This window comes from Scyliorhinus canicula, chromosome 15 (genome assembly GCF_902713615.1).
Source record: "Scyliorhinus canicula chromosome 15, sScyCan1.1, whole genome shotgun sequence".
Taxonomy (NCBI): domain Eukaryota; kingdom Metazoa; phylum Chordata; class Chondrichthyes; order Carcharhiniformes; family Scyliorhinidae; genus Scyliorhinus; species Scyliorhinus canicula.
This window is the reverse complement of record NC_052160.1, coordinates 139,932,311-139,991,848: the sequence shown is the minus strand read 5'-3', so window position 1 is coordinate 139,991,848 and position 59,538 is coordinate 139,932,311. Positions and strand designations below refer to the sequence as shown.

At 46.9% G+C, this 59,538-nt stretch overlaps 2 protein-coding genes across 2 annotated transcripts in view; one reads left to right on the top strand and one right to left on the bottom strand.

Moving 5' to 3' along the window:
- Positions 1 to 13,600: 13,600 nt before the first annotated feature.
- On the bottom strand, positions 13,601 to 35,324 carry LOC119978395 (pepsin A-2/A-3-like). Its single transcript, XM_038820017.1, has 9 exons — positions 35,183 to 35,324; positions 30,415 to 30,577; positions 28,850 to 28,967; positions 24,361 to 24,479; positions 23,406 to 23,605; positions 22,126 to 22,245; positions 16,139 to 16,283; positions 15,808 to 15,906; positions 13,601 to 14,051 (listed from the first exon to the last, which is right to left on the bottom strand). The coding sequence occupies exons 1-9, from the start codon at positions 35,236 to 35,238 to the stop codon at positions 13,896 to 13,898; spliced, it is 1,176 nt and encodes a 391-aa protein (XP_038675945.1). The 5' UTR covers positions 35,239 to 35,324; the 3' UTR covers positions 13,601 to 13,895.
- An 11,625-nt stretch (positions 35,325 to 46,949) lies between these two features.
- LOC119978022 (pepsin A-like) overlaps positions 46,950 to 59,538 on the top strand; it is a 12,914-nt gene continuing 325 nt past the window's right edge. The window contains exons 1-9 of the mRNA XM_038819348.1: positions 46,950 to 47,108; positions 48,617 to 48,776; positions 51,087 to 51,204; positions 52,936 to 53,054; positions 54,180 to 54,379; positions 55,349 to 55,468; positions 56,281 to 56,425; positions 57,397 to 57,495; positions 59,198 to 59,538. The exon at positions 59,198 to 59,538 is cut by the window's right edge and continues 325 nt beyond it. Of these exons, the coding sequence (XP_038675276.1) occupies positions 47,020 to 47,108; positions 48,617 to 48,776; positions 51,087 to 51,204; positions 52,936 to 53,054; positions 54,180 to 54,379; positions 55,349 to 55,468; positions 56,281 to 56,425; positions 57,397 to 57,495; positions 59,198 to 59,347 (1,200 nt within the window). The 5' untranslated portion in view covers positions 46,950 to 47,019 and the 3' untranslated portion in view covers positions 59,348 to 59,538. The remainder of the gene's footprint in view (positions 47,109 to 48,616; positions 48,777 to 51,086; positions 51,205 to 52,935; positions 53,055 to 54,179; positions 54,380 to 55,348; positions 55,469 to 56,280; positions 56,426 to 57,396; positions 57,496 to 59,197) is intronic.

Below are 59,538 nucleotides of genomic sequence, written 5' to 3'. Positions count from 1 at the left end.
TTCTGCTTTGGTTTGTTTTTATGAAAATGCCTGAATAAAATATTTTAATAGAAGTGTCCATCTTTGTAACTAAGAGGATCCAGCCTATTCTGCAAACCTGTGACTTCACCTTTTTAACAAGACAATTTAGACAACAAAGAAATGCTATTAATTTCAAAGGAAGGCAATAAATCTTAGAAACACGCGGCAGATTAGTCAGTATCGAGAGCGAGAAAGACGTGTGAACACGTTGGGTCCAAACCCTGCATCAGAACTGGGAAAAGGTACAGGCAACCAGACACTCATATACACACACACACACATACACACACACATACACACACACACACACACACACATACACACACACACCCACACACAGACAACACAGATATACACACTGTCATGTGAGAGTACCTTTAAGAAATGGCTGTTTATCAGTGATGTCAGAGAATGGGTTAAGCTGGGCTGTCTGTCAGCTTTTTTACTTTTGCTTTAGGCTGTTTGCTGCAGGGTGTGTTTTAGTTTAATTTTCAGGGTTGGAGCTGAAGCCAGGCAGAGCAGATGTACTGTTGATCTCTCTGCCATGAAAAGACTATCTCTTGATCAGTTGGTGAATTCAGAATTATAAATGTTCTGACGAGTGGATGTAAACCTAATGTGCTTCTGTTAAAAGGTGTTTCTTTTGTCTTCAGGATGTTGTTTGGGAAGTTATTAAGCATTATTTAGTGTTGTATTCTTTGGGGGTTGTATTTGAAATGATGGTTGTGAACATGTTCACTGTATGTTTTAAAAAGATTAACTTGTATTCACAGAATAAACATTGTTTTTCTTTAAAAAATTACTTTTCCATTTCTGCTGTACCACACCTGTAGAGTGGGCCGTGTGCTCCCCATACCACAATCTATTAAAAGTTGTGGGTCAGGTGAACTCCATGATACACTTTGTGGTTCTCTAAACCCTGGCCCATAACAAATTGGGGGCTCGAGGAGGATAAAAGTCTATCTATTGGATTGGCTTAGTGAACTTAAAGATAGTGAGGGATGTGCATATTGTGGTTGCTTTTCGGTTGTGGTATTCTAGTTTATGTAGGGAGTGTGTTGTGGACAATGGCTCTTTCAGAGGCTCTGATGTTTTTGGGGGTGGAGATGGTCACACGCAGTACCTTATGGACAGAGACTAAAAGCAGACTGTTAGATTTGGCAAAAACATTGCAGTTAACATTACCTGACAAAATGCAAAAAGGTGAGGTAATTATGGCGGTGGCTAAGCATTTAAAGTTGCCTGAGATACAGCCTGACTCATTAAGCAACTTGAACATGAGAAAGAATTAAAGCAGCTTGAGTACGAAAGAGAGGATAAAAAAAGAGAGAGAGCGGAAAGAGGGAGATAGAGAGGAAAAAGAAAAGGAGAGAGAAGAAAGGAGAAAAGAAAGAATAGCCCTAGCAGAACAAAAAGAAAGAGAAAGGGAGATACAGATCAGGGAAAAAGATAAAGAGAGAGAGTTTGAACTTTGGAAAATGGCCATGAAACATGACAGTCAGTTAAAATTGGCAGACGTAAAGGGAAACGTACAATTGGATGATAGCGATAAGGACAGTGAGAAACAGCATCAACGTCGAAGGCCTGGTGGGGATTTATTTAAATATGTCCAAGCATTGCCAAGGTTTGACGAGAAGGAGATGGAAGCATTTTTCATTCATTTGAGAAGGTAGCTAAACAAATGAAATGGCCATAGGACATGCGGGTATTACTGATTTAAACAAAGCTGATAGGTAGGGCTAGTGAAGTGTTTGCATCACTACCGGAGGAGGTATCTGGGACGTATGAAGAGGTGAAAAAATCCATCTTAGGTGTATATGCGTGAAACTGACAGACAAAGGTTTGGAAATTTAAGGAAGGAATTTGGTCAAACATGCATGGAGTTTGAAAGGCTCAAACAGAGTAATTTTGATAGGTGGATAAGGGCTTTGGAAATAGACCAAACGTATGAAGCTCTCAGAGAAATTACACTTTTGGAGGAGTTTAAAAATTCAATTTCTGATGTAGTGAGAACTCATGTGGAAGAACAGAGGGTTAAAACTGCGAGGTTAGCAGCAGAAACGGCAGATGATTATGAATTAGTTCAGAAATCAAAGCTTTGTTACCGACATCAGTTTCAGCCTGTGAGGGATAGAAACTGGGAAGATGAGAAATACTCAAGTGGTAAAAGTAAAGGCGATCTGATGGGAGATAATAAGGAGAGTGTACCCCAGATTAAAAATGAAATCCAGGAGGGTGGAAGAGACATGAAAAGTTTCAAATGTTTTCACTGTAATGAACTAGGCCATGTAAAGTCACAGGGTTGGTAGTTGAAGAAAAGCACTGGGAAGGCTGATGTGGTAAAACAGGATAAGAAGTGGGGTTGGTTAAAATGGTAAAGGAAAGCCCAAGTGAAGCGAAGGAGCTGCAAAAGATTGTACAGCCTGATCTAAGAAAGTGCCAGATGTCTTTAAAGAATTTACTTGTGTGGGCGAAGTTTACTCATGTGTATCAGGAGGAGCAGGTAAAGAAGTCACAATTTTAAGAGATACAGGAGCTAGTCAATTTTTAATAGTAAGAGATGAGGAGTTATGTAGTTTGGGAAGAATGTTGCGAGGGAAAGTGGTAATATGTGGAATTCAGGATGAGAGGAGTAGTGCTCCATTATATAAGGTAAGGTTGGAAAGTCCAGTGAAAAGTGGTGAAGTACTAGTAGGAGTAATAGAGAAAGTATCTTGTCCAGGAATACAGTTTATTTTGGGTAATGATATAGCTGGATCGCAGGTGGGAGTGATGCCTACTGTGGTTGATAAGCCAGTGGAAAATCAGACAACTGAAGTGTTGAAGGACGAATATCCTGGGCTTTTTCCGGATTGTGTAGTAACAAAGTCGCAAAGTCACAGGTTAAGACAAGAGGAGAAATCAAAGAGTGAAGATGAAGTTGAAGTGCGATTATCAGAAACGATTTTTGATCAGATGGTTGAAAAAGAACAAGAACAGGTGGAGGATGAGGTGGATATTTTTAGTTCAGGAAAATTAATGGAGTTACAACAGAAAGATATAGAAATAAAACGGATGTATCGGAAAGCATATACGGAAGAGGAATCTGAATATATACCAGAGTGTTATTACCGTAAAAGTGATGTCTTGATGAGAAAATGGAGACCTTTACATATGCAGTGGGATGAAAACTGGGCAGAAGTTCATCAAGTAGTATTGTCGGTAGGGCATAGAAAGGAGGTGTTGCGAGTTGCACATGAGATACCAGTGGGAGGTCATTTGGGAATAAGGAAAACTCAAGTTAAAATACACATTTTTATTGGCCTGGACTACATAAAGATGTAGCTAAATTTTGTCAAACATGTCACACATGTCAAGTGATAGGGAAACCTCAAGCAGTGATAAAACCAGCACCCTTAATACCCATTCCAGTATTTGAGGAACCTTTTACAAGGGTCCTAATTGGTTGCGTAGGACCGCTTCCTGAAATGAAAAGTGGGAATCAATATCTTTTGACGATAATGGATGTGTCTACTAGGGTTTCCAGAGGCGACCCTCAGTATGCCTACATGGCGCACTGCCACGGACGACAAGATACAGTCTCCCTCCAGGATCTGGCATCTGCCAGCTCCCCAGCGACCATCGAAAAAGCCGGAGCTGAGGCGATCACAGAGAACGATCAAGGCGCCGGACAGACTCGGTATGTGAGCCCACTTCACTCCCGCTGTTCACCACTGTTCACTTCTACTAATCGTCTCGTGTGAATTGATGGTCGCATCAAGGAGATGGGGTGGGGGGGGGGGGGGGGGGGGGGGGTTTGCAGGAAGGTGTCCGAGGTCTACAAGGAGCTGATGGTTTGGGAGGGGGCCCTGGTGGGGGACAGAAAGCGTACGAGGGATGAGAAGCTGGGTAGGAGGTGGAGGCCGGGATGTGGGTTGAGGCCCTGTGGAGGGTGAATGCGTCCTCGCCGTGTGCGAGGCTAAACCTCATTCAGTTTAAGGTCATTCATAGAGCACATATGACGGTAGCGTGGATGAGTAGGGTTTTTGAGGAAGTAGAGGATATGAGTGGGCTTTGTGCGCGGAGGCCCTCGAACCGCATTCACAGGTTTTGGGCATGTCCGAAGATAAAGAGGTTCTGGCAGGGGTTTGTCTGAGGTCAGGGGTGAAAGTGGCGCCGAGTCAGAGGTAGCGATATTCGGGGTGTCGGAAGACCCAGGCGTCCAGGGGGCGAGAGAGGCCGATGTCGTGGCCTTTGCCTCCCTGATAGCCCTGGAGACAGATCTTGCTCGGATGGAGGGGCTCGGAGCCCCCGAAAGCAGGGGTGACGGTGTGTGACCTGGGGGAATTCCTGAGGCTGGAGAAGGTCAAGTTGGTCATGAGGGGGTCTGCTGATGGGTTCACTCGGAGGTGGAAGCCGTTCTTTAAGGAGGATTGAAGGTTCAGTAAGGGCGGAGGGGAGCGAGGGAGGTAAGGGGGTGGAAATGGGGAAGGCAGGATGGAGAAGGGGTGATGGTGGGGAGCGGGGGGGGGGGGGGGGGGAAGGGGGAATGGGTATTGGTTATTTATAATGTTGTACGATTTTTCTTCTGCTTTGGTTTGTTTTTATGAAAATGCCTGAATAAAATATTTTAATAGAAGTGTCCATCTTTGTAACTAAGAGGATCCAGCCTATTCTGCAAACCTGTGACTTCACCTTTTTAACAAGACAATTTAGACAACAAAGAAATGCTATTAATTTCAAAGGAAGGCAATAAATCTTAGAAACACGCGGCAGATTAGTCAGTATCGAGAGCGAGAAAGACGTGTGAACACGTTGGGTCCAAACCCTGCATCAGAACTGGGAAAAGGTACAGGCAACCAGACACTCATATACACACACACACACATACACACACACATACACACACACACACACACACATACACACACACACCCACACACAGACAACACAGATATACACACTGTCATGTGAGAGTACCTTTAAGAAATGGCTGTTTATCAGTGATGTCAGAGAATGGGTTAAGCTGGGCTGTCTGTCAGCTTTTTTACTTTTGCTTTAGGCTGTTTGCTGCAGGGTGTGTTTTAGTTTAATTTTCAGGGTTGGAGCTGAAGCCAGGCAGAGCAGATGTACTGTTGATCTCTCTGCCATGAAAAGACTATCTCTTGATCAGTTGGTGAATTCAGAATTATAAATGTTCTGACGAGTGGATGTAAACCTAATGTGCTTCTGTTAAAAGGTGTTTCTTTTGTCTTCAGGATGTTGTTTGGGAAGTTATTAAGCATTATTTAGTGTTGTATTCTTTGGGGGTTGTATTTGAAATGATGGTTGTGAACATGTTCACTGTATGTTTTAAAAAGATTAACTTGTATTCACAGAATAAACATTGTTTTTCTTTAAAAAATTACTTTTCCATTTCTGCTGTACCACACCTGTAGAGTGGGCCGTGTGCTCCCCATACCACAATCTATTAAAAGTTGTGGGTCAGGTGAACTCCATGATACACTTTGTGGTTCTCTAAACCCTGGCCCATAACAAATTGGGGGCTCGAGGAGGATAAAAGTCTATCTATTGGATTGGCTTAGTGAACTTAAAGATAGTGAGGGATGTGCATATTGTGGTTGCTTTTCGGTTGTGGTATTCTAGTTTATGTAGGGAGTGTGTTGTGGACAATGGCTCTTTCAGAGGCTCTGATGTTTTTGGGGGTGGAGATGGTCACACGCAGTACCTTATGGACAGAGACTAAAAGCAGACTGTTAGATTTGGCAAAAACATTGCAGTTAACATTACCTGACAAAATGCAAAAAGGTGAGGTAATTATGGCGGTGGCTAAGCATTTAAAGTTGCCTGAGATACAGCCTGACTCATTAAGCAACTTGAACATGAGAAAGAATTAAAGCAGCTTGAGTACGAAAGAGAGGATAAAAAAAGAGAGAGAGCGGAAAGAGGGAGATAGAGAGGAAAAAGAAAAGGAGAGAGAAGAAAGGAGAAAAGAAAGAATAGCCCTAGCAGAACAAAAAGAAAGAGAAAGGGAGATACAGATCAGGGAAAAAGATAAAGAGAGAGAGTTTGAACTTTGGAAAATGGCCATGAAACATGACAGTCAGTTAAAATTGGCAGACGTAAAGGGAAACGTACAATTGGATGATAGCGATAAGGACAGTGAGAAACAGCATCAACGTCGAAGGCCTGGTGGGGATTTATTTAAATATGTCCAAGCATTGCCAAGGTTTGACGAGAAGGAGATGGAAGCATTTTTCATTCATTTGAGAAGGTAGCTAAACAAATGAAATGGCCATAGGACATGCGGGTATTACTGATTTAAACAAAGCTGATAGGTAGGGCTAGTGAAGTGTTTGCATCACTACCGGAGGAGGTATCTGGGACGTATGAAGAGGTGAAAAAATCCATCTTAGGTGTATATGCGTGAAACTGACAGACAAAGGTTTGGAAATTTAAGGAAGGAATTTGGTCAAACATGCATGGAGTTTGAAAGGCTCAAACAGAGTAATTTTGATAGGTGGATAAGGGCTTTGGAAATAGACCAAACGTATGAAGCTCTCAGAGAAATTACACTTTTGGAGGAGTTTAAAAATTCAATTTCTGATGTAGTGAGAACTCATGTGGAAGAACAGAGGGTTAAAACTGCGAGGTTAGCAGCAGAAACGGCAGATGATTATGAATTAGTTCAGAAATCAAAGCTTTGTTACCGACATCAGTTTCAGCCTGTGAGGGATAGAAACTGGGAAGATGAGAAATACTCAAGTGGTAAAAGTAAAGGCGATCTGATGGGAGATAATAAGGAGAGTGTACCCCAGATTAAAAATGAAATCCAGGAGGGTGGAAGAGACATGAAAAGTTTCAAATGTTTTCACTGTAATGAACTAGGCCATGTAAAGTCACAGGGTTGGTAGTTGAAGAAAAGCACTGGGAAGGCTGATGTGGTAAAACAGGATAAGAAGTGGGGTTGGTTAAAATGGTAAAGGAAAGCCCAAGTGAAGCGAAGGAGCTGCAAAAGATTGTACAGCCTGATCTAAGAAAATGCCAGATGTCTTTAAAGAATTTACTTGTGTGGGCGAAGTTTACTCATGTGTATCAGGAGGAGCAGGTAAAGAAGTCACAATTTTAAGAGATACAGGAGCTAGTCAATTTTTAATAGTAAGAGGGCAGCAGGGTAGCATGGTGGTTAGCATAAATGCTTCACAGCTCCAGGGTCCCAGGTTCGATTCCCGGCTGGGTCACTGTCTGTGAGGAGTCTGCACATCCTCCCCCTGTGTGCGTGGGTTTCCTCCGGGTGCTCCGGTTTCCTCCCACAGTCCAAAGATGTGCGGGTTAGGTGGATTGGCCATGCTAAATTGCCCGTAGTGTCCTAATAAAAGTAAGGTTAAGGGGGGGGGGGGTTGTTGGGTTATGGGTATAGGGTGGATACGTGGGTTTGAGTAGGGTGATCATGGCTCGGCACAACATTGAGGGCCGAAGGGCCTGTTCTGTGCTGTACTGTTCTATGTTCTATGTTCTATGTTCTAGATGAGGAGTTATGTAGTTTGGGAAGAATGTTGCCAGGGAAAGTGGTAATATGTGGAATTCAGGATGAGAGGAGTAGTGCTCCATTATATAAGGTAAGGTTGGAAAGTCCAGTGAAAAGTGGTGAAGTAGTAGTAGGAGTAATAGAGAAAGTATCTTGTCCAGGAATACAGTTTATCTTGGGTAATGATATAGCTGGATCGCAGGTGGGAGTGATGCCTACTGTGGTTGATAAGCCAGTGGAAAGTCAGACAACTGAAGTGTTGAAGGACGAATATCCTGGGCTTTTTCCGGATTGTGTAGTAACAAAGTCGCAAAGTCACAGGTTAAGACAAGAGGAGAAATCAAAGAGTGAAGATGAAGTTGAAGTGCGATTATCAGAAACGATTTTTGATCAGATGGTTGAAAAAGAACAAGAACAGGTGGAGGATGAGGTGGATATTTTTAGTTCAGGAAAATTAGTGGAGTTACAACAGAAAGATATAGAAATAAAACGGATGTATCGGAAAGCATATACGGAAGAGGAATCTGAGTGTGTACCAGAGTGTTATTACCGTAAAAGTGATGTCTTGATGAAAAATGGAGACCTTTACATATGCAGAGGGATGAAAACTGGGCAGAAGTTCATCAAGTAGTATTGTCGGTAGGGCATAGAAAGGAGGTGTTGCGAGTTGTACATGAGGTACCAGTGGGAGGTCATTTGGGAATAAGGAAAACTCAAGTTAAAATACACATTTTTATTGGCCTGGACTACATAAATATGTAGCTAAATTTTGTAAATCATGTCACACATGTCAAGTGATAGGGAAACCTCAAGCAGTGATAAAACCAGCATCCTTAATACCCATTCCAGCATTTGAGGAACCTTTTACAAGGGTCCTAATTGGTTGCGTAGGACCGCTTCCTGAAATGAAAAGTGGGAATCAATATCTTTTGACGATAATGGATGTGTCTACTAGGGTTTCCAGAGGCCACTCTAGTATGTAATATTACAGCTAAAAAGATTGTGGAGGAGTTACTTAAATTCCTTACCAGATATGGACTACCCGCAGAAATACAATCGGATTAAGGATCAAATTTTACCTCGAGGTTATTCAACGAAGTTATGGATAGCTCAGGAATAAAACAATTTCAATCAACTGCTTACCATCCAGAATCGCAGGGAGCTTTAGAAAGGTGGCATCAGACATTAAAGACAATGTTGAGGCATTATTGTCAAGATTATCCAGAAGATTGAGATAAAGGAATTCCATTCATACTGTTTGCAATTAGGGATGCACCAAATGAGTCAACCAAATTTAGTCCTTTTGAACTAAATTTTGGTCATGAGGTAAGAGGACCATTTAAATTGATTAAGGAAAAATTGGTGAGTGAGAAATCGGAAATTACATTATTGGATTACGTGTCAAATTTTAGGGAACAATTAAATAGAGCAGGTGAATTGGCTAGGCAACATTTGAAAGTTGCACAAAATGTGATGGAACAGGTAGCGGACAGGAAATCCAAAGTTCGTAGTTTTGCCAGTGGAGGTAATGTTTTAGTGTTGTTACCAGTGATTTGTGAGCCTTTAAAAGCTAGGTTTTGTGGACCTTATCAGATTGAAAGGAAATTAAGTGAGATGAATTATGTGGTAAAAACACCAGATAGAAGGAAAACTCACCGAGTGTGTCATGTGAATATGCTTAAAAGGTACTTTGAAAGGGAAGGAGAGAAAAAGGAGGTTTCAATGATTTTAACTCAAAGTGATGAATCAAATCCAGATGACTGTGAATTTGACATACCTCAAATTAAATTGGAAAATGAGGACGTTCTTAAAAATTGGGACAAATTGTTGAGTTACCTTCCAGAGGAAAAATGAACTGACCTGAAAGAGTTATTGATTTCACGTGGGCAAGTTTGTAGAGATGAATTGGGAAGTACTAAAATGGCTATACATGATGTAGATGTGGGAAATGCTTTTCCAATCAAACAACATTCTTCAAGACGCAACCCGTTAAAATTGGCACAGGTTAACAAAGAGATTGAGAGTATGCTTAAAAATGGCATAATTGAAGTGGGTTGCAGCCAATGGAGCTCACCCATAGTGATGATACCAAAACAAGACGGTACCCAACGGTTGTGTGGGGACTATAGAAAGGTTAATGCAGTTACCAGAACAGACTCTTATCCTATCCCACATTTGGAGGATTACGTTGAGAAAGTAGAACAATCAGTTTTTATTTCCAACCTGGATTTACTTAAAAGTTACTGGTATCTTTATCCGAAAGGGCGAAGGAGATTTCAGCTTTTGTGACTCCAGATGGTACACACCAATTCAAAGTTGGGGCTGGTTTAGCACAGGGCTAAAGAGGTGGCTTTTAAAGCAGACCAAGGCAGGCCAGCAGCACGGTTCAATTCCCGTACCAGCCTCCCCGACCAGGCGCTGGAATGTGGCTTCTAGGGGCTTTTCACAGTAACTTCATTTGAAGCTTACTTGTGACAATAAGCAATTTTCATTTTTCAAGTTATGCCATTTCGCATGAAAAACGCCCCAGCCACATTTCAACAGTTAACTAAAAAAGTTGTTTCAGGGTTACCCAATTGTGCGGTATACATTGACGATCTGGTAATTTTCAGCCAGACATGGAAAGAACATTTAAAACATCTGATGGAGTTATTCGATCGACTTCAGGAGGCGGGCTTGGTGATAAACCTGGCCAAAAGTGAATTTGAAAGGGTCGAATGGTCACGCGGGATGTGAAAACAAAAGTTATTGGGGAGTTTCCGATACCCTCGACACGACGGGAAATGATGCGATTTCTTGGTATGAGTGGATTTTACTGGAAATTTGTACCGTATTTTAGCAGTGTGGTCACTCCACTGACGGACTTGCTCAAGAAGCGTGACAAATCCCAGTGGACAGCAGAGTGTCAGCGGCCTGAAGGCTGTGTTAACCACTGCTCCTGTGTTAGCCATCCCAAGTTATACAAAACCATTCAAAGTGGCGGTTAATGCGAGTGATGTGGGCGCAGGTGCGGTGCTTCTACAAGACGACGACGAACGGCTAGAGCAGCCTATTGGTTATTTTTCAAAGAAATTGAATTCTCACCAGAAAAAGTATTCGACGATTGAGAAGGAGACTTTGAGTTTGGTGCTGGCTTTGCAACATTTTCACATTTATGTGACCAGCAATCCGTCTGACACCGTTATATATACTGATCATAATCCGTTGGCGTTTTTGGAGCGATTCCATAATAATGCAACGCTGTTTCGCTGGAGTTTATTGTTACAGCCATTTCATTTAAAAATAGTACATGTGGCAGGACGAGAAAACGTGATAGCCGATGCTTTGTCACTAATGTGATGAATGGAAGCAATTTCAGTTGGAGGAAGAAGAACGACAAAAAAAATGGACTATATTATTATACCTGTTTGTGTGTGTTGTTTTTTGAAACGAAAAAGCATATTTACTGCGTGCATTTGTTAAAGGATAGTGAAAAGGTGAAAAATGAAACCATTTTGAAGTTGATGGTTTATTTTTTTTCTTGGGGGGAGGTGTCAAGTGAGAGTGCCTTTAAGAAATGGGTGTTTAAGAAATGACCTTTAAGAAATGGGTGTTCATCAGTGATGTGAGAGTGTGGGTGGAGCTGGGCTGCCTGTCAGCTTTTTACTTTCGTTTTAGGCTGGATGTGTTTTAGTTTTGTTTTCAGTGTTGTAGCTGACGCCAGACAGAGCAGGTTGATCTCTCTGCCATGAAAAGACTATCTCTTGATCATTTGGTGAATTCAGAATTATAAATGTTCTCACAAGTGAATGTAAACCTAATGTTCTTCGGTTAAAAAGTGTTTCTTTTGTCTTCTGGATGTTGTTTGGGAAGTTATTAAGCATTGCTTAGTGCTGTATTCTTTGGAGGTTGTATTTGAATTGATGGTTGCTAAGATGTTCACGGCATGTTTCAAAAAGGTTAACTTGAGTTCATGGAATAAACATTGTTTTGCTTTAAACAATACTTTTCGATTTCTGCTGTACCACACCTGTCGAGTGGGCTGTGTGCTCCCCATACCACAATCTATTAAAAGCTGTGTGTCAGGTGAACTCCATGATACACTTTGGGATTCTCTAAACCCTGGCTCATAACAACACACACACACACAGACAACACAGATATACACACACACACACACAGACAACACATATATATATACACACACAGCCACATACACACACACACACAGACACATACCCACAGACACACTCACAACACACATATATACACAGACACGCACACACACAATACACATACACACAACACACATATACACACACACATATGTACACACACATATATACACACACACATATACACATGTACACACACACACATACAACACAAATACACATACACCATACACACACACATACACTTGCACAGATGCATACACACACACATACATACGCACACATATACACATACACACACACAAATACACACACACACATATACACATACAACCACACATACACCCACCCACACACACGCAGCCACACACACACTGTGGTCTGTGCAGGGTGTTCCTTTAGGGAGACCGTCCCTGGGGGGAAGGGGTAGTATCCCTATTACAGGGGTCCCGGGGGTCCGTCTATTCTAGGGGTCCCTGTCATTGTCATGAGGGGGGGGGGGGGTTCTGCTGGAGAACGGTCTGCAGGCGGTGCATTGTTGGGGTGGGGGGTGGGATTGGCCCTCGGATGGGCTTGGATGGTTTCTACCAGCATGGCCCTGGTGTGGTGGACCTTGCGGTGCTTCAAGGTGGCAACTGTTGTCCCCTTGGCCCAGTGTGAGGTCCACCACGTCAGGTTCACGGTTTGCTGAGACAACAAGTGATCCGCGTGCACTTGATTCCCGACTGCGTGAACTGGGGGATCATGGGAGGACGGAGCATAAAGACTCATTTACATTTATTTACGTTCCCCTGTTAGTGCGGATTATGGACCTCGTTCACACTGCCAGCAGGGTTCGGATCATGGCATTTGGGTTGGGCACCTGTGCTGATCCCGATTTTCCCCCAACGTCCGATTCTCCGTCCCATCGGGGATCGCATTCTGGGCGTCCCGGAATGGAAAATCTGGCCCAAGAAATTTTAATTTGGCTGAAGCTGTGTTCTGTGGGTACTTGGTTTGGGAAGAAATATCAGAGATCAGACATTTGCCTAGTGTGAGCAGAAACTGGGCGGCATCTCATTGACTTCCAATACTCATATAAGGCTCTGGACAGACCCCATTTGGAGTATTGTGAGCAGTTTTTGTCCCCATATCTAAGGAAGGATGTGCTGGGCAGCTCGGTGGCGCAGTGGGTTAGCCCCGCTGCCTCACGGCGCCAAGGTCCCACGTTCGATCCCGGCTCTGGGTCACTGTCCATGTGGAGTTTGCACATTCTCCCCGTGCTTGCGTGGGTTTTGCCCCCACAACCCAAAGGTGTGCAGGGTAGGTGGATTGGCCGCGCTAAATTGCCCCTTAATTGGGAAAAATGATTTGGGTACTCTTAATTTTATTTTTTTTAAAAGGAAGGATGTGCTGGCTTTGGAAAGGGTACAGAGGTGGTTAATAAGAATGATCCCTGGAATGAAGAATTTGTCGTATGAGGAACGTTTGAGGACTCTGGGCCTGTACTCATTGGAGTTTAGAAGGATAAGGGGGGATCTTATTGAAACTTACAGGATATTGCGAGGCCTGGATAGAGTGGATGTGGAGAGGATGTTTCCACTTGTAGGAAAAACTAGAACCAGAGGACACCATCTCAGACTAAAGGGACAATCCTTTAAAACAGAGATGAGGAGGAATTTCTTCAGCCAGAGGGTGGTGAATCTGTGAAACTCTTTGCCGCAGAAGGCTGCGGAGGCCAATTCACTGAATGTCTTTAAGACAGAGATAGATAGGTTCTTGATTAATAAGGGGATCAGGGGTTATGGGGAGAAGGCAGGAGAATGGGGATGAGAAAATATCAGCCATGATTGAATGGCGGAGCAGACTCGATGGGCCGAGTGGCCCAATTCTGCTCCAATGTCTTATATCAAAAAAGAGATCAGAGCTATTAAAGAAATTTTGCCACTGTAATGTTAATTTTTTAATATTCTCCATTAATCCTTTCGAATAATCATCTGCAATGTAAAACTCTAAATAGATTCACGCTAAACAGGTCATCTTTATCTTGTTCGTTTTAATAACAAATGTCATCTTCATCTGTAAAAATCATTACCAATAATATTTTTCACCATTTGTGCTGCTACTGTGTTGGCCAGTGCATTTGGAGATTGTGAGGAATTCAGGCGATGTTTGTAGTTGTGATTTGGAGAGAGGAAAAGGAAGCAACTTAAACAACGTCATGGATGAATAAATTAGGCAGCCTTGGCGAAACCCACTTGGTTGTTTCCTCGGTCAAAAATGGTATAGTAGACTCCAATGAAGACATCTCCAAATACCCAGATTCCAGTAGTAGGAAGAGACATGTGGTTAAATCCGCTCATACAATATTGCTTTCCATTGGAGTTTCTCTGCAAGCAAAATAATAAAGAACAAATCAGCCGATTTTTCTACATTTGTTTGCTTCTAAGATTACACTTGCTTTTGCAGCATGCGGTATTACACGCAAACATATTGCATTACATACAAACATACTTATTTGACAGTTAGGAAACAAAGTACTTGCCCCAAACTTCACGACGAGCAGATCACCCTGATGTTTCCTTGGAAAAAAGACCAAAGCGCTTTGTGCAATGAATTAATTTGAAGGGAAAGAGTCTGTGGTGAGGGAAAATCCAGCAGAAAATCTTCACTTTTAAAAAATTAATTTAGAGTACCCAATTTATTTTTCCAATTCAGGAGCGATTTAGTGTGGCCAATCCACCTACCCTGCACATCTTTGGGCTTTGGGGCTCAAACCCACGCAGACACAGGGAGACTGTGCAAACTCCACACAGACAGTGACCTGGAGCAGGGATTGAACCTGGGTCCTCAGTGCCATAGGCAGCAGTGCTAACCACTGCGCCACCGCTCCCCCGCTGAAAACATTCACATCACCACTTTGCACGTTTGGCAAATAGATAATGAACATTTCACCATTGTCTTGGCGGTACACTACGCCACTGCCTTCCCATTGGTCGGGCATTGTAAGGAGAGGCAGGGATAATAACGTCTCTTTGCATGCAGCTGACTTGTTGCTGTACATTTCCAATGGGCACATTGGACATGTTTGCCGTTTTTTCAGGCTACAAATTGAAAATGGCCAAAAGTGAAGAAGAAGAAGAATCATTACAGTGCAAAAGGAGGCCATTTGGCCCATCGTGTCTGAACCAGCCCTTGGAAAGAGCACCCTACTTAAGGCCACACCCGCACCCTATCTCAGTAACCCCACCGAAACTTTCTGATACTAAGGGGCAATTTAGCATGGTCAATCCACCTAACCTGCAAATCTTTGGACTGTGGGAGGAAACCGGAGCACCCGGAGGAAACCCACGCAGACACGGGGAGAAAGTGCAGACTCCACACAGACAGTGACCCGAGGTTGGAATTGAGGCAGCAGGGCTAACCACTGTGCCACCTGAAGTGTTTCTGCTGAATCTCCTGGGAGAGGGGCAGATTTGAGTGCCCAGCCATTTAAGTTGGCCAGGAGTAGGTTCAGCTAATTTGGGTATTCAGGTGAGCCATGACTGTGCCACGACGTCTAAATGGAATCTGGCTGGCTTGGCGGAGGGGGAGGGGTTGAAAGGGAATTTGAAGAGACGTTCATAGAACATAGAACATAGAACAGTACAGCACAGAACAGGCCCTTCAGCCCTCAATGTTGTGCCGAGCCATGATCACCCTACTCAAACCCACATATCCACCCTATACCCGTAACCCAACAACCCCCCCCTTAACCTTACTTTTATTAGGACACTACGGGCAATTTAGCATGGTCAATCCACCTAACCCGCACATCTTTGGACTGTGGGAGGAAACCGGAGCACCCGGAGGAAACCCACGCACACAGGGGGAGGACGTGCAGACTCCACACAGACAGTGACCCAGCTGGGAATCGAACCTGGGACCCTGGAGCTGTGAAGCATTTATGCTAACCACCATGCTACCCTGCTGCCCCTAATAAAAAAAACACACTTTTCCCGAACATTACTCACAGAGTCAGCTGATGTTAGGATTCACTGGAAAAACTGGGCTATGCCATTGCACTGAAATCTGTTCTAAACCCAGTAACCCGGAGATGGTGTACGGTGCTGTGGGAATTCCAGCAGCTTAAGGGTTAAAGCATACCTTGACCACATAAGCAGAAGAAGGAACGGGATAGTCAATTCCATTGATGGTGAATGTCACATCGGGCATGCTGGACATGGCATTGCAGTCGACGTAATTCTGTAGAACAGAGAAAGAATTTAACAGTGGTATAATCTGAAGGGGCAGCTCACATCTATGTTTAAATTGAATTATTGACTAAACGTTAGCTCTGAGAATTTACTTAATTTTAGCATAAGTGCAAAAGATCATTACCAATGCATCTGAACCTCCGTTAATATAAGAAACTTCTGTACTTTAAGATTTGAGATGAAATTATCTCCTTCCCATGATAAAACACAATGCAAATTACCCAAGGGCCATTTAATGGGCCGGCGCCAATCGCGTGCAGAATTTTCTGAATAGGTGCTGTAGGTCCAACGATGACGGAGGTTCCACTATCGACAACGGCCTGACAACCATTTTCGCAAGCCACCACCTGGCCATTTAATTTCACACTAGGAAGTAAAAGGACATTCATAGTTAGGTGACCTGTTTTGGAATCTAATTAACAACTGAGATTAATGTGCCAAATGTGTGCATCGTGCATTGTGCATTAAGGTTGTTAATACTTGAGGTTAATATAAAACATGACATTCGGATTGTGTTTTTGAATCGCTCAGTATGGCTACTCTATTTTTCGTACACTTTCAACTGTTGTCTTGCAATGTTTTTCCAGGTCCATGTATGTTGATTCTCACTTTTCTGGTTTGCATTTGACTCTCTGTCATCCAGTGTATTGGCTTCAAACCCTTCCTCTTCCTGTTCATATTCCTCAACTGGCTTGCTTATCTCATTCATTGTGATCTTCTCCAACTCTAAATAATAGCACATGCATCAGCTCTGCCTCCCAATTACTCTGCATTCATATTTGCTCTATGGGGCCAGTGGTTGTAGGTATTTTTTGCTGGGAATTCTGTTTCAAAACATTCTTCACCCTCAAATGTCTCTTCAAAACTCAATTCCTTAACTGTGCCTTTAGTTCCTTCCCTCTTTGCACTCCCTTAATCTCTGCTTCATCCACTGTTTAACCTTTACATTGCCTTTGGATGTTGCAGTCTGGGAAAACGCTCGACAAATCTGGTTGTAGTTGACTTGCATTCAAGCAGCCCCGGCATTAATTGGGGATGTTGTCTTTAGAAGTAGTTGGATCAATATATGTTGAGTAGGGGGGGTTTGGGTTGAGGGTTAGAGAGGTATTGATCATGCTGCGTGATCTTCCAATCAGGTGGATAGGGAAAGTGTAGAGAATCATCAGGAGGTAGGGGCAGAAGTCCATGAGAGCACAATGGAGCAGGGAGTACAGGCCAGTACTTGCTTTAAACCTGAATAATTCTGGTTTATGCATTTCCCAGCTAATTCCTGATATTTCTCTTTGACACGCCTGTAATGTTAAACTACCCAGCAAGCACTGTGCAACATTTAACCTCTTTTTCATTCTAAATTATTTTGGCACAAAACACATCATTGCAGCTGAATTCTTTTTTATTTTGATAAACAATTTTATTGAGGCATTTTGGCATTGTAAACAACAATACACAGCTCTCCTCCCACAAGGACCCGCCTAACTAACCCCTTAATCTATGTTGCCCTAACCCCCCTTCCCGCTCTCACCCCCCCGCACCCCCCTGTTGACCGTAAAGGCCAAAACGTCAGCCTCTCTCTCTCCTCCTGGACTCCCGGGTTTCCGAGACCCCAAATATTGCCACCTCCGGACTCATCACCACCCTTGTTTTCAGTACCCGGGACATAACGTCCGAGAATCCCTGCCAGTGCCCCCTGAGTTTTGGACATGCCCAGAACATGTGGACATGGTTCGCTGGTCCTCCCGCACATCTGGCGCACTTGTCCTCCAGTCCAAAGAATTTACTCATCCGGTCCACTGCCATGTGGGCCAGATGGACGACCTTGAATTGAATCGGGCTGAGCCTGGCGCATGTTGCAGTAGCGTTAACCTTGCTCAACGCCTCCACCCATAAGCCCTCTTCTATCTCACCTCCGAGTTCCTCTTCCCACTTAAGCTTCAGCTCCTTGCTCTGCGTCTCCTCTGCCCCCATAAGTTCTTTATACATATCCGAGACCCTCCCTTCCCCCACCCATCCACTGGATATTACCCTGTCCTGGATACCCCTAAGTGGCAGGCGTGGGAAGGATGGAATCTGTCTGCGTAGAAAGTCCCGCACCTGCAAGTACCTGAAATCTCACGCCTGCCCAAATTTCTCCTCCAGCCCCCTCATTCTCGGGAAGCTCCCTTCTAAGAACAGATCCCCCATCCTCTCAATCCCGGCCCTCCGCCATGTTCGGAACCCACTATCCATATTCCCCGGGGCAAACTGGTGATTATCACAAACTGAGGACCAACCTGATGCTCTCGCTTCCCCCACGTGCCTTCGCCATTGGCCCCAGATCAGCAAAGTTGCCACCACTATAGGGTTGGTGGAGTACCATGCCGGCGGGAGCGGCAGGGGCGCCGTAACCAGGGCATTTAAACTGGTACCCCTGCACGACGCGGCCTCCATCCGCCCCCAAAGTGACCTCGCACCCACCATCCACTTCCTTATCATCGCTATGTTGGCCACCCAGTAGTCATTACTAAAGTTTGGCAGCGCCAGCCCCCCTTCCACTCGGTTCCTCTCGAGCATCAATCTCCTCACCCGCGGGGACTTTCCCACCCACACAAACCCCATCATCATTTTATTGACCTTCTTAAAAAAGGACCGCGGAATGAAAATAGGGAGACACTGGAATACGAACAGGAATCTCGGGAGGATTGTCCTTTTAACCGTCTGCACTCTCCTCGCTAGTGTTAGTGGGAGCGCATCCCATCTCCGAAACCTGACGCTCATTTACTCCACCAACCGAGAAAAGTTCAACTTGTGAAACCGGCCCCAGTCCCGCGCCACCTGTATCCCTAAGTATCTAAAACTGTCCCCTACTAACCTAAACGGCAGCCCCCTCAGCCGACCCTCCTGGCCCCTCGCCTGGACAACAAACAACTCACTTTTTGCTATGTTCAGTTTATACCCCGAGAACCGGCCGAATTCTCTCAGGATTCCCATGATTTCATCCATCCCAGCCACTGGATCCGTGATGTATAAGAGCAGGTCATCGGCGTGTAACGAAACTCTGGGTTCCACCTCCGAAGCCTGGTACAGCATCCTGACCCAGTCGATAAAGCCCTCCCCGAACCAAAATCGTTTCAGTACCTCCCATAAATAGTCCCACTCAACCCGGTCGAGAGCCTTCTCGGCATCCATTGCCACGACTACCACTACCTCCCTACTCTCCGGGGGTATCATGATCACATTCAGCAGCCTTCTTAGGTTGGCCACCAACTGCCTGCCCTTGAGAAACCCGGTTTGGTCTTCCATAATAACGTCTGGCACACAGTCCTCAATCATAGCAGCAAAGAGCTTGGCCAGTATTTTAGCATCTACATTGAGCAGAGAGATCGGCCTATAGGACCCACATGCCTCCAGGTCCTTGTCCCGTTTCAGTATCAGGGAGATGGTGGCCTGTGTAGCGACCTGGGGTGGCCACTGCCCAACACCAAATTGAAGATTGCGAGGAATGCAGGGAAAATGGACATGTTGTAAAGCAAGCAGCTTGCAAAGCGATTGTATATTGGGACGACTGCAGAAACCAGTTTTGACTGTTGCAGAAACCAGACAGCACTGTGAAACGAAACCAGTTAACATACTAATGAGGCGATACCGGGCGACCCCCAGATACAATGGAAACAAGTTAAACACAGATCGATACATTCTATGGAAGGCCAGACCCTTTGGCGCCAGAGAAGCCCAAAACAATAAGTCCCAAGAACCGCCCCAGTGACCGAGGAACTGGCCCATGATTGGGGGATTCAAACATATCGATTGGGAAGAGACCCAATCGATTCCAAGCAGGAAAGGGAGTCCTCCCAAAGGGGCGCGGATCCCCTGGGACCTATAAAAGAAAGGTCCCACACATGGTTCAGTCTCCTGTCTCCTGTCTCCTGATCCAGCCTTCGGACAGCAGCCACCAACAAGTAAGTGCCTCCCAACGATCGCTACCAGAGATAGGCACTCCTGACCCCTTTTTAATTGATACCAATCTGAAGTCTGCAGACCAGAGCAGAGCAAGAGGCCTTGTTCCCTGACCCAGGAGTTCCTTCGAGATAAGTATTAGTTATTTAGCGGTAGGAATAAGTTTAATCCTTTTAGCGTGTGCATGGATAGTTATTATAATTGTGTTATAATAAACTCTAGTTGTTTGGACTTACTAATTGGTGTTCGGTTTTATTGCTTTGAACTTCACCTTGAAGCTTGTGGCGGTGTCTTAACGGCACCTGGCGACGCCAGAGCTTAGAAAAGAAACAGAGCCAAATTGAGTGTTCAGCACACTCACCCAGAACGACCAACACCTGTGATATCATCGGGGGTAACACCCCTCTGTCTCTTGCCTCATTAAAAACCCTAACCAGTGCTGGCCCCACTATCTCAGAGAACATTTTATAGAACTCCACCGGATACCCATCCGGCCCCGGGGCTTTACCCGATTGCATGGCCTTCAAGCTCACCAATATTTCTTCGGTCTTAATCGGGGCCCCCAGACTGTCTACCAACCCCCTACCCACTTTTGGGAAGGTCAGTCCATCCAGAAATCACCCCATCCCCTCCGGCCCCGCGGCGGGTTCCGAGGTGTAAAGCTTACTATAGAAGGCCCTGAACACCTTGTTCAGCCCTGCCGGGTTCCCTACCAAGCTCGCCCCCCCCCCCCCCCCCCCCCCCCCCCGTCGACTACCTTCCCTATTTCTCTGGCCGCCTCCCTCTTCCTCAGTTGCTGCGTCAGCATTCTACTGGCTTTCTCCCCATGCTCGTAGATCGCACCCCTCACCTTCCTAAGCTGCTCCACAGCCTTACCTGTGGACAACACCCCAAACGCCGTCTGTAGTCTTTATTTTTCCCTTAAAAGCTCTGCCCTCGGAGTCTCCGCATATCTCCTGTCTATCTGTAAAATCTCCTTCACCAGTCGGTATGTTTCTGTCCTGTCCCTATGTACGCGAATCGAGATCAGCTCCCCTCTCACCACCGCCTTCAGCGCCTCCCAGAACACTGAGACTTCCCCTGTGTCATTGACCTGCAGGTAGTTTTGCACACATTTCCTCACCCTCTCACACACCGCCTCGTCCGCCAACAGACCGCTCTAGCCTCCATTGAAGGCTCTGAAAGCTTTCCTTACAGACCTGCAGGTCAACCCAATGTGGAGCATGGTCCGAAATAGCGATCGCCAAATATTCTACGTCCGTCACCCCCGCCAGCAATTCCCTGCTCATGGCGAAAAAATCAAATCGGGAATACACCTTATGTGCATGTGAATAGAACGAAAACTCCTTCCCCGTCGGCCGACTAGCCCTCCATGGGTCAGCCTCCCCCATTTGCTCCTTGAACCCCCTCAGTTCCTTTGCCATCGCCTGCACCTTCCCCGTTTTTGAACACGACCGGTCTAGGCCGGGCTCAAGGACTGTGTTAAAATCACCTCCCATAATCAGCCGGTGCGAGTCCAGGTCAGGTATCCACCCCAGCAGTCTCTTAATAAAATCCACATTATCCCAATTTGGGGCATATACATTGACCAAAACTACCCTCATCCCCTCGAGCTTACCACTCACCATGACAAATCTGCCTCCCCCATCCGAGATTGTGCTGCCCACCTCGAATTGCACCCGTTTGTTAACGAAAATCGCGACCCCCCCCCCTAGTTTTAGTGTCCAGCCCCGAGTGGAAGACCTGGCTAATCCAGCCCTTCCTTAATCTGACCTGGTCAGCTACTTTCAGATGGGTCTCCTGAAGCATTATTACGTTCGCCTTCAGCGTCCTCAGATGCGCGATCACACGTGTCCTCTTTACCGGCTCGTTTAACCCTCTAATGTTCCAGGTGATCGGCCTGGTTTGGGGGCACCGCCCCCCCCCCCCCCCCCTCCCTCACCGATCAGCCATCTCCTTTCTTGGGGCCGCCCCTAGCCCCTGTGTCGCGCTTCCCCTGGCCCACCTCCTGCCCTTGTTTGCCCACTTCTTCAACTATTTACAATTCTTTCTCCTTCTCAATTCCACACACCTATATCTGAAGTCAGAGCCTGAGTACCTATACCTTCAGATCCAGCGCTCAAAAGTATAAAAAAGTTGGGGAAAAAGGTCCAGATGTCCAACCGGAGCGAGAGCCACCAAATGTGCGACTTACTCCCTCATTGCCGCCACCGGAGGTGTCTGCAGCTGAATTCTATCTAGAACATGTAACATTTGTTAATAGGCATTTACTTACCTGTCCAGATGGATTTGCCAGTACCCCTCTACGGTGACGGGAACCCAGTTAATTTGACCTGTGTAATGGTTTGGATCAACTCCACCAAATACAATTTCACTTCCAGACTGACCATTCTCTCTGTAAATCAAAGGTTAAAAATGAATTAAATCTGGAAGTATGCAGGTTCAGAATTTCTGTCAGTTTCTACGATCACATCATATTAGCCTTTTGTCAAATATGTGCCTGAAAATAGTTGTTAACCTCTTGGAAAGCTTGCTGGAAAGTATCAAGAATTTGGTACCAAAGAGTAGGATGCAACTATATCCTATATCCTACCACAGCAGAGTGTGAATCCCACAAGGTTTTAAATGTTTGCATTGTGATCTGGTCAGATTTATTTGATTTGTTGTTGTGATGGGGAATGGGGAACAGCCTGGGCAGAAAATGGAAGCGGATTCAAGAGTAAATTGCAAAAGGGAATTGGGCATATGTTGGGAAAAGGGTTATTGTGGATGGGCAGGGGAGTTAGACTAATTGGATAGTTCCTTCAAAGTGCTAGCACACGCACAATGGGCCGAATGGCCTATTTCTGTGCTGCATAGGATTCCATTCATTAAAGTCTACATGGATGGAATAAATTCGAGAGTGGGTTCACTGCCGAGGGTGGCGGGATGGGCCGAAGAATGATAGTCAGAGCAAAGCCAGGGAGGAAAACTGGAGCAAAACAGAAGGGGATTCTTAAAGGGGGCATAAGCAATTCAAAGACTTCAAATATTTTTTTCCAAGTGAGACTTTCCATGAGCTGTGGCCCTCCAGGAGAAACGATGAGCCCAAAGGGACGTAGTGATGACCAATGCTCGCCCTCACACTGCCAACAGAGCTTTTATTGCTTCCTATTTCTGCCCCATGATGTACTGCTGCCATATCTGGATTCCCTGTTGGTGATGGTCCCGAAGCAGAACGGAGGGAAATTGGCTGGTTTCCCTGACCCTGGCCTTCCCACCATCATTTGAATACACGGAGTGACAGACAGTCAGGCAGCTAAAACCCCTGACAGATGGGGCAGGGAGCTGGAGGAAACTTTGCTGCAGGGCAGATGGGGGGGGGTGGAGTTCTGTCTACGGGCATCCCATCCCTACATTACTCAATTTCCCAATGCTGTATCGCCTATTGAATTATGCCAGAGAAAAATCCAGGTATGGCTAAAGAGGGGTTGAAGAAAAGGGTAAGTTTGGTGCAGGTTAAGTTGGATACTCTTTATGAAGGGATTCATCAGTGAATGTTAAAAAATACTTCACCTGGTCAGGTAAAAAGCAAACAGAGGCTGCTCCACGAGATGCTCGGACATCATGTTATCGAAAACAGTTGTGGCGCCTGATACGGCATAATTTGGATATCCCAATCCCACAATTCCATCAAATTTAGCGTAGTAAAGGAAACTGCCAGGCTCAGTCATACTTAAACCAAATTCTTGGTGGGTGATATCAATGTTGGCGACCTAATCAAAAATAAGACAGTTTAAATATTTACAGTCGGTCGTCCTGTAAGAAGGTCAAGTTAACATATGAACACATTAGGGTATTGCCACCTTCTTGGTCTCTGCTGTTTAAAATTGCCCTTGGAAGGTATAGAGCCTCAGGCTGCTCCTCACTAGGTGAATGTCTTAAGGAATGTGAAGATAGGGACATAAACACTCTGTTCTGGAGGTTTCTGCTGCTATGTCTCAGTCATTGGGCACTAATGTATCGAGTGAGGTGAGGCACTGCAGTCTCTAAATGGGCAGATGTGGGCCCCACTAACCCATCCCACTGAAGAGTTTTCAAAGAGTTTCCGGAACATCGTGTCTTCCTCCAGGAGCTGAGGAAGATATGTGATGAGAGAAATAAAGGGTTAGCACGATTACTTTCTTGCAAAAGAACATTAATAGAATAAGTGAATGGCCATTCTGAGTTCAGTGTGGGCATGTGTGAGGTCATCCACTTTGGCAGAAGATAAAGAATATTTCCCAAATGGTGAGGAATTAAGAATGGTAGAGGAGAGTGACTCAGGAGCCCAACAGCACAAATCATTCAAAGCCAGTAAGTAGGTACAAAAATCAATCAGAAAAGCCAATGGATTGCTGGTAAAAAACTCAAGGACGGTGAAATACAAAGGACAGGAAGTTATTCTTCCATTTTGTACACCCTTGGTCAGGTACACAAAAAGAATATAAAAAACACAATCTGATGTTGGTAATCAGCTAGTTTGACTTACTCTGAGAGTATCATATCCCAGTACACCAGTCATGCTGCCAGTGCCATATCGAATGGACATATATTTGTTACTCATCTGAAATGTTGAGGAGTCTTGTGGAACGAACTTGTGGTGATCCCCTACAAGAAAAGCACATTTTACCCACTCAGTTTCAGGAGATGATTCTGGTCATTTCAATATAACAACAAGTTGACCAGGACAAATGGTACAGAGATATGGTCAAATCCCAGCACAGCAGCTGAGGAATTTAAATTTAAGTCGCAGTGGTTAGCACTGTTGCTTCACAGGACCAGGGACCCCCGGTTCGATTCCCGGCTTGGGTCACTGTCTGTGTGGAGTCTGCACGTTCTCCGTGTGTCTGCGTGGGTTTCCTCCGGGTGCTCCAGTTTCCTCCCACAAGTCCCGAAAAACGTGTTTGTTGGGTGAATTGGACATTCTGAATTCTCCCTCTGTGTACCTGAACAGGCGCCGGAGTGTGACAACTAGGGGCTTTTCACAGTAACTTCATTGCAGTGTTAATGTAAGCCTAATTGTTACACTAATAAAGATTATTATAAATTAAAAAATGATATGGAATAAAAAGCAGGCATTGGTTGTGGTTATTCCTTCTTGGTCCCTCAGGGTCAAGGATGACCTCTTGGGTGGGTGGGTGGGGTAGGGTTGGGGTAAAGAAGCCTGTGTGTGGATTTTTCCAACATGGGGTGGTCGTTACAACCTCCACACGGTCCCAACAGAGTGAGGGCTTGGCCCAATGGGAGGGAAATCTGAGATGGCTGGAGACCGGGCTTTGCTGTACGAGGGGAGCAGCAGCGAGGTGAGAGGAGCAGCAGCGGGGAGAGAGGAGCAGCATTGGGGGGAGAGGAGCAGCAGCGGGGGGAGAGGAGCAGCAGGGTGAGAGGAGCAGCAGCGGGGAGAGGAGCAGCAGCGGGGAGAGAGGAGCAGCAGTGGGGGGAGAGGAGCAGCAGCGGGGAGAGGAGCAGCAGCGGGGAGAGAGGAGCAGCAGCGGGGGGAGAGGAGCAGCAGCGGGGGGAGAGGAGCAGCAGCGGGGGGGAGCAGCAGCTGGAGGAGAGGAGCAGCAGCGGGGTGAGAGGAGCAGCAGCGGGGGGAGAGGAGCAGCAGCGGGGAGAGGAGCAGCAGCGGGGAGAGAGGAGCAGCAGCGGGGGGAGAGGAGCAGCAGGGTGAGAGGAGCAGCAGCGGGGGGAGAGGAGCAGCAGCGGGGGGAGAGGAGCAGCAGCGGGGAGAGAGGAGCAGCAGCGGGGGGAGAGGAGCAGCAGCGGGGAGACAGGAGCAGCAGTGGGGAGAGAGGAGCAGCAGCGGGGGGAGAGGAGCAGCAGCGAGGGGAGAGGAGCAGCAGTGGGGGGAGAGAAGCAGCAGCGGGGGAAGAGGAGCAGCAGCGGGAGGAGCAGCAGTGGGGAGAGAGGAGCAGCAGCGTGGGGAGAGGAGCAGCAGCGGGGGGAGAGGAGCAGCAGCGGGGAGTGAGGAGCAGCAGCGGGGGGAGAGGAGCAGCAGTGGGGAGAGAGGAGCAGCAGCGGGTGGAGAGGAGCAGCAGCGGGGAGAGAGGAGTAGCAGCGGGGGGAGAGGAGCAGCAGCGAGGGGAGAGTAGCAGCAGCGGGGCGAGAGGAGCAGCAGCGGGGCGAGAGGAGCAGCAGCGGGAGGAGCAGCAGCGGGGAGAGAGGAGCAGCAGTGGGGGGAGAGGAGCAGCAGCGTGGGGAGAGTAGCAGCAGCGGGGCGAGAGGAGCAGCAGCGGGGAGAGAGAAGCAGCAGTGGGGAGAGAGAAGCAGCAGTGGGGAGAGAGAAGCAGCAGTGGGGGGAGAGGAGCAGCAGCGGGGGGAGAGGAGCAGCAGCGAGGGGGGAGAGAGAAGCAGCAGCGGGGGGAGAGGAGCAGCAGCGGGGGGAGAGGAGCAGCAGTGGGGAGAGAGAAGCAGCAGTGGGGAGAGAGAAGCAGCAGCGGGAGGAGCAGCAGTGGGGAGAGAGGAGCAGCAGCGGGGGGAGAGGAGCAGCAGCGGGGAGAGAGGAGCAGCAGCGAGGTGAGAGGAGCAGCAGCGGGGGAGAGAGGAGCAGCAGCGGGGGGAGAGGAGCAGCAGTGAGGGGAGAGGAGCAGCAGCGGGGGGAGAGGAGCAGCAGCGGGGGAAGAGGAGTAGCAGCGGGGGGAGAGGAGCAGCAGCGGGGGGAGAGGAGCAGCAGTGGTGGGAGAGGAGCAGCAGCGAGGTGAGAGGAGCAGCAGCGGGGGAGAGAGGAGCAGCAGCGGGGGGAGAGGAGCAGCAGTGAGGGGAGAGGAGCAGCAGCGGGGGGAGAGGAGCAGCAGCGGGGGAAGAGGAGTAGCAGCGGGGGGGGGAGCAGCAGCGGGAGGAGCAGCAGCGGGGGGAGAGGAGCAGCAGTGGGGAGAGAGAAGCAGCAGCGGGGGAAGAGGAGGAGCAGCGGGAGGAGCAGCAGCGGGAGGAGCAGCAGCGGGGGAGAGGAGCAGCAGCGGGAGGAGAGGAGCAGCAGCGGGAGGAGCAGCAGCGGGGGGAGAGGAGCAGCAGCGGGGAGAGAGGAGCAGCAGCGGGGGGAGAGGAGCAGCAGTGAGGGGAGAGGAGCAGCAGCGGGGGGAGAGGAGCAGCAGCGGGGGAAGAGGAGTAGCAGCGGGGGGAGAGGAGCAGCAGCGGGGGGAGAGGAGCAGCAGTGGTGGGAGAGGAGCAGCAGCGGGGGGAGAGGAGCAGCAGCGGGGAGAGAGGAGCAGCAGCGAGGTGAGAGGAGCAGCAGCGGGGAGAGAGGGGCAGCAGCGGGGGGAGAGGAGTAGCAGCGGGGGGAGAGGAGCAGCAGCGGGGGGAGAGGAGCAGCAGTGGTGGGAGAGGAGCAGCAGCGGGGGGAGAGGAGCAGCAGCGGGGAGAGAGGAGCAGCAGCGAGGTGAGAGGAGCAGCAGCGGGGAGAGAGGAGCAGCAGCGGGGGGAGAGGAGCAGCAGTGAGGGGAGAGGAGCAGCAGCGGGGGGAGAGGAGCAGCAGCGGGGGAAGAGGAGTAGCAGCGGGGGGGGGAGCAGCAGCGGGAGGAGCAGCAGCGGGGGGAGAGGAGCAGCAGTGGGGAGAGAGAAGCAGCAGCGGGGGAAGAGGAGGAGCAGCGGGAGGAGCAGCAGCGGGAGGAGCAGCAGCGGGGGAGAGGAGCAGCAGCGGGAGGAGAGGAGCAGCAGCGGGAGGAGCAGCAGCGGGGGAGAGGAGCAGCAGCGGGGGAGAGGAGCAGCAGCGGGGAGAGAGGAGCAGCAGCGGGGGAGAGGAGCAGCAGCGGGGGAGAGGAGCAGCAGCGGGGGAGAGGGGCAGCAGCGGGGAGAGAGGAGCAGCAGCGGGGAGAGAGGAGCAGCAGCGAGGGGGGAGAGAGGAGTAGCAGCGGGGAGAGAGGAGCAGCAGCGGGGAGAGGAGCAGCAGCGGGGGGAGAGGGGCAGCAGCGGGGAGAGAGGAGCAGCAGCGGGGAGAGAGGAGCAGCAGCGGGGAGAGGAGCAGCAGCGGATTCAACTGCAATCGGGGCTGGTTTAGCACAGGGCTAATTCGCTGGCTTTGAAAGCAGATCAAGGCAGGCCAACAGCCCGGTTCGATTCCCATATCAGCCTCCCCGAACAGGCCCGGAATGTGGCGACTAGGGGCTTTTCACAGTAACTTCATTTGAAGTCTACTTGTGACAATAAGCGATTTTCCTTTTTTTTCCAGAAACCTTTTTGTTTGTCCAGTTTCTTTAATTTGGAAATCGAAAACTGATGATCTGAGGAATTTATTTACATTCTTCCTTTATCTCTCCGTTTGTTAAGACATTGATGAATACAATGGGTGACACGGTAGCACAGTGGTTAGCACTGCTACCTCACCGTGCCAGGGTCCCGGGTGCAATTCCGGCCTTGGGTGACTGTGTGTGTGGAGTTTGCACTTTGTGGTGAATGTATTACTGCTTCCCACTCACCATTGTATTGCATTACATTGTATTGTATTATGTTGATGCCCTTGTGAGCTCCGCCTATGGTTCCGCCCCCTTTGAGGAGGTATATAGATCTGCAGCCTGTAGGCGGCACTCAGAACAGAGCAGTCGCAGGCAGGCACAGATCTAGCTGATTAAACCACTGTTCACCTCTACTCAACGTCTCGTGTGAATTGATGGTCGCATCACACTTTCTCCCCGTGTCTGCGTGGGTTTCCTCCAGGTGCTCCTGACGGGGACGGGGATAACGTCTGGAATATTCTGAGCACAGAGCTGGATCCTGAATCAATCCAGCTCCCAGCTTCCTTCAGGCACCAGCCATTCCTGATATTTCAGAGGCTTTAATTAGCCAATCATTTGAAATACACAACACGGTATAACAAAGCCAAGTGTGGATTCAGTGTTTAACAATTGCACTATCAGCTCATAATGAGGCAAATCTAAGTCAAGAAGAATAACTGTATCACCTCAAGCTTCTGTTAACTGTTAAGCGATCAAAAAAGCCAACATGTGCTATTGTGAGAACTTCTGCTATTATCTGGATATACTTACTGCAGGCATAACTGGAGCAGTAAACTGATGGAACCCAGAAGTTTGAAGAGCCAGTGTCAAAGATGACAACAAAACTCTGAGGTGGAGTCCCAACGCTGATTGTTCCAGTGTACGCCAGCTGTCAGGAAATTAAAAGGAAAATGTATAATTAGGAATGCGTCTGTTTCTCAGACAGTAATGTGCAAGGATGCTTAAGACCTGCTTAAACTTTTGGAGTTTTCTAAGAATAATTCAGGGAGTGCATACTAACCAACCAAAATGGGACACGTTTTACATCCATTTTCCAACCAGCTAAAATGTTTCTGTCCTCAGAGTTTAATTAAAACAAACGCCTTAGGTTTTCAAATGTCAAACTAAGATTTTTAAAGGTGGCGCTGTCACTTTTAGCAAATATTCCACAGATTCATGTAGTGAGGCAGCTTAAAAACTTTGTAATAAATGTGTAGCAATGGCGAGTGGCTATTGTCAGTTTCATTAGGGGTAGCACGGTAGCATGGTGGTTAGCATAAATGCTTCACAGCTCCAGGGTCCCAGGTTCGGTTCCCGGCTGGGTTACTGTCTGTGTGGAGTCTGCACGTCCTCCCCGTGTGTGTGTGGGTTTCCTCCGGGTGCTCCGGTTTCCTCCCACAGTCCAAAGATGTGCAGGTTAGGTGGATTGGCCATGCTAAATTGCCCGTAGTATCCTAAAAAAGTAAGGTTAAGGGGGGGTTGTTGGGTTACGGGTATAGGGTGGGTTTGAGTAGGGTGATCATTGCTCGGCACAACATCGAGGGCCGAAGGGCCTGTTCTGTGCTGTACTGTTCTATGTTCTATTAGAGATCTTGAAACTGAATTAATCAGATTCATTACCTGTTCTATGATTCTGGTAATGAGAGAAAAAATTGTTTATTTAAATAGAACATTTCACAACTTTGGGATATCCTGAAACACATAACAACCAGTGAGGTACTCTATGAAGTGTAGTCACTATCATGATTTAAGAATCATGATGACCCTCAGAACATAATACCTATGAGGAGAGATTGGATAGGATGGGTTATTTTCCTTGGAACTAAGAAGGCTGAGGGGGTGACTTAATTGAGGTGTACAAAATTATGAGGGGAAGAGATAGAGTGGACAGGATTAATTTGCTTTCTGTCGTGGAGAATTCTAGAACCAGGGGACATAGATTCAAGATAAGCGGAAGAAGGTGTGTAGAGGAGACATGAGGAAGAACGCTTTTACGCAGAGGGTGGTGGGAGTCGGGAATTCACTGCCCGAATAGGTGGTGGAGGCAGAGATCTAAACTCTTCTAAAAAGTATCTGGATCTGCACAGGACAGACATGGTCCTGGTTTAATGTCCATTCTAAACGAGGGTATCCCTGACAATGCAGCACTCCCTCAGCGCTGTGCTAATATTTATCCATTGCAAAATGACCAACTTCAACACTTGTTGTACTTTTGGGTTTCAGATACATGTGGCAATGTTAATAAAGGGCAGAATGCAATAAACACCACCGGGATGTGACTGTTTCAATTCTATTCTATAAGCTGATCTTCTTTAAAAACAGTACAGATTACTTACATCCAGGTAGTTTGCTAGTGAATCTGTTGAACCCAATGACTCTCCATTCGATGCTCCACTGAATCTTGAGTAGAGATTGTCTTTGTGTTCTTTCAGAAACTCCTCGAGTAAACCACGTTCCTCCAAGACATCGCGGACAGATTTACCCTTAAATAGTTTCACTCTGCAAGGATCGGAATGAAAATGGATCAACATTCAGGCAGATACGTCCTTCTAAATTAAGCCAAATATGTTTTTCTACACCTTTCAGTTTCATGTGTACAAGGGGTGGGATTCTCTGTTTTGCCGGGGGTTTCCCGACGGCATGGGGTTGCTCCACAATGGGAAACCCCATTGACCCGCCGGCGTAACGGAGCATCCCGCTGGCGAGTCGGGGCAGAAATGTGGCGGGCGAGGCAGAGAATCCAGCCCAAGGTATAACCGTATATGTACTATGTTGTGATTGGTAAACAAAAGTAGCATTTACAAAAAACAGAGATTGATGTATGAAGGTACACATACAAACTGATTCAAAATTGGCTTAGTTGCAGTAGACAGTGGGTGATGACAGACGGCTGCTTTGGTGACTGGAAACAGTGTTCAGTGGCGTACCACAGGGATCTGTCCTGGATTCCCTATTATTCATTATTGAGATAAACAACTTTGATAACTATATGAGGGGTACATCAGTCAGCTCGCGGATGACACAAGGATTGGCCAGGTGACTAACAGTGAGGATGAGCATCTGGGGTTACAGGGCGATATAGACGGGATGGCCAAATGGGCAGATTAAGTGGCTGATGTACATTAACCCTGAAAAGTGTGAAGTGATACACTTTGTGTGGTGAACGTATTGTACCAACCATTCACCACTGTATTACATTGTACCACACTGTTGCCCATGAAATGAAATGAAAATCGCTTATTGTCACGAGTAGGCTTCAATGAATTTACTGTGAAAAGCCCCTAGTCGCCACATTCCGACGCCTGTTCGGGGAGGCTGGTACGGGAATCGAACCGTGCTGCTGGCCTGCTTGGTCTGCTTTAAAAGCCAGCGATTTAGCTCACTGAGCTAAACCTGAGGTAAATGTGGGCTCCACCTATGGACCATTGTACTGTACTACACGTACTGTATCATGTTGGTGCCCTTGTGGGCTCTGCCCCCTTGAGGGGAGGTATAAAGAGCAGCTGCCCTGTAGGCGGCTCTCAGTAGCAGAGCAGTCGCAGGCAGGCGCTGTTCTAGTCGATTAAAGCCACTGTTCACTTCAACTTTCTGTCTCACGTGAATTGATGGTCGCATCACTTTGGAAGGAGAAATTTGACAAGGAATATTCAATGAACGGTGTAACACTGGGAGGTTCCAGGAACAAAGGGACAGTGGCGTGTTTGACCATAGACCTCTGAAGGCAGAAGGGCAGGTCAATAGGGTGGTGAAAAAGGCATAGATTACAAAGGCAGTGAGGTAATGTTGGAGTTCTACAGAACTCTGGTGGGGCCATAGCTGGCAGACAGTGTGCAATTCTGGTCATTACATTATAAGAAGGATGTGATTGCACTGGAGGGGGTGCAGAGGAAATTCAGCAGGTTGTTGCCTGGGATGGAGCATTTAAGTTATAAAGAGAGATTGGGTAAGGGTTGGGTTGTTTTTGCTGGAGCAGGGAAGATTGAGGGATGACCTGATTGAGGTGTACAAGATTATGAGGGGCATGGACAGGGTGGGATAGGGAGCAGCTTAGTTGAAGGGTCAGTTACGAGGGTACACAGCTTCAAGGTGAGGGGCAGGAAGCTTGAGGGGCATTTGAGGATAAACCTTTTTACCCAGAGGGTGTTGACGGTCTGGAATGCACGGCCTGGGAGGGTGGTAGAGGCGGGTTGCCTCACATCCTTTAAAAAGTACCTGGACGAGCATTTAGCATGTCATAACATTCCAGCCAATGGGCCAAATGCTGACAAATGGGATTAGGTTAGGGCAGCACGGTGGCGCAGTGGTAGCACTGCAGACTCATGACGCCGAGGTCCCAGGTTCGATCCCACCTTCGGGTCACTGTGGAGTTTGCACATTCTCCCCGTGCTTGCGTGGGTCTCACCCCCACAACCCAAAGATGTGCAGGATAGGTGGATCGAACATGCTAAATTGCCCCTTAATTGGAAAAAATGACTTGGATACACTAAATTTATAAAATAAAATGGGATTAGGCAGGTAGGTCAGGTGTTTTTCATGTGTCGATGCAGACTCAATGGGTCGAAGGGCCTCTTCTGCAGTGTATTGTCTGTGATTCTGTGAACATACAAATTCAGCATGGGAGTAGGCCACAATGAGCACAACTATTTTCCAAAATAGACCAGGAGAGATCAATCTGCATTTAAATAACATCTCTCATGATTTGAGATGCATGCTGATTGTGTGCGACGCATTGAGAAAGAGCATTTCATTCCCTTTCGCAATATAATAATTAAATCAAAATTGTCTCCGCATACATTACAAATTTAAGAAATATTGGCCACATCTATTAATAAATTCAAAATCCAGATTGGTGCAGAAAGAAAAATCAATCCTGTTCGCCACTGAGAGTTCCATTGCACCTACTCAAAATGGACTTTGTTGCAAAAGCACATTTCTACCTGAAGTTAGAATAGATAGATTTTTAAAAATGTTTTGCGTTATGGTGCCTGAGTGAGGCTACAACTTTAATAATGTGCAAGCAATCTAGTTGCCAAGAAGCAGCTGGTTGCAACGTCCCTGGCAGAAGGGACTGAGGGTAAAGCTAATGGAAGATTCTTCGCCCAATTTCCTGAGCTTTCGTAGCCATTTTAGAACTGTGCAAACATCTGAGTGAAACATTGGGCCCGACAGAAAATCGGCCCATTAAGAATCCAGGCATTGTTACTATTGTGAACAAGCAGGTACAGAGAATAATCTAAAAGGCTCGTGTTGACCTTTATCTCCAAAGGACTAGAATACGTGGGGGTAGAAGTCATAGAACATAGAACAGTACAGCACAGAACAGGCCCTTCGGCCCTCGATGTTGTGCCGAGCCATGATCACCCTACTCAAACCCACGTATCCACCCTATACCCGTAACCCAACAACCCCCCCCTTAACCTTACTTGTTTCAGCTATTCACATCCCTCATACCCGGAGTGTTATAGGTAGAGGTAGACAAAGTCACCACAGTCCCAGATGACCATAGGCTGCTTTCCCCTTTGAGGGGGAGAGCTGGCTGGTGGAGATTTAACCTGAGGGTCACCACACCTCAGGCAAGGGGCAGGGTTGAGAAGTCGGGGCCTTCATCAATAACCATAGATTTACCAGAATGACACCTGCATTCCACGTGATTAATTATGAGAGGGCCTTGCACACACCAGGGTTGCATTCCCTCAAATTTAAAAGATTAAGAAGCAATTTGATTAAAGTTTTCAGGATAATAAGGAGAAAAGATAGAGTAGATAGAGAGAAACCAGTTCCGTTGTTTGAGGTGTCACCGTCTAAGGGAATAGTCTACAGATTACAGCTGCTGAACCTTTCAGGACTGAAAGTTGATAACACTTCGACACACAAAGGGTGGTAGTCATGTGGAACTCTTCTCCACAACTGGCAGTGGCTGCTCGATCAATTATATATTTTAAATCTGAGATTAATAGACTTTTGTTATCCAAAGATACTAAGGGAATAAGTCAAAGGCCGCTATATGGAGATCACCCACAATCTCATTGACTGGCAGAACAAGCTCGAGGGGATTAATGGTCCACCATTAATGGTGATTAAGAAGGCAAATGGAATTTTGTCCTTCATTGCTAGAGGGATGGAGTTTAAGACGAGGGAGGTTATGCTGCAATTGTATAAGGTGTTAGTGAGGCCACACCTGGAGTATTGTGTTCAGTTTTGGTCTCCTTACTTGAGAAAGGACGTACTGGCACTGGAGGGCGTGCAGAGGAGATTCACTATGTTAATCCCAGAGCTGAAGAGTAGACTGCGACTGTACTCGTTGGAATTTAGAAGGATGAGGGGGGATCTTATAGAAACATATAAAATTATGAAGGGAATAGATAGGATAGATGCGGGCAGGTTGTTTCCACTGGCGGGTGAAAGCAGAACTAGGGGGCATAGTCTCAAAATAAGGGGAAGTAGATTTAGGACTGAGTTTAGGAGGAACTTCTTCACCCAAAGGGTTGTGAATCTATGGAATTCCTTGCCTAGTGAAGCAGTTGAGGCTCCTTCATTAAATGTTTTTAAGGTAAAGGTAGATAGTTTTTTGAAGAATAAAGGGATTAAAGGTTATGGTGTTCTGGCCGGAAAGTGGAGCTGAGTCCACAAAAGATCAGCCATGATCTCATTGAATGGCGGAGCAGGCTTGAGGGGCCAGATGGCCTACTCCTGCTCCTAGTTCTTATGTTCTTATGTCCACTCCTGTTCCTATATTCCGAATGGCGGAAGAGAGAGATACATAATTGAAACGTTGAAAGCAAATACCAAACATTTTGATATAATTATCATCTTCTGTGAGGATACATTCAAAGCATATCCAGACTTCAAAACCAAGGCTGCTCACAAATTCCTGGCTGACTAGGCAGCTCGGTGGCACAGTGGTTAGCACTGCTGCCTCACGGCGCCTAGGACCTGGGTTCAATCCCGTCCCTGGGTCACTGTCCAAGTTGAGTTTGCACATTCACCCCCTGACTACGTGGGTCTAACCCCCAAAACCAAAAGGATGAGCAGGGTAGGTGGATTGGACATGCTAAATTCCACCTTAATTGGGTTCTCTAAATTTATAATTAAAATTTTTTTTACCTGACTAAACATTCAGAGAGCTGAATGCACGCAAGTGCAATGAGCAACCATTTCATTTTTGCCTCTTCGAGTAGTTGAAGGAAACCACAAGGAAATGTCAAATTCCAATGTGAATGGGTTCTGGTTGTTGCTGCTTTTATAGTCATCAGGATCAATCCATTCCGTGGTCGACAGATTTGGATAACATATCAGGTCATGAAAAGTTTTTCCATTATGGAAAATGTCAAACATAATGACCTTGTTGGAAAAACAAATATTGTTTCCAATTTAAGTGACATCAAACTTTGGAAAGTTACAATTTATCACATGATTAAATGTCAATGGCATCTATCAATGCAATTGTATTTCTGCGCGCGGCAGGGGGTGAGAGATGACATGATCAAGGGCGAAGAAAGGGGCCGTCTGGGATGGGCTAGGTGTAGAGTAGAATTAAAAGGGGCAGGAGTTAAATGGGGAAGATGACGGACGGTAGAGGGGATTGGAGGCGCAAGCCTCCGGTAAGGTTGATAACGTGGAATGTCCGGGGACTGAATGGGCCGGTTAAAAGGTCGCGGGTGTTCGCGCACCTCAGGAGCTTGAAAGCGGAGGTTGTCTTTTTGCAGGAGACACACCTCCTTGTGAAGGACCAGGTTAGGGTAAGGAAGGGGTGGGTCGGGCAGGTTTTTCACTCGGGGTTTGATTTGAAATCAAGGGGAGTATCGATTTTAATGAGCAAAAAAATGGGATTCGTGAGTGCGAAGGAGGTGAGGGATCCGGGTGGGAGATATGTGATTGTGAGTGGGGTATTGGAAGGGGCACCGGTAGTGTTGGCAAATGTGTATGCCCCAAATTGGGATGATGCGGGTTTTATGAGGGGGTTGCTGGCAGCAATCCCGGATTTGGCCACGTACCAGTTGATCATGGGAGGAGATTTTAACTGTGTCCTGGAACCGAGGGTGGATAGATCGAGCCCCAGGTTGATGGGCAGGGTACGAATGGCAAGGGAGCTGGGGGGGTGGGGCTTATGGAGAGGATGGGTATGGTGGATCCATGGCGCTTTCAGAGCCCAGGGGGAAGGGAGTATTCCTTCTTTTCACACGTCTGTAAGGTGTATTCGAGGATTGATTACTTTGTAGTGAGTCGGGAGATTTTGATTGGGGTGGAGGGGGCAGAGTATGTGGGGATAGTTATCTCGGACCATGCACCCCACTGGCTGGATATTCGGTTCAGAGAGACCATGCACCCCACTGGCTGGATATTCGGTTCAGTACGGGACGAGAGCAGAGGCCGGGGTGGAGGTTTGACTCGGGGGTTGTTGGCGAATGGAGGTTGTTGTGATAAGGTGCGGTTGCCGATTAGGGATTATGTGGAGTACAATCAGAATGGGAAGGTGTCGGCGGGCATTTTTTGGGAAGCATTGAAGGGACTGGTCTGGGGAGAAATGATCTCATTTACAGTTCGTGCGAGTAAGGAAAGGAGGGCAGAATATGACCGTCTAGTGAACGAGATAGTGGAGGTGGACAGGGAATATTCGAGGGTGCCGACCGTGGAGGGATTGGAGAGGAGGAAAAAGTTGCAGGGGCGGTTTGACAGGCTGACAACAGGGAGGGCGGTAGGGCAACTGCGTGGGGCAAGAGGGGTGCAATATGAGTATAGGGAGAAGGCGAGCCGCATGCTGGTGCACCAGCTGCGGAGGCAGGCTGTGTCCAGGGAAATATTGAAGATCCGGACTGGGGATGGGGATGTGGTGTCAGAGCCAGTGAAGATAAATGAGGCATTTCGAGAGTATTACCAGGGACTTTATGAGGCAGACCCAGGAGGAGAGGAGGGGGACATGGGGTGGTTTCTGGACGAGCTGGAATTTCCCCAGGTGGAGGAAGCAAAGAGGCAGGCGTTGGTGCCCCTGGGGCTGAGGGAGGTGCTGGATAGTATCAGGGGTATGAAGTCGGGGAAGGCCCCTGGGCTGGATGGGTACCCAGCAGAATTTTATAAGGAAATTGCGGCGGACCTGGCACCACATCTGTTGGGGGCGTTTAATGAAGCACTGGAGAAGGGGGAGTTGCCGGAGACGATGAAGCAGGCAGTAATCACACTGATCCTGAAAAAAGGGAAGGATCCGGTGGAATGTGGGTCGTATCGACCCATATCACTGTTGAATACGGATGTGAAAGTATTGGCTAAGTTGTTGTCGGGGAGGATGGAGGATTGTGTCCCGGGGGTGGTTGCAGAAGATCAAACAGGCTTCGTGAAGGACAGGCAGCTCGCGAGTAATATAAGACGGCTGTTGAATGTGGTGATGAATCAGTCGAGCGTTCTGGTACCGGAGGTGGTGGTGTCCATGGACGCGGAGAAAACATTTGATCCGGTGGAGTGGCGGTACTTGTTCGAAGTTTTGGGAAGGTTTGGGTTTGGGCCGAGATTTGTGGCATGGGTGCGGTTGCTGTATGTGGCTCCAAGAGTGAGGGTTAGGACGAATGTTATGAGCTCACAAAGCTTTGACTTACACATAGGTACGAGGCAGGAGTGCCCGCTGTCGCCGCTGCTGTTTGCGTTGGCCATAGAGCCATTGGCTCTCAGGGGGTCGGCAAAGTGGCAGGGGAGAATGAGGGGACAGAGGGAGCATCGGGTGTCGCTCTATGCTGATGACCTCTTGCTGTATGTTTCGGATCCTTTGGAGGGTATGGGAAGGATTATGGGTCTGTTGGGGAGGTTTGGAGGGTTCTCGGGATACAAGCTGAATGTCGGGAAAAGCGAGGTATTCCCAGTGAATGAGCTGGCACAGCGGGCTAATTTAGGGGGGATGCCAGTTACGGTAGCGAGGGATAGATTTAGCTATTTGGGGATTCAGGTAGCGAGGGAATGGACGGGGCTCCAATAGTGGAGCTTAACGAAGCTGATGGTGGAGGCCAGGGAGAATCTTAAGAGGTGGGATACATTACAATTAACGTTGGTGGGGAGGGTCCAAGTGGTGAAAATGAATATTCTGCCGAGGTTCTTGTTAATCTTTCAGGCTCTCCCGATCTTTATACCAAAGGTCTTTTTTCGGAAAGTGGACACAATCATCTCTGACTTTGTATGGACGGGGAAGGTACCGAGGGTGGGGAGGACCCTGCTACAGAGGCAGAGGCAGCAGGGGGGGTTGGCTTTGCCAAACTTGCTTCATTATTATTGGGCGGCGAATGTGGACAAGGTGCAGTGGTGGTGGGAAGGAGAAGGGGTAGAATGGGTTAGGATGGAGGAGGAATCTTGTAAGGGGTCTAGTTTGAGGGCTATGGTGACGGCAGCATTGCCAATGGCTCCGAGTAGGTATTCAGGGAGCCCAGTCGTGCAGTCCACGGTGAAGATATGGAGTCCGCTGAGGAGACATTTTAGGGTGGAAGGGATGTCGGTGCTAACGCCGCTGTGCGAGATCCATGGGTTTGAGCCGGGGGGGATGGATAGTGTATACAGGAGGTGGAGGGAAGTGGGGCTCGTCAAGGTGAGGGATTTGTATTTAGAGGAAGGGTTTGCCAGTCTGGAGGAGCTAAGGGAGAGGGTAGAGCTGCCGTGGGGCAGTGAGTTCAGGTATCTACAAGTTAAGGACTTTGCACGAAAGGTCTGGAAGGGGTTCCCTAGATTGCCGGGATACACCATGCTGGAGCGACTGCTGCTTCCATATGTGGAAGGGGAGGGAAGAATTGGGGATATATATAAGTGGCTGGGGGAGTGGGGAGGCGAGCGGGTGGTGAAGATCAAGGAGAAATGGGAAGCGGAGTTGGGAATGGAGATTAATTGGGGAGTATGGAGTGAGGCACTGCGAGGGGTAAATGGGACCTTCTCTTGTGCAAGGATGAGCCTGATACAGTTTAAGGAGGTGCACAGGGTGCATATGACTCGGGCAAGAATGAGTGGGTTCTTTCAGGGGGTAGCAGATGAGTGTGAGAGGTGTGGGCGGGGGCCAGCGAATCATGCGCACATGTTTTGGGGTTGTGAAAAATTGGGAAGATTCTGGGCGGGAGTGTTCGCGGTCTTAGCCAGGATAGTGAAGGAGGGAGTGGGACCCCGGACCCTTTGGTGGCGACATTTGGGGTTTCAGAGAAACCGGAGCTCATGGAGAGGAGAAAGGCCGATGTCTTAGCCTTCGCCTCTCTGATTGCACTGCGGCAAATTTTGCTGGAGTGGCGGTCGGCATCGCCACCGGGGGTAGCGGCTTGGTTGGGTGACCTGTATGACTTCCTGCGGTTAGAGAAAATAAAATATAAGTGAAGGGGCTCAGCAGGGGAGTTTGAGGAAAGGTGGGGGATGTTTATGATCGTGTTTGAGGAGCGGTTTGTCGCAGGGAAGTCGGGGGGGTGGGGGGGGGGGGGTTGCTGGGGAGGGGGGTGGGTGGGGGGTGATGGGGAGGGGGGGTGAAAATGGAGAAAAATCTGTACAAACTGTACAGTTGATTGTTGGGAAGAATGTTTCCCGGGGTGTTTATTTACTGTCACCTACTTTGATACAGGTTTGAATAGAATGCAATTGTAACCGATAATGAAATCAAAACTCTATTTACAAACCCATGAGAAATGATTAGTGGAGTTACTTGGGGTGTTGGAGCTTGTACATTTTGCCTCAGGTACTGATAAGCAATGAATTACTGTCTGGATGACATTGAGCTTATTTGTATATGGCAGGTCAGCTGCTGTGTAAGTTGTCCATTGAGTGGGAAAAACTCACAGTGTGGAGATGGCACCTGGACGGTATAAACACGGAGCACACAATCTGTAATCAACAATCGTTTAAGGTTTAGTGATTTATGTATTGGACTAGACCACATGTAGTTCCATAACCTCTTTTCTGTTCTGTAAGGGTCAGAAATGCAATGGTTGGCTCTGAATGAGCCTGCTGTCTTTGTCACCAGAATCCTTTGTTAAGGACTGGATTTTTTCATAGAATTTACAGTGCAGAAGGAGGCCATTCGGCCCATCGAGTCTGCACCGGCTCTTGGAAAGAGCACCCTACCCAAGCTCCACACCTCCAACCTATCCCCATAACCCAGTAACCCCACTCAACGCTAAGGGCAATTTTGGACACTATGGGCAATTTAGCATAGCCAATCCACCTAACCCACACATCTTTGGACTGTGGGAGGAAACCAGAGCATCTGGAGGAAACCCACACAGACACGGGGAGAATGTGCAGACTCCGCACAGACAGTGACCCAAGCCGGGAATCGAACCTGTGACCCTGGAGCTGTGAAGCAATTGTGCTAACCACAATGCTACCGTGCTGCCCGATTGACTTGATACACGTTTTGGAAAGCCATTGATGCGATAAACACATGACCCAAACACCCTGGTGGATGCTGTCTCCACCCACTGCGCAATGTGGCCACGTTGTCTTCTCGCGACAAGATGACCTGCAGCAACTCACCAAGGATTTTTCAAGGACGTCTTCTAAAGTGGCAAACTCTGCCATCTAGAAGGACAAGGGCAATTGATGAGTTGGAACACCACCATCTGCACGTTCCTCTCCAACAGATACAGAGCCAGAATTTCTGTCCTTTTGCCATTTTTGAATTCTCCGGCCGTAGCTGCTGATGCTCTCTTAAGTTTGTATGTCAGTCCCTCCCCTGGATACTCTACTAGTGAGCTGATTTAGTGATTTAGTGATTTAGCTCACTAGGCTAAATTGCTGGCTTTTAAAGTAGACCAAGCAGGCCAGCAGCACAGTTCGATTCCCGTACCAGGCGCTCGGCGACTAGGGGCTTTTCACAGTAACTTCATTGAAGCCGACTCGTGACAATAAGTGATTTTCATTTTTCATTTCATTTCATTCTCCAAATTGTTGTCCCTTTGATTTACTACACTGCCTCTGGCATGATTCCTTCCCCCTAGTATTGAGTTTCAAGCTCTTTCTGCCACCTTGGTTATATGACTCACCAGAACGCTGGTTCCAGCCTGGTTTCCGTGAAGACTGTCCCAATGGTCCAGCTCCCATTTCCCCCCGGACGGATGCCAGTGCCTCATGATCAAAAACCCATTTCGCTCACACTAATCTTTGAGCCGTACATTCATCTCTCCAATCTGATTTACCCAACACCAGTTTGCTGGTGGCTGAGGTAATAATCCAGAGATCATGGACAGGATTCACAATCAGTGGGATCCTCCATTTTGCCAGTAACGCACACACGCCCGCGGATTTCCTGACGGCTTGGGGCTGCCCACAATGGGTAACCCCATTGGCTGGCTGCAGGAATGGAGAATCCCGCTGCCAGAGGGGGCACATTGCACCAGAGAAAGGGTGCAGCGGGATGGAGAATCACACCCCATTTCTTTTTAGGTTCTACTTTTTAATTGACCCCCTTGCTGCTCATACACCCTGAGTAGAACCTCTTTCCTAGTCCTATCTGTGCCTTTGGTGCCAGCGTGTAACACAACCAACATGTTCCTCCCCAGCCCAGAGCAGATATCTTGCACCCTGCCACTGCACAAGCAACAGAACCATCTGGACTGATACTCTCGGATGCAGAGAATCCCTGATATAGCGTGCTCAAATACGGGTACATTCCTGTTAACTCCCCCTTGAATGTACCACATTGTCATGGACAGGTTGCTCATCCATTGACCATAGAACCAATGAAAGGTTACAGCACAGAAGGAGGCCATTTGGCCCATCTTGTCCATGCCAGCCAGAAGAGACCCAGATGCCCTTTCTCACCCCACCTTCCTGCACCCTGCCAGTAGCCCTGATCTTAGAGCACTTAAGGTGCAGATCCAGGTACTTTTTCAAAGAGTTTAGGGTCTCTGCTTCCACCGCCAACTCTGGCAGCGAATCCAAACACCCACTACCCTCTGCGTAGAAACGTTCTTCCTCATGTCCCCTCTACACCTTCGACCACTTATCTTGAATCCATTTCCCATTCTAGAATTCTCTGCCAAGGGAAGCTATTTCATCTAGTCCACTCTATCTTTTCCCCTCATAATTTAAAAAAATAAAATAAATTTAGAGAACCCAATTATTTTTAATTAAAATTTTTTTTTAATTTTCCAATTAAGGGGCAATTTAACGTGGCCAATCCACCTAATCTGCACATCTTTGGGTTGTGGGGGCGAAACCCACGCAGACACGGGGAGAATGTGCAATCTCCACACAGACAGTGACCCAGGGCCGGGATTCGAACCCGGGTCCTCAGCGCCGTAGGCAGCAATGCTAACCACTGTGCCAACATGCTGCCCCTTCCCCTCATAATTTTGCACATCTTAATTAAGTCACCCCTCAGCCTTCTTTGATCCCAGGATAATAAAGACGGCACAGTAGCACAATGGTTAGCACTGTGGTTTCACAGCACCAGGGTCCCAAGTTCCTTTCCCGGTTTGGGTCGCTGTCTGTTCGAAGTCTGCACGTTCTCCCCGTGGCTGCGTGGGTTTCCTCCAGGTGCTCCGGTTTCCTCCCACAAGTCCCGAAAGACGTGCTTGCTAGGTGAATTGGACATTCTGAATTCTCCCTCCGTGTACCTGAACAGGCACCAGAATATGGCAACTAGGGACTTTTTACAATAACTTAATTGCAGTGCTACTGTAAGCCTACATGTGACAATAATAAAAATTATTATTGCCTATCCAATCTCTCCTCATAGCTACTCTTTGCTAGCCCAGGCAACATTCTTGTGAATTTCTCCTGCACTCTCTCCAGAGCAGTTACGTCCTTCCTGTAGAATTACCCACAAATGCTCCAGTTGTGCCTCACCAGTGTAAATAAAATTCCAACATTATATCCTGACTTTTATGTTCTATACCTCTGCCAATGAAACAGAGCAGTCCATATGCTTTCTTAACAACCTTGTCTACTGCAACTGCTGTCTGTAGTGACCTGTGTCCTTGTCCACCAAGATATCTCACTTCATCCACAACTCTTAGTATATTCCCATTTATTGTGTACTCCCTACAACTGTTTGGCCTCCCTAAATGCTGACCTCACACTTCTCTGTGTTAAAATCCATCTGCCACTTTATTGCCCATTCCACCAACCCATCTATATCGTTTTGGAAATTATTGCTATCCCCTAGTCTGGTCAGACCCCATTTGGAGTATTGTGAGCAGTTTTGTGCCCCATATCTAAGGAAGGATGTGCTGGTCTTGGAAAGAGTCCAGAGAAGGTTCACAAGAATGATCCCTGGAATTAAGAACTTGTCGTATGAGGAAAGGTTGAGAACTCTGGGTCTGTACTCTTGGGAATTTAGAAGGATAAGAGGGGGATCTTATTGAAACTTACAGGATATTGTGAGGCCTGGATAGAGTGGACGTGGAGAGGATGTTTCCACTTGTAGGAAATACTAAAACCAGACACCATCTCAGACTAAAGGGACGATTCTTTACAACAGAGATGGGGAGACTTTCATCAGCCAGAGGGTGGTGAATCTGTGGAAATCTTTGCCGCAGAAGGCTGTGGAGGCCAATTCACTGAGTGTCTTTAAGACAGAGATAGATCGGTTCTTGATTAATAATGGAATCAGGGGTTATGGGGAGAAGGCAGGAGAATGGGGATGAGAAAAATATCAGCCATAATTGAATGGTGAAGCAGACTCGATGGGCCGAGTGGCATAATTCCGCTCCGTTGTCTTACGGTCTTATGGTCTGGGATTATAATACAGACCAGGAAGGGAGTCAGGAGCAATTGGCCAACTTGTCATGTCTCACGTGCTGGTCACAATCATTCTGCGAGAAGGCGCATCCATGAAAAATGACAGCCATGACCCCACCCTCCATAATTTATCGCATAACTTGGCACAACATCAAATGGAAAAGAGTCCAGTGCCCTTATCTTAGGGCTAGAGGGAAGGATAGTGTTCAAGCACACCATGCGCACAACCTGATTTCAAGAGCAATTATTTGCCTGCACTGTTACCAGGTCCTTAATCTACCAGTGACTGGTTGGTCATCACGGGAAGAAATAGACCTTTGGAGCCTCATGCTGACTCAGGCCTTTCTCTTATGTGTGCTGCAGGGAGAAGACCAATCAAGGAGATGGATGCTGCATTGATTTAACCACCATTATTGAATGCAGTCAGGAGAGAAGGAGAAGTAGATGACGGTGGCAATACCTGGCCCGCCAAAAACAGGACATTCACCCTCCGGAGCAGGGGGCAGCAGAGGATCCATCCACATGCCACATGTGGTTGAGGCCCTCGGAAACATCGTTCATGAAATGAAAATCGCTTATTGTCACCAGTAGGCTTCAATGAAGTTACTGTGAAAAGCCCCTAGTCGCCACATTCCGGCGCCTGTCCGGGGAGGCTGGTACGGGAATCGAACCGTGCTGCTGGCCTGCTTGGTCTGCTTTAAAAGCTAGCGATTTAGCCCAGTGGGCTAAACCAGCCCCTGCAAGGCCCAGTGCGCACAGTGATTTAGCCCAGTGAGCTAAACCAGCCCCTGCAAGGCCCAGTGCGCACAGGATGCTATTGTCTTTCCTCCAGATATGCGAGAGACAATGTCGCCAATGCCTCCACTTGTCCAGTGACCTAGTTGCTCACATATACCACATTCTTCGTGACTTGGCGCCACGGGGGACCGGGAGGGCATCTGTTGCCAGTGTGGTGAAAGTCACTGCCTCCATGAAATTCTATGTCAGTGGCTGACTGGCTCTGAGGCTATCTCCTCGCTCTGCTTCAGTCCTGGTGTGCGCGATTAAGCTTTGTTCTGATAAATTTAGAGTACCCAATTCCTTTTTCCAATGAAGGGGCAATTTAGTGTGGCCAATCCACCGACCCTGCACATCTTTGGGTTGTGGGGGCGAAACCCACGCAAACATGGAGAGATTGCGCAAACTCCACACGGACAGTGACCCAGAGCCGGGATCGAACCTGGGACCTCTGCACCGTGAGGCTGCTGTGTTACTCACTACGCCACCGTGCCGCCCTCGCGTGATTAAGCTTTAACTATGGCGCCCGGAGCGATGCAGTGGTGAGGTCCCAGCATGGTGAGACAATCAGAAGCGACCTGGCAGCGTACTTTTCCCACGGATGAGTATTTAATGAGCTGTGCAACGAACTATACAGCACCAACATCCACCAATACAGCTGGCAGAAAACTCGTCCTTTTCCTCTCCCACCATGTCCCTTAGAGTCCAATTTGGACAATTATCGGCAAGAGGGGACAGTGCTCACTTGCACTAAGTTTCACTAACTTTACTGGTGGAGATTTTACCAAACTGTTAACTGCCCAAAATGAAAGGATTTAAATTTACCTGCCAATTTATCACATCCTCAGGGTTTGTCAAATTGTTTCCCAGCCAATTAATTGTTTTCTGAAATGCAGTCGCTGTCGTCACACACACACAGATGCAGCCAGTAATCCCGCCCCAGAAAGATCCCATTAACAGCAAATTAACAAATGGACAATCTATTTTTAATGGGGATGGTTGAGGGAAGAATGTTGATCAAGACATCAGGAGAATTAAACACTCGACGTACTTTGTGATTTAATTTGGTTTTTAAATCGAACTTTGGTTGGTTGTGTCATTTGAAAAAAACTATTGGCGGAATATAATCAATCCTTCCTTCCTGGGCTACATTTGCTTTAACTCACCCAGACCTGTGATTAGAAAGTGAAATTAAAATGAAGAATTAATGAGACCGGAGACATATAAAAGTGGATTGGTAATTTCTCTCAAATGCAAATCACTCATCTATCGCGGTGCATCGGGAACATGGGAGAATAATTGGTGGAATGACTTTGTGAGAGGACAATTTTGATCATGAGCAATCCAGCTCTTTTCGGGGAACTTCAGAGTTGGAAATAACTTCAGATAGCTGACTAGGAATGGAGACCGTGTGGGGCAGGGGGCTGTGTCCCTGCCTCCGAGTCTGAGGCTCTGGTTTTAGTTCCCACTCCGGGACGTGAGGTTTGAGGACGGTGCATTCATAATGTGGCCAAAACAGGTCAATTGTCAATTTGGTAAATCATTCTCACACACAGCAAAGGCAAAGTGAGAGAGATGTCTGGTCAGCCATGTGTTGGAAAGAAATTGGATCCTTTACCATCACTCGGCTCTTTCCAAGGGCCGCTGCAGACTCGATGGGCCGAATGGCCTCCTTCTGCACTGTAAATTCTATGTCTACGTCTATCACCATGCATAGCTCCAGGCTGCAGCATGCGTGTCAATGTGCATGTTGTGCCATCTTTCTGAGATGTTGCTCTCCGCCAAGAGGCCAACACCTTGTCCTTGTCAGCTTGGACCGAGCATGTTTCTTTTGTGGGGACCATGAAGTGGATTCCATGTAGAATTTGAACTGGAGAAAGCAAGGAGATGGATTAGGGGCTTTCCCCATCCATTCTGCACATTGACTTTGTAATTCTGAGACAGGAATATCATTTTCTTTAACATTTCCTGCTGGATCTTGCTGTGTACAAATTGGCTCCCATGTTTCTGACATTACAAGAGTGACTTTGCCCAAATGTAAGAAATTGGCTGAGACAAAAGATGCTATAAAATGCAGCTATTTTTCTTTTAAATCTTTTTTTAAATAGGGAACAATCTGCCACCTATGTACCTTGTGCTTGAAACATGTTCCAGGTTTCTATAATCGTACATTCCAAGAGCTAAATGTGACCAGCTTATGGAACAAGTTCAGACCACAAGAACTCAATGTTATCTCACTTTACAAATATACACATGGTCTTCTTATCAGTTCTTACTCTTTAAGCTTGACACCTACAATGTCTAATCACCAAAATATCAGCTGGTGATTATTAAATATAAGGTGCAATCTGTGTGCCCTTACATCAGGACTTAGTTACGATGATCTTGTGATATCTTTAACAATCTACATTATTTGACTTTTGAACAATGACAGAGGTCGATGCAGAACAGTATAAAATGGGCCTGAATGTTCACAAATGTCACAGACACCTGGACAGGTACCTGACAAGATGAAGTGGCTGCTGATTACTCTCGCTTGCCTCCAGCTCTCTGAATGCTTGATCAGGTAGGAAAATGGGCAGTTCGAATGAAAGGGCAGGTATGCACCATGCAACTGCCCGAAATCTCCAACTCTCGCCAAGAGTCGGGGACATTGGTGGAGGGTCACAGAATGTAGGGAGAGTTGCCCACTGGAAGTTGAAACTGAGGTGGGTCAGCGTGTGAAGATTCCACAGAGTCCCGAAGCGCATCCTCTGTCATTTGTTCTGTCTGTGACCATCCGGAGAGCAGGAGATTTGGGCCTTTCATTTCACCTGTACCTACGCAGCCAAATTTCCATTCTTACGTATTGTTACTTTCTCTTGCATTTTCTTTTAAATGGTTTGTGCAATTTTATTTCAGATTTCCAGCATCTGCAGGATTTTGCTTTTGTACTAGGATCAGTCGTTGATGGTTTTTGGTTCCATTTCCTTTTCATCATTTCCGGATTAAATATTTCCCCATTATCCTCCTGTTCTCTTAAATAATCCAACGTATCTTTATCAACCTACCTTTCATTTATTGATTGTTTACCTGCTCCTGACAATCTCCATCCAAGGCTGTTGCAGAGAAAAGTATAGCATCAGCACTAAATTAGAAACCCCTCACCAGCTTTGAACCACACGCCGTGTTCTGGCAGTGCGTTCTCCTGGCATTGTTCCTTCAGCATCAGAAATGGGATAACTGGTCTTCTTTCCCACTGCTGTTTGTGGGCTCTTGCTATGCGCAGAATGGACTGCTGTGTTGGCCTGTCGGACAACCGTGATGGCTCTTCACAAACCCACTCCGTCTTTGTGAACTGCTGTGGAATTTTACCAGCGTGGCCTCGATTTGAACCCCTCCTTTGCTGCCAGGTGGAAACTGAGTTTCGGTGGTGGGGTAGTCAATATGGAAAATGCTGGTCCGAATCTGAGCAAATGCCATTTTAAATGCCGGCTGCAAGGATGCCCTCCCCTAACAGGTGAGATCCTGTTTAAATATGCAGATGAACTCCAATCACATCATCGGTTGTCAAATCGGCCATTTTAATTGAATGAGCGAGTGGTGGTCAGATGTGAGTGGTCAGATCAAGTCCTGCCATGAACTGGAGCAAGAGGCAGAGGCCCAGAAAGGTAGAGTCTTGCCTGCTAACTGTCCACATGATCCAGAAGCAAGTTTGCTCTTCCAATTCCCACCGAGAGTCCTTGACCCCCTCTTGCCCTGGGCTTTCCCGAAACCCTTCTCCAGATTTTGAACACCACATGACTGATGACCCCCCCCCAGTAGACCCCCTTCCTCCCCCTCCAGGCCTCGACATGAGGGTTTGTCACTCTCCCCAGATTCCCCCAGTCCAATGCTCTGATTCCTCCCCAATGTAACAATTTGATCTTGGTGGAACCATTCCAGCTAGCGTGCTGTTTTGAAGCAAGTGACTCTGATATTCTAACCATTGTTATAATGCTACTTTACATTTATTGCTTTCATGAAAAAGCCGATAGCGCAGGCTGTTCAGAATATTGCTTCAGCTCCTACTATGTGTCTTGTTGACCTTCGCAGGGTCCCCTTGAGGAAAGGGAAATCTACCCGCCAGGCTCTTAAAGAACGTGGGCTTCTTGGAGATTTCCTCAAGCATCACCCACGCAATCCATATTGGAAATATGCTGGGCTCCTCAACACCCAGTCCTTGGCTTCAGAGCCACTTTCAAACTACATGGACGTAAGTAATCCTGAAGATTTAGGTCCAGACAAATAGATCAAATTGAAGAAGAGAACTCAGGGTAACTGCACCAATCCCAGTGGGAGTCAGGATCATGCAGGAAATTACATGTGATGACATCATATGACATAAGATCCTGAGGGGTCTGCACAGGGTCGGTGTGGAGAGGATGTTTCCTCTTGTGGGAGAATCTAGCACCAAGAGGCCGCTGTTTAAAAATGAGGGGTCACCCATTTATGGCAGAGAGGAGGAGAAACGTTTCCTCTCCCAGGGTTGTGAGTCTTTGAAACTCTTTTCCTGCAAAGAGGGTGGAAGCAGAATCGTTGAATATTCTGCGGCAGCGGTAGATAGATTCTTCACTAACAAGTGGGGGCATGTTAACGGTGGACGGCGGGAATCCGGAGTTGAGGCTGCAATCAGATCAGACATGATCTCGTTGAATGGCGGAGCAGGCTCGAGGGGCTGAATGGCCTTGTCCTGCTCCTAATTCATATGTAATCAAAGGAACCATAGACAATTAATGTTGCAAAGCCCGTGAATGCCCTAACATTTGATCACAGCTCCCATATGCCTGTCGACCTCCAGAGGTTTACACTTGTCCTTCAGAGCATGGGGTTTACCTTAACCTTTAGGGGTCAAACAGGATATATTAAATTGGCGACTGATTATACAGCTCGCCTGATTCTTTATTCTGCTGAAGGCAATGGAAATTAACATTGTTTTAAACTATCGGCCAATGTTGAAATTAGTGCCCCACCACCATCACATTGTACGATCTTGAAGGCAATTGTCAGCACAGAGGAATTCTCCAGGCTCCAAGTTCGGTTATGTCACATGGTGGACAAAATGCGTGTCTGCGTGGTCCTCATCCCCACAACCCAAAAAGATGTGCAGGGCAGGTGAATTGGCCACGCAAAATTGCCCATTAATTGGAAAAAAGACAAATTGGGTCAAAAAAAATGGATAAAATACTGCATTAATATAATTGAAATCAATATGTAGCGTTGTAAAAATTCCGAAGGAAAGTTAAGAAAAGTAGGTAAACAGCTTTGAATATCTGCTAGAATATGTTCTGTTTGTGGCAAGTGATCATTAATCTATATTTATATGTAGAAGTAGATAATCAATGCAGCCACATTATTTTGCATTTATACAGCTGTATACAGATGTAGAAAAGCATTGACGAATACTGTAATTGAGATAGGGAGAGAAACAGCAGGGGGACCGAAGTCACAGTGGAAGAGCTCAGCTTTTCCGTGCTGATTTTTGTGAGTGGGATAGGGAGACAAAGAGGTTTTGGGCAAAGAACCTCAATGAACTGGAAGAAAAGGATCGAACGAAGATCCTTTCGGGCTGATGTTAATCCTCGGCAGTAAACTGATGGGCATTGTTGGCAATCCTGCGCAAAAGTATGGATTGAGGGCCAGACGGATTTTAACGTCTGGTACACATTTGGCTGACGCTCGGATGCTTGGCCATTTCTAGCGGTAAGCGACAGCGGGTTGGTGGCATCGTAGAAGGGGTTAATTCTAATCAGATACTGTGCACATCTTCTTTGAAAATGAGGAAACATTACAGGGTCCAGCTCTCTCTCTCGTGCAACCTCGTGGTTAAGAGATGGCCACAGTAAGACGTGTTGCAATAAAAGTTGGTGTTTTCCATCGCCCACCAGTTCGGCGAACATTCTGGGCAGGATTCTCCGTCCCATTGCACCCGTTTTCCGGTGCAGCGCCCCCCCCAGCGGGATTCCCCATATAAAAGGTGGTGCAGTGGTTAGCATTGCTGCCATACGGCGCCGAGGTCCCAGGTTCGATCCCGGCTCTGGGTCACTGTCCGTGTGGAGTTTGCACATTCTCCCCGAGTTTGCATGGGTCTCGCCCCCACAACACAACGATGTGCAGGTTAGGTGGACTGACCGTGCTAAAATTGCCCCTTAATTTGAAAAAAAATAATTGGATACTCTAAATTTAAAAAATAAATAAAAATAAATAAATAAATAAAAGGAAGGGCTAAAAGAAGATGACCTAAGCGAAAAGAAATCAGGATTAAGGACTGCAACATCCCAGAATTTAAAGTCATTGTTTGTTTGTTCTCCGCCATATAGAAATGCACAATAGAGACTTGGGGGAAAGTAGTATAACGGGGTCCTCCAACCTAATTCATTGCTATGAACTTCACCTGGACAGTTCAATAGACTTAAGCAGAGGAAGAGGAAAATGTCCCGTTGTGCCCACAAGTGCTGAAATGCAACTGTGCAACTTTCAATAAGCTCTAACTTATCTTGTTTCATCCATCAAACTATCCCGACAGATGTCTTATTTTGGATATATCAGCATTGGAACCCCACCACAGAGCTTTTCGGTGATCTTTGACACTGGCTCATCCAACCTCTGGGTCGCATCAGTTTACTGCTCCAGCCCGTCATGTGGTACGTATTCATAAACAGTCTCCCCAAGGTTTGTTTCACATTTTCTCCCAATATGAGCGATTTGGCTATTGATTCAGAAAGTGTCCCCAGGACACAATGAATTGGTCACAAATTAAAGGACGCATCATTGTACCAAAAATGACTAAGAGTGGGAAATATTCAGTAGGTCCCGATCATCTGAAAATTCAGCGAATTGATTCAATTTTCAGGGTTTTCCAGCCCATTCCACCCGCAGTGTCTTCCGGTCCCGTCAGTTGCAAGAGGAAAAATAAATTTAAAAAGTGACCGCCAGAAAAGAAAATGTCAGTATTTTGGCTATTTGAACAGAGCTGGGAGCTACAGAGATCTCTGCCAGAGGACAGAGCAGAGGACAGCAGAAAGAGGGGTCAATATAGGTGTAGTTGGATGACAGGCAGCTCGGAGCAATTGCAGATGATCTGCGGTGGATGAGCGAGTACAGTGATAGACAGATGCTAGTGACATACCGCAACAACAGAACTCCTGGTAGGAGCAGCAAGACAGCGACGAAGGACGCTTAATAAAATAAGCTCATGCTGTCCAATGGTGGGCTCTAATCATGTGGCCCATTGGTTGTCACTCGAGGAATTAATTTTGAATCCAGCCCACACAGGGTCAGCTGTACTCAATGGGTAGAATTTGCTCTTCTATGATAGAAAGTTGTGGGTTCAAGTCCTATTCCAAACGTTTGAGCAGAAAAATCTGTGTGACTCTCCCATGCAGTTGTGAGGGAATGCTGCAGTGTTGGAGGTGTCGTCTTCTGAATGAGACTTAAACTGAGGCCTTGTACACTCTGATAATAGCAAATTACTGCGGATACTGGAATCTGAAACAGAAGCAGAAAATGCTGGTCAATCCCAGCAGGTTCGACAGCCTCTGTGGAGAGAGAATGGAGCTGACGTTTTGAGTCTCGATGCCTCTTTGTCAAAGTTTTCACAAAGAGTCATCCAGACTCAAAACGTTGGCTCCCTCTCTCTCCACACATGCTGTCAGACCTGCTGGGATTGTCCATCATTTAATTTTGCCCCGTACACCTTTGAGGCAGAAGTAAAAGATCCCACAGCAGTGCTCCAAAGAAGAGAAAGGCAGTTCTCTCCAGTGTGTTGGTCGATATTTAACCCTTAACGAACACCACCAAAACAGATTATCAGACCATAATCACTTTGTTTTGGTGGGAGCCTGTCTGTGTACATGCTGGCTGCTGTGTTACACTACAACACGCTACACCTCATTGGGTGTCAAGCACTTTGGCATGTCCTGCGGTTGTGACAGACATTATGCAATTTCACATTGATGGTACAAAGGTGTCCTACATGAAATTAAACTTGGGTAATCCGAATTGTTTCTTAGTAATCAGGAATGCACAGGACAATGCTTCCCAAGTATGAAATTAACTGGCAAATTCACACAGAGTAACTATATGGTGATTGAGGGAATGAAAAATGGTACAATGGTGTATTACAGCAGAGGCCTTTTCCTCGACATCCAACCCGTGCTGCACTTAACCCTGTCTGCTTTCGAGAATAATGCTGGCTGCTGACATGTAAAGTGGTTCATTCGGCAGCACCAACATCCCACACTTAAATGGGTGTAAAATTCAACAGAAACAAATAGGATTACAAACAAAGAATTAGAAAGAATATTTTTTGGTAGGATCTGTGCTAGTAGTGGAATAAAATAAACAAACTATTCAACGCTATACCATTTTTACAGAAAACCACAGCAAATTCTCACCAAGTCAGTCTTCAACTTATCGGGCAACAGGCCAACCACTGACCATTCAGTACGGTTCAGGCAGCATGACTGGAGTCCTGGGCTACGACACAGTCACTGTGAGTATATTGTAACTTTTACTAATAGTGTCAATACAGAACACTGTCACAATTCTGATATGGTCCATTCAGGCATGAGTTCACTGAATATTAATACCGTCCGCTGTCAGATCCAGGTCTTCATAATGACCAGAAACATAATTGAACCAGCTGTAATATTACCCATGGGACCTACGGAGTGGGAATGTTTGCCTTCCCTGTGCTCCTTGCGGAGTACCAACTCCCCCCACTAGGGTGCGGTACCTCAATTTCCCAGTGCATATAAGGTCAGCCAGTAAGGCACTGACCAAGCAGGAAGCTGGTAGGGGTCTACCAGTTAGTGTATATGTCATTCGTGTAAATAAAACATTGTTCGTCTTTCGAATCGGTGTGGACTCCACGTGTACTTATTAAACCAGCCAAATAAATACTGTGGCTGCAAAAGCAGATCAGTGGCAGGGAATTCTGCAACTAGTAACTTCGCTCCTGACTCTTCGACTGTCTGCCCACCGTCTGGAAGGATAAAGTCAGGAATATATTGGAAAATTCTTCAATTGTCTGGGTGAGTGCAGCTTCAACACTCAGTAAGTTGAAGACTGCTTTATCAGCACCCCGTTCACCACCTTAAACACCCCCACCCGATGGCACACCTCCTTGCCAACCCCGCCACTCCCCCCAACCCCGGCCAGTGGCACAACTGTCAGCAAACTATGGCGATGTTGGACACATTCCTGTAGAACCCGTATGTCGTACCCGTAGCCCCTCTCTCTCCTGGAGAAGCCACGGCACCAGTTCCACAATTTATAAAAGCACAAGGGATCCTTGCCGTCGGGAACTTCCCCCAGGTGGAGGCGGAGAATTGCGGAGGCCCCGGAGAATACCGGGTCAGGCCCGCTAATGATATGCCAACGGTGTTAACTGCATGTGTGGAGTGGAACGAATTAACTCCGCTGTCGAGGCTCCGGGGAATTGTGATTTGGCGTGACACCATCACCCGCCAAAATTTTGGCGTCCAAACTGGTTCTCTGCCCGATCGCGTTTTACGACTCCACCGTCCGCCGATGGAGAATCCCGCCCAATATTGTTTATTGATGACTCTCGGTTTATTAGTTCCTCAGACCAAGTTAGCATTACTCTTTCTTCTAGGTCTCAAACATAGCTGTCACACGGCAGGAATTTGGTTTAAGTAAGACTGAACCTGGGAACTCATTCTCCAATTCTGAATTTGATGGTATTCTCGGGTTGGCCTATCCAAGTATCGCATCATCCTATGTCACACCTGTGTTTGATAACATGATGTCTCAGAATCTGGTGCAACAGGATCTGTTTGCTTTTTACCTGACCAGGTAGGTGTTCTGAACATTTTTGCACTTTCATCTCAGTAACAAGGGTGGGGAGTGTGGGGGCCCGTGGTTACAATCAAATCAGACATAATCGAGAGCCTGTTCCTGCTCCTAATTCATCCATCCACATGATGTAGCATCCTGCATAACATGGGGGATTTGCTTAAGGTGACCACAGAACCTTCTTTCTTCAAAGCGGAGAATACATAGAAAATAGATATGCTATTGTCTTTCCTTGCCCTTCTTTCATGGAATCTCTATGGTGCAGATGAGGCCATTTAGCCCATCAGGTTTGCACCAATCCTCTGAAAGAGCATCCTACCCAGGCCCACTCCCCCACCCTATCCGCGAAACCCCACCTAACCTTTTGGACACTACAAGGCATTTTAGCGTGGCTAATCCTGCACATCTTTGGACTGTGGGAGGAAACCGGAGCACCCAGATGAAACCCACACAGATATGGGATAGAATGTGCAAACTCCACACAGACAGTCACCCAAGGCGGGAATTGAACCCGGGACCCTGGTGCAGTGAGGCAGCAGTGATAACCGTGCCACCCCCCCTTGCATTGTTCCAGTCAATCTAATGAATTGTTTTCCTATCAGCCAGTCTTTTCATCTTCTGGCTAAGTTCTAAGGACATCCAACGGGATCGCTGTGGAGAAATTCAACTCCTTTAGATTTTATCAATTGAGTTACAGATGCAAGATGGGAAATCGGATAAAAATATCTTACAGGGATTTTGGAAAGAACGATACTTAATTCCAACCAACACAGAGAGGATCAAGTGTGTTTTGTTTTTCATTCAGCAAAATGCTGACTTTGGTCTGATTTTCAATGGTTAATGACACCACATTGTACAAACCCAAAATGAAACATATCGCTGCTCAGGAATTTCTGAACTTCTGTTTTATTCATTCAATATCAGACAGGTCACTGCTGAAATTAACATTCCAGTTGAATTGTTTTACAGAGAGAATGGTGAGTCCGGAAGTGAAGTTGTTTTTGGTGGAACTGATCCATACCACTACACAGGTCAAATCAACTGGGTGCCTGTCAGTCGACAAGGTTACTGGCAAATCAGCGTGGACAGGTGAATGGCCATTGTATAACTGCCATGCATTCTGCCACATTCACATTGCAGTTAACATTGCAAGTCACACGTTTGATGTGGAAATATTCGAGTGACAGTTGAGTTCTGTGGAACAGCTTTCAGCAGTTAGCGAGAAACACATGAAACGAGCCAATGGAAGGACACCTTCCAGACCACGATTGGACCATTGTTTAAATCCAGAAAGCAAAGGGTCAATACATCCGAGGGCAAACCTGTTGTGAAAGTTTGCACAAGAGCACTCCCTCAGAGATCTTGGTGAATTTGCCGATTATCGAATCTGTTTGTTTTGCCATTCATTGTCGGCGGGGCACATAAAACTAGGCAGAGTAGATATTTCCCTTGACTGGAAAGTATAGAACTGGGGTTGAAGTCTCAGAATAAGTGGTCAGCTGTTTTGGACTGGACGAGCAAATTCTTCATTCAAAGAGCTGAGAATCTTTGGCGTTAACCCAACGTTGCACACGCTCAGTCACTGAGTATATCCAAACATAGCTTGATAAGCTTGTTGGCTATTCAGAAAATGATGGTTATGGGGATAGTACGGGAAGCTGGAATTGAGGTCAAAGGTTTGCTGTAATTTTCTTGAATGGGTGAGCAGGTTCAAACAGTGGCAATGCCTTCTGCTCATATTTTAAGTTCTGATATTATTATAAGGAGGTGGGACAGGTAAAATGATTGGTCAGAAAGGTATATTTTAATGAGCAGGTCAAAGGAGGAGAGACAAGTAGAGAGGCTGAGAGATTTCGGGAGAGAATGGGTTCAGTTAAGTATAACTGCTTTTCCTCTTTCAGCATCACAGTCAATGGACAGGCTGTGGCCTGTAATGGAGGCTGTCAGGCCATCGTTGACACAGGGACTTCTCTGCTCACTGGCCCTAGTTCAGATATCAGCTCTATCCAGCAAGCCATCGGCGCCACTGAAGGTTACTATGGCGGGGTAAGCTTCTATGGAACATCACAGATTTTAAAATCAACCTAAGGAGTTGCTGCTGGTGCCCTTCTCATTTTGTCACATTTAGACGTTGATGCTTTACTTATTTCAGAGTTCAGATTTTTTATATAAAGCTTTTGAACCAAAATGGATATTGTAACTTCTCTTCCGTTATTAATTTGTATTGCAGACCACTCTTTAGAAGCACAATAATGTACAGTGGGGTGGGAGAATGGGTAATGAGATGAATTTGTCCCCGTCTTGCACATTTCACATTTAAGTTTGAACCTCGCCTACAATAAAGGGATAAAAGAAATTCAAGCCTTTGCTGTAAGGACCTGATGTGAAAGGAGTTGGGGCTGTCTTGATCAAATTCCTTCACGGCATGGCATCTCAGCAGAAACCACACTCCTAATTTACCAACAATTGGCAATCTCACTCCAAGGGGCCACAGAGGGTATTTGGTGCCTGCCACACTGGCACAGTATTTGGTGCCATTCTGAGGTCAGGGTTCAGGCCTCTTGGTGAAGATGGGCAGAGGGGCCATTTAGTAAACATGGACCAGTCATAACGGCACCTGGTTGGGGGGGGGGGGGTCTCCCAGGCCTTTGGAGACCTCGGGTGGTCAGGAACAGGAGAGGTTGGCACCCTGGTTCTCCCGCTGGCATCCGGGCACCTTAGCACTGCTACCCTGACTGTGCCACCTAGACACCATGGCAGTGCCACAATGGCTGACGAGCCCCAGCTGGGCCAGCCTCCGCCCGCTCACCATGGGAACTCGTATTCTACGAAGCCCAAGGGGAGATCAATCAGTCACTTACCCGGTTGCCCTGGTGAGGGTTATCACAATGGCATACACGGTTTCTATATGGTGGCAGTGGGTAGTATTCCATCATTGATTTTACCAGCTACACAGGTATTTCTTGCAGTATCTCTGAGAACACTTTGCTCACGATCATTGTTCAATACTTTCACAGTACAACATCAACTGCAACAGTTTGGGCAGTATGCCAAACGTAGTCTTCACGATCAATGGAATCGACTATCCCCTTACTCCATCTCAATACGCAATCCAGGTATGTTTTGGTTGACTTTGAACGATTTGGCTGTGTTCTCTGACTTCAGCATCCAGTAAAATTGGTAGTCAGTTAATTTCAGGAGAAATTAAGGAGAAAATCAATGAAGATGTACAAAATGGTAGGATTAAGTAAGTGTACTATTGTTAGTGAGGAAATTAATTTTCATATCAATTGATAATGCAAGGCAGGGAATTTTTGCATTAATTCTTTGGATGTGAGTGTCACTGTCAAGGCCGGCATTGATGGCTCTTCCTCAGTTGCTCTTGCGAAGGCAATGATGAGATATTTTCATAAACCACTGCAGCACCTGTTGTGAAGGTATTCCCAAAGTGCGGCTGGGAAAGGAGTTTCACGATTTTGACCCAGCAACAATGAAGGAATGGGAATTTGTGTCCAAGTCATGATGGCATGTGACTTGGAGGGGAAGCTGGAGGTGATAGTGGTCGCGTGCACTCCCTGCTCTCATCCTTCTCAATGATCGAGGTTTCAGGCTAGAAACGTGTGGTTGGAGAAGACCTGGCACATTGCAGTCGTGAATCTTGCCGATGGTGCACGCTGCTGCCGTGGTTCATCATTTGTGGAGGAAATGAGTGCTTAAGGGTGCGGATGGGCTATCAATCACATGGGCTGCCTTTGTCCCTGATAGTGTCAAATTATGTTGTCACAACCGCACCCATAAGTGTGTAGTGCAGAACAGTGGTGGACAGATTAAGAGACTGATGGACCAAATTATTAAAATTTGTGTTGGTTCCATTACAGAGAAACTTCAGCCAAATTCATTTGAGTACTTATTCCTGTGTGAGGCACAATGGGTGTTATTCCCACCCACCCCCTGAGATGGGGGGGGTGGGCCGCCATTGACCGGCAGTGGGCCACCTACGGTCCCAGTGCTGCCAATGGGGTTTCCCATTGTTCCCACCCTGCGCTGATGGAGAACCCGCATTGGAGAGTCACCATCGGTGGTACCAGAGGTTCCCCCTGGTGGAATGGTCGGAAAATCTCGCCCTACATGTTGCCCAAGCATCCAGCTTCGAATCATCGGTGACCAAACAAAATTCATCAAATCTTCACTTTTGATAGCATTGTGGATAGCACAATTGCTTCACAGCTCCAGGGTCCCAGGTTCGATTCCGGCTTGGGTCACTGTCTGTGCGGAGTCTGCACATCCTCCCCGTATCTGCGTGAGTTCCCTCCGGGTGCTCCGGTTTCCTCCCACAGTCCAAAGATGTGCAGGTTAGGTGGATTGGGCATGATAAATTGCCCCTTAGAGCCGATGCAGACTCGATGGGCCGAATGGCCTCCTTCTGCACTGTAAATTCTATGAAAAATTCTATGAAACATTGCCAATTAATGTCTGTTTCTAATCTCTGACATAAGTTTATTTTCTCGGCCATTGTACATCTTGACAAGTTAATTGTGTGAGGACTCATCTGTGCTTTCAAGTGATAAACTTTAGTTTCTCCTTTAACCTGGAAAGTTACTGAGTGATAATTGACTGGTGGAGATGGCTACAGCCGCCAAAACAAAAATCAAGAGCAGGGGAAATTGTTTTTAGTTCATTAATTTGAGATAACATAATGTGATCCAAATAGAATAAAATATGGAAGCTAGTTCCATTTTTTTTGACGATACTGACAAACGAATCAGTATTTGCAGTGACGTTGTTCTGGGGAACTAACTCTATTTGCATTTTTTACAGGAACAAGGTAGCTGTATAAGTGGATTTGATGGCATGTACCTTCCAGGCTCTGGCGGAGGGCTCTGGATTCTGGGAGATGTCTTCATTGGAGCGTATTATTCTATCTTCGACAGAGGAAACAATCGTATGGGCTTCGCCCCTATTGCCTAATTTAATCTTCCAGGATTTCATTTAAAGTACAACTTCAAGTAAAGCTTTTCCTTCATTTACCAATGATTTTAAATATGTTCCCTCTCCTTCTCGATCCTCTTGTGATAGGGGACAATTTCCCCCATCTACTCTGTCCAGACCCCTCGTGATTTTGAATATGTCAGACATGAAATTTCTCCGTCCGCCATGAA

What these genes read in the sequence shown, in the direction of transcription:
- LOC119978395 (XM_038820017.1), bottom strand. Translation starts at nt 35,238, where the DNA reads ATGAAATGGTTGCTCATTGCACTTGCGTGCATTCAGCTCTCTGAATGT. An exon ending in CACTAGCAAACTACCTGGAT is followed by an intron (nt 28,968 to 30,414) that starts GTAAGTAATCTG and finishes ATTTCCTGACAG; the next exon opens with CTGGCGTACACTGGAACAAT. An exon ending in TGGGATATGATACTCTCAGA is followed by an intron (nt 23,606 to 24,360) that starts GTAAGTCAAACT and finishes ATTTTTGATTAG; the next exon opens with GTCGCCAACATTGATATCAC.